At 44.0% G+C, this 62,476-nt stretch overlaps 1 protein-coding gene across 1 annotated transcript; it reads left to right on the top strand.

Annotated features, from left to right (window-relative positions):
- Positions 1-7,986: 7,986 nt before the first annotated feature.
- LOC142485024 (cytochrome P450 2K1-like) lies at positions 7,987-50,216 on the top strand. The gene is made up of 9 exons (XM_075584254.1): positions 7,987-8,212; positions 10,307-10,469; positions 15,876-16,025; positions 18,655-18,815; positions 26,422-26,595; positions 44,451-44,592; positions 46,309-46,493; positions 47,795-47,936; positions 49,680-50,216. Exons 1-9 carry the CDS (start codon positions 8,027-8,029, stop codon positions 49,859-49,861), a joined length of 1,485 nt encoding a protein of 494 aa, XP_075440369.1. The 5' UTR covers positions 7,987-8,026; the 3' UTR covers positions 49,862-50,216.
- Positions 50,217-62,476: the final 12,260 nt, after the last annotated feature.

The raw sequence follows: 62,476 nt of genomic DNA, 5'->3' as shown, positions 1-62,476 counted from the left end.
AAACTATGGCATAGGCAATCGGGAGCTCCTGGCCATCAAAATGGCCTTAGAAGAATGGAGGCACCGACATTATGGCACGGAAAGCCCAGTCACCATACTGACAGACCACAGGAATCTCCTGTACATTGAGGGTGCTCGCCGGTTGGGGTCACAACAAGCACGATGGTCACTTTTTTTTTCTCGGTTTAACTTTATTATTTCAAATCTACCAGGCTCGAAGAACATGAAGGCAGATGCCCTCTCCTGTCAATTCCTGGTGGAAGACAAAGCTGAAGACCGTGAGGAGACTATATTCCCTCCAGATTCAATAATATCTGCAAACACCTTCGATTCCTTGGAGAACATTGTTCAAGGTCAGTCCAATATTCCTGAATGTCTCGTAGTCCCAGAAGGCTGCCTTTTCACCGCACCTGCTTATCGTAGGAACGTGCTGGAATGAGGTCACTACTCCAAGAGCTCTGGACACCCAGGTACAAGGAGAACCATCAACCTGTTGGAATTGAAATTTTGGTGGCTGGGAATGCGGAGGGAGATGAAGGAGTTTTTCACTGCGTGCTCTAAATGTGCTCAAAGAAAGACTCCCCGCAACAGACCCACTGGATTACTCCAACCTCTTCTGATTCCAGATCATCCATGGACCCAACTATCCATGGATTTTATTGCTGAACTTCCTACGTCCAAAGGTATGAATACCATCCTGTTGGTAGTTGACCGTTTCTCAAAGCAAACTCACTTTATTCCCCTCAAGGGCCTACCTAACACTCCCAAACTTCCAAAAGTTTTCATCAAGGAAATGTTTCGTCTACATGGGGTTCCTCAGGTTATTGTGTCTGATCTGGGGTCCCAATTTATTTTGAAATTCTGGTGGACCTTTTGCAAGCAATTGGGGATCTCTCCATTTTTCTTCAGGTGTCATCCCCAGACCAACAGTCAAACTGAACACACTAACCCATCGTTAGAACAATTTGTTCGATGTTTTGTTTCTGATACCCGGACAACTGGACAGATCTTCTATCTTGGGCCGAGTTTTCGCACAACAATGTCCGAAGTGAGTCAACAAGGGATTCTCCATTTTTTTTTTATCAATTATGGCTTTAACCCTTCAGTCCTCCCCACTACAGGACCCAGATCCGGGGTGCCATGGTGGACAACAGGATCATGCAGCTACAGAGTTCATGGGAGAAGATTCAGGAACCTCAGGTGAGCTGTGCCCACACAGAAGGAACAGGCGGATCGGCATTGATGAAGAACCCCAGCATACAACCCTGGGGTGAAGGTATGGCTTTCCACCAGGAACATTTGTCTCAAGGCACCCACTGTGAAACTGGCACCAAGATTCATTGGGCAATTCACTATCACTGAGAGGATCAATCCAGTGGTCTATCGCTTATGCTTGCCGGCTTCCATGCATATCCCATTGGTTTTCCACACCTCTCTTCTGAAGCCATTTGTACAAGATCCTGAGACCCCTGCTCCAGCTCCACCTCCTGATCCCTTCCTTGTTGAGAGCCAGCAGGAATACGAAATGCAGTCGGTACTGGATTCAAGGATAACCAAGGGTACTTTCCAGTATCTGGTCCAATGGAGAGGTATTGGGCCCAAAAAGCAATCCTGGATCTCATGGGACCAATTACATGCTCCCAGGCTCGTCCGCCTCTTCCACCTTAAGTACACTCTCAAGCCATCCCTGATATGCCCGGAGGTTGCTCCTGAAGGGGGGTGGAAATGTGAGGATCGGCATTAGGTCCCGCCCCACAGCAGGCCCCGTGACAACTCGGGTGATGCACCGCAGACCAGGGCAGCTACCCACAGGCCTCACACCGGCAGATAGAGGGATACCTCTAGGCTCGGGCTTAGGCCCCGCCCCCGTGCCACATCCTGTGACAACACGGTTGATGCGTCACGTCCCAGGAGACCACACACCGGTGCCACATCATCAAGAGTACGCAAGGGGTTAACCGTAACTCCACTCTAAAACCATGATCACCTGCACCTGCGGCTCACTCCGCCTCCGCCCTGCCATTGGGCACCTTCTACTGAGTGGGCATTTTTCCCTAATCTCCAGAAGCTGCTTCATACCTCTCCATTAGGCCTCAGCCCTTTATATGCTCAGCCAACACTTTGGCAAATTTGCTGAGCATAATCTTTCATCCTGAACATAGTGCTTACCTCAAAACCTCCGTTGCCTCGTCCTGTTGCCTTGCACATTCTGTTCTTGTTTGTTCCTCAGTGTTTTGACCTCGGCTTGTACCTGTACCCCCGAATTCTCTCTACCTCGACCTCGACTTGCATCTGGACATCTACCATCTCCTCTCCTCGGCTCCGGCTATCCTCTACGACCATCCGACCTGCCCAAACCCCAGACCACAGCGAGTATTACGATTACCCTCACTTCTCCAACCCTGACCTGGCTACATGACTATCACTCTGCACTCCGGAGGCACTCACGCAGCTCGAGGTCGGTTCATACTAACATCCCCACCTCAGCCTCACGGTCCTGTCCTATTTATGCTGAGAACCCGTTACAATACCCTATTTTTTACTTGTTGAGTTAATCTCTAATAAAGTGTTGATGTTCTTAATTACTACCATTTACCATTAAGTCATATTTCTGGGACCTGAGTGCTCTCAATACTAGGGATACTCTTTCTTCACAGTTCGTTATAACTGTGTCATTCCTAAAGCAGTGCAGGGGGCGCCCATTTTCTTCTAATACAGTAGAGTGAGGTTCCCCATATTCTGGTAATCTTTTATTTAATGTTTCCTGACATTAGTAACTCACAACCCTCAGTATATATGCTTTCAAGGCTACAATCAACAACATAGATATCCCTTGGGGGTATGCTGTTTGTAGACAGTTTGCCCTGTTAGCGATCAGCTGGTTTAGCTCACAATGCTAGAGCTGTTGTCCTGAATAACCAAGGTTGTGTGGGATCAACCTGATACTGTTGGGTCTGACACCATACCCCATTCCTAAGGTGCCTTAGACCTGTCAACCCAATAACACTTTGTGTGCTGAGGGAAGCACGTGAAATCACTTCCTACAATTTCTAGAGTTTTATTTATTTTAAAATAAAGTATTTCAAATCAGTATGTGTCTGGCACTCTGACAGATGGCACAGTGAATATTTTTGTCCATGTTCTGTTACTACTGTAGCCCCCTTTCCCTATGCCTAAGGAAACTATGCGAGCAACTATGTGTGCTGCTGTACCTGTTTGTTCACAGGAGGTCTAAGCCTCTGCCTCAGGGAGCCTGTGGTGCTCTCATTCTCCTTGCAGTGGAGCGCATTTGCCTATGAGGGATCCCAGCGTTGGCGGGATAACACCTCACAGGAACCGATATAGAGTAATAACTAATACACCTCACAATGTATATAACTAAGGTTTAATATAAACACATATTAACATAAATAACATACAATAACTGTACCCCAGTATAAACACAGTGACTGCAAGGGATTTACCGTAACTCCACTCTAAACCCAGGATCTCCCGAAGTACTGAGGGTGCTGTGGCACCAATACCCCTGGTGTCCATTGGCAGCCATTCTCACCGAAATGTGAGAATCACCACCCCTTGTAGGTACATGTTGGGTACCTGCCTGGGTACTCCAGTACCCAGGTGCTGCTTGGCGTACTGAGTTGGAGCGGGTCCCACGTAGCGGGGCCTCCAACACAAATCCCCTCTCTCCTAAAGGGTTCTGATCCTCCTCGCAGTGTGAGCTACAGCTGGAGTCACACAATGTCTCTGGATCCTGTGACCAGGTCCCAGGCCACTGCATGGCCTTCCGGTGATCGGTGCAGAAATAACAAAAAGGGGAAGAGTCCCTATCTGGGGCCTTCCCTACAACACTCCTCTACTATAGCTCAGGGCCTAACTGGAGCCTAGGGGCAAGGTCTAGGACTAGGCCAGGAAATACAGCTCCCTGGACACTACCTTCTTCTTTGCCTCCTCTGTCTGGACTGCCTCGCGGGCTTTCCGAACATGCAGTTCTCGCTCCCCATTGGCTGGTACAGTTCCATGTTCTGCAATCCCTCTCTCTAGGGATTCTGGGAATTGTTTTATTTATTTATTTTATTTATAAAATTTTACCAGGAAGTAATACATTGAGAGTTACCTCTCTTTTTCAAGTATGTCCTGGACAATATGACAAATAAAACATGGTTACAAATACAGTTACATAAATGAACAGGGTATACATTATATATTACATTATGAGGAACCTGACGAAGCATCATTGCGAAACGCGTAGTTCCCTGCCGGAGCCCATTGACTGAAGGACCCAGCCAGCCTGCTGACATCCGGTAGGACCTCCTCTTCCGGTCCCGCCGTCGGACGCGATCACGGGAGCCACACTGGTGAGAGGAACTGTACCGGACGATCGGGCTGATGCTGGGCTGTTTCAAAGCTGTATCGTGAGTGTTATTCTGTGATTTTGCTGTTTATTGCACTTAATAAATCTTATTTGCCCACTCACCATGTTCGGCCCATTTCTTCCAATTTGGGCACCCGGGAGAGAAGCAACTCACATACTGCCTCCACTGGGAGGGTGAGAAAGCTATCCATTGCTTCTAGCAGCACTCCGTGAAGGAAAGACTGCACACTAGATTCTGCAAACCAGCACTATCATCCCCTTTAACCCCTTTTACCCCTGACCAACAGCAGGCCATATAAGCATTTAGAAGCCTGCTAGTCACCCACACATATCAATTTTATTTCTTCTTTTTTATTCCCTTTTTTATTCCACTCACCCCCATTAGGTTAATAAACCACACAATTCTATTTAAGAACTTTATTTAAGAATATTTTTATAATTTTTATAATAATTTTAGAGAAAACTTTTTTACTCTATATTGTACTGTTTGGCTACCTAAAACACTAATTCCGTGTTCCACATCTTCTCATTTCATTTTTTGAGCAAAATCCCGTGTGCTGACCAACCCTCCATCTCCACTGCAACTACAAGAAGATTCCGGGCTTTATCTTCTCTACTGGTCCAGCTGCAGAAAACAACAAGGGCAAGTATACACTACCCTTTCCTTGGTTACACATTACCACACAGGCAGCATCACAAGCCTAAACAAATAGGGAGCGCCCCAGCCTCTTTTCTTTTTATACATTATATACAATACATTGCATGCACAGTTAGAGAAGATGTATATTATAGGTGTATGTAACAGTTACAGACCAGATTAAAATGTGAGACAGCCTTAGTTTTGAAAGAAGTTAAACTGGTGGTGGATATGAGAATATCCGGTAGGTTGTTCCAGTTTTGGGGTGCACGGTAAGAGAAGGAGGAGCGGCCAGATACTTTGTTGAGCCTTGGGACCATGAACAGTCTTTTGGAGTCTGATCTCAGATGATAAGTGCTGCATGTGGTAGGGGTGAGGAGCGTGTTCAGATAGCTGGGTAGCTTGCCCAGAAAGTATTTGAAGGCAAGACAGGAAAGGTGAACTTTGCGCCTAGACTCGAGTGATGACCAATCTAATTCTTTGAGCATTTCGCAGTGATGTGTGTTGTAGTTGCATTGGAGAACGAAATGACAAATTGAATTGTAGAGGGTGTCAAGTTTGCTAAGGTGGGTTTGGGGTGCCAAGCCATATACTATGGCTCCATAGTCGATAATTGGCATTAGCATCTGCTGTGCGATACGCTTTCTGACCAGCAGGCTTAGGAAGGATTTATTCCTGTAAATTACACCTAGTTTGGCATAGGTTTTGGATGTCAGGGTATCAATATGTATTCCCAATGTTAAGTGGGAGTCAAACCACATGCCCAGGTATTTAAAACTAGTAACAGGAGTTAGGGTGGTGTTAGCAACGGTTCTGATCTGGAGCTCAGTCACTGGAAACTTTAAAAATGTAGTCTTGGTCCCAAATACCATTGTTATAGTCTTGTCAGTGTTTAAAAACAGTTTGTTTTGGGAAATCCAGTTTTCGAGTCTCAAAAAGTCAGACTGAAGTATGTGATCAAGGTCAGAGAGGCTATGGCTGTGCGCATATAGGATTGTGTCATCTGCATACATGTGTATTGAATTGTAGTCCCGTGTCTGCATCTGCAAAGCCATCCTAGGATGCCTGCCGCACTCCTCACACTGCTTATGTGCGCCTCGCCGCATTGCACATGCACAATTACCAAAATGGCCACCCCCAAACTCCCGATCGCGCGCAGCTTGAAACTACTTGAAAGCTCCCCTGCACCGGAAGTAGTGTAGTTGGACTCGGCCATCTTTGTTCATATCCATCATGTAGCACCAAAATGAGGGCATATACTTGTAGTATCTCCCTCTCCCTTTAAATCTCCTTTATAAGCAGACCACTTGCACTTCCTGATTGACAGTTCAATGCTCTTTGTGGAGCACAACTAAGGATATGGCCCCGCATTGAGGGACGCTCTTGTCCCCGTGGCGCCAACCATAGCAGGTGCTGCAGCAGCCAGCGGGGACCAAGCCTAAGATATCTGGGTGATAAGCTAATAGCTAAATTAGCTACATTTGTGAGCATCGAGCAGCCATTACATGGCCATTACATTACCCATCAGCTGGTTTATCTCACATTGCTAGAGCTATGGCCTAGAAAAGCAGTGGTTGTAGATTATAGATCTGTTGGATTTGACACCATTTCAGTCTTTAGGTTGATGCCTTAGGCTTATCAACTCTATATAGTTGGTATGGAAATCCTTTTAGGAAGTGTGGGATGGGACTCATTTAAATATACTTTGCATATCTATTAGCATATCTCCCAGTCAGGTACCTCAGATGTGCTACTCTTTCAACATAGGCATGCTATCCTAATTTATCCGGAGGGACGTTTGAGGGAAGATATATAAAACTGGTGACAGTGATTAGATTTTAAAGTTTCTGTCTCACTGTTCTTAAAAATATGTCCAGATTATATTTAACAATAGATTTAAATTAATCCGTCCACAGACTGATTTTAGTGAGGGGGGATGGATTTTGTTTCCGGGAAATGTATTTGGACTGTTCTGCCCATCCCTAGTCATGAAAGCCCTCCGCCCCCAGTGTGTATATATTTCTCAGATCTATGGTATCTAAGACTTTTTGGAACCAGAGCTTTCTGAGCTATATGATAGAAAATGCAACCACTTATTGCACAGGAACCAAAGTTGCAAGACCAAACTGGAGGCATAACAAAGAAGCCATCATGGTTCAAGCGAAAATTTGGATTCAACACCAATGGGTATCATTGGAGGTGGACTATCCGATACCTGAAAGACAATGTCACCCTTTAATGACAACGACAGATATAATGGGAATGAGAGACATATAGTATGTGTTTTTTACGGATTTATGCATACTCACATGGCACCCAATAACAAGTACAAGAGTTGATGGAACACACTTGCAAGTAGAAGTGTCAGTGAAAACTAATTAAATGTTTGTCGGTCTTCTGATACTGTAGTTTGGGAAGTTATCTGTAAACATGGAATGTGGGAGATAACATAAATATTGAATGCTACTGTGAATATCAGAAAGGATTTACTTGGTATCACAATGGTATAATGGTTTCCTAGAATAAGAATAAGGCACTACCAATTTTCTGAGAATACAAAGGGGGCATCAGTTTGGTTTTTCAATGTAATAAAACCAGAGGATTTGGGTAGATGGGAATGTAAACATAACCAAACACGAGCTACATACAGTATTCTAGTCAAGGATGCTCACACTTACTATAATGTTACTTTGGTAGAATCACCATTTATGGAAGTAGCTCGAAAACAAATTAGATTGGACCCATCAATACCAGAAGCAAGGGAGGTGAAATACAAATTAGTTACTTGAAAATTAACACTTCAAAAAATGCTAATTGTTCAAGGTATACCACTTTTCAAGTTCATTCAATAGCTATTTTGATTTGACTGAATATGTTACTGTATGTGGGTGGCACTATGTGTGAAACAGAGGAGGGGAGAAGGGTTTATAAACCAGGAAACTCCAAGTGTTTGAGTTTTAAACTGACATGTACAGCCAACCTGTTTGTCTTCTGAAAGCCTGCTGATTATAGAAATGGATGTGACATATTCTGTAGTAACATATATTGTACTTGCACTCACTGTTTTATATATCCTAAAGGTTTTGAGCAGCTGGACTGAAAGCAAAGACAAGAATTTCCCTCCTGGTCCCAGATGCCTACCCCTGATTGGAAATTTACATATTATAGATTTGAAGAAACCCCATCAGACTTTAATGAAGGTAAATTCATGTTTCTGCCATTCTATTTAGCAACTGTGGGAAAGGAGTAATAAGCAAAAATAAATATCTAAAGTCTGCTGTTATTTTTAGTTAGGACTTTGTGACTGTGACCTTGTTGAAGGTCTTTTTGGAGCAGCTCCTCATGAAATAAGGGTGGTTTTATTTCATTTACAAGTGAATAGTTTTTGCACCTATTAAATCACATTTATTCACTGATATTTTTCTAAGTAAGTTGTGCTTCATATTTTTTTTATATTAGCCACATGCGAAAAATGTGCAGGAATAACTCACGAGCAGTTTCAATAACGCCTACTACATCTCTAGCAAACTTTTTTCACATACAGCTGCAACTGTCGGTTGGAGGCGGCTTGCCTTGAGAATTCTGCACTTAAACCCAAATTACGCTGCGAGATTTCTGCAGCCAGACTAATGGCCCATCGGATTAACTCAGTGGGGGTTCCTGCATTTTAATGGGACTCACACTATGAGAATCCTACCGGGCTGCAAATCCAAGTCAAATGCAGGGACCCCAGCTGTGTTAATCAGATGTGCCATTTCAGCCTGCTGTGGATCATCTCACGAGTTACTGCAAGATGTCACAGATTTTCCAAGGCAAGCAGTCTAAAACCGGCTGCTGCATCTATATTTACCACAGATTTCTCAATAACAAGGTAATTGTGATTGAGTAAGACAATGGGTAATATTTACTATCATGCACGCATTTTTTATTTGAGCTACAGGTTGTAGTAGACATTATTTCTCCCGCTAAGGTGATGCACAGAGGCGGAACCAGGGTTTTTTGTGACAGGACAAGTTCCTCCAAATGTGCCCCACCATACACAAACACACAGCACACTGACAGATACTGGTGCACGGTGACACAAAACACAGACAGACACTGACACACAGGCACTGCACAGAACACATTACACTGATACAAAGCATACTGCATAGCACACCAACACACATCATAAATACTCACAGACACACAGAACAGGACAGTGACAGATAGACACACCGCATACTTGCACGCACTGATACACAGCATATATACACACACTGACACACAGCACACTGTACATACTGTAGCAAATCTGCACACAGCATCCTGAAGAAAGGTGGATCACATTCTGTGGCGTGTGCTAGAAAATGGTGATGAGTCTGCTCTCTGAGGAGGCAGAAAAAGGGTGTGTGCACTGTGTCAAGAGGGAGGGGGTAAATGTGTTTTGTGTTGAGAATATTAGTGAGTATGAAGTTTGATAAGAGGAGATAAATGTGTTGTGTGTTGAGAATAAGGGTGGGTGTGAAAGAAGGGTGTGTGTGATGGGTTTGTGCATTTGAGGATGTTGAGTGTGGTGTGTGAGCAAGAAGGGTTGTGTGCGTTCTAACAAGGACACCCCAAGATTTAAAAAATCCTTAAGGGGTACCCATGCCTAAAAAAAACACTGTTCTACAACGTCTATAGCAGCTGATCTTAAAATGTAATAAGTATGTCTTAAAATAGCATCATTGGCTATGCGTAAATTGATGTTCCAAATGCCGGGCTCTTTTAGTATAGTCTGATTAAAGCCCAGTCCCTATTAGAGCAGAATTAAAATGGGGTCTTACATTGAAAACAGCCGTTAATCCAACACTAATTTCGATGTGAAAACAAGACAGTTGCTTTTTAACATGTACATAAATTAGGAATAGACAGGCTGTGCTCTCTCTAATGAGCTGTTTTTTTACTGCCCCCACAAAATGCACATATTTTTGGTAAACTCTAAATTGGGGATTTTTATTACAAGTGACAAACCTGCCTTTTGTACCCACGCATTCAGTTTGCGCTACTATACTATCATTAGCTAACCATAACCTGGTATCCTTGTGTAATAAAGGTACTGTTACTAATTACAATCTAGTCCCTAATTGGTTGTTTTGAAATGATTCTATAGATTTCTATAAACGAAAGAAGCAAGATTAAGAGATTTTATACATCTGCTACAGCTACAAATTAACACAGACCAAAATATTTGGTAAATTGTTTAAAAATAGTCGTATTTTCTTCTTGAATATTTTTATATTTATTATTATCTGTAATATTTTCTATTTAAGCTATCAAAAATATATGGCTCTGTGTTCAGCATTCAAATGGGTATGAAGAAAATGGTAGTCTTGGCTGGATATGAGACTGTAAAAGATGCTCTTGTGAATTATTCTGAAGAATTTGGAGGAAGGGCAAGAATTCCAATTTTTCAGAACATGGATAAAGGAAAGGGTAAGTTTGTTTCTTTGCCTTAATACATTACATCTAAAGGTTTTAAGGCGTAGAGTCTGTGAGAATGATGTACAGTATTATGGCACATTTGGAGCAAAACTGAAGCAAATTGTATCATTTATAACTTGTTTCTGCACGACAATCGGGTTTATGAATGCTAAAGTACTGTATGTGGGACAAATTTATCCAACCATATGTATCACATAAATAAGATTGCTTTCCGTTGATACATCTTGTGCATTTGTTGCCCAGGAATTGTTTTAATTTGGCCTTGATACATAGACCCCAATGTGCTACAGAGAAGTTTTACATTGTATTTGACTAAATAAAAATGGAGTGACATACTGTACTTTTCTGGCTAACAATTTGTTTAACATGTAGAATACCCTTTCTTACATTTGATACAACCTGCAAATGTAGCAGTGCATTAAAAAATGTAGAGTCACACTGTCTTTACTTTGATACAGTGTATATTATCTCCCAATGTGTCTATCAGAAAGCAACATACAGATTCATGACAACAAATTAATATCCTTATACAGTATTTTGCTTTGGTAACATTAGAACTTGGAGTCACAACATGGGACTATAAGGGGCATAATCCGCATGCCCAGCACATTCACTGCAAACTTTGTCTCTAACCATTTACTACTGAAATAACAGACACTAGGCACTGCGTTTATTGGAAAGACTGTTCAGGACACAGTTTTGCTCAAAATGTTAAATACCAACATTTAATTGGTATTGTTTTACCCTTCAAACATAGTAAAAATCTTATGAAACTATGGCGACAGAAGAGGAGAGAATGGTTCTGTTCTGTGTGAGCTATAAAACCCATATTACTCACTCCACATCCCCACTCACCTCTTTCTTGTGTGAGGATCTGCACTATCCAAAGTCCATGAAGATGGTCGATCTGGCCAAATATATACTGGGTCCAGGGAGACAATTTTCTTTGTCCTGCTCTGCAACTTAGGGAATACGTACCATATTCAATAAGCTGATATACTGCTGATCTCAGGGCAATCATTGGATAACTGGTCTTTTATTTATTTTGTATTGTTTTGTGGATGAGTAGTTATGTTTTTTTTCCACTGACTCCTTGTGGGGATCTGTTCCTGCCTTATTTTCTTTAAAGCCCATACTGTTGGGCCCTTGTCAGTATTATACCCTTTGTTGTATACTGTATATTGTATTCCCAGTCTTGCTGGCTAAAAAGTAGATCAGTGGCCACTGGATGGATCTGTAACCATAATATAGTGTTTTCCAAACCTCTCCTTGCGACCCATGGCCACACCTGTTTTTTGAAATAACCAATGCCCTTGCATCCAAGTGAATGCTCTTATTTTTTGCACATTTATAGAATGTTAGGTTGTTGCCTCAGAAACCTGGTGTGACTGTCGATTATGGGGAGAGGTTTGGAAAACACTGCATTAATAGGAGACTTCCCTACAGCAGCTAGGCCAATGAGCAACACATCCACTATTAATGTGGCCTTCCTGTAGGATCAACACATATGGGGCCTATTCTAGTAGCTTTGATAAGTGACTTATCGATGGTTTTGAGCACTTTGAGTAAGTTCGCATGTGTAGATATTAAAAAAGATCAGATAGCATGGCAAACTCGCTCGAAAACGGCTTCTTCATGATTGGTAGCACTCCCGCTCAGACAAATCGAGTGGTTGCTCAAAAAATACTAAAACTTGCATTTTTTGCCAGATTGAGCTATTCAAGCAGTTCCAAGATTCACATTCCTGCAACTAGAAGGCTCTGATCTGGGATCCACGATGAGACTCTGATGGAAGAAATGTATTCTTACTAGATCACATTGAAGCTGGGTGTCTCTGTATCTGACACGCATTAATATCAGCTCTGGAGACCCCCTGCTTCGATCCTATGCAATAAAAATATATTTACAGTCAGCTCCATTACCTTAGCATCTAACCGCTAAGGTAATGAAGGGGTGCCTGGTTTGTTAGGGGTCGATGGGTGAGTAATAAATGGACACGCTACTACCTACCACCTCTAACCCCAACAACCCCTTCACATACAGTACAGCGATGGGTAAAAAAACACAATTATCCAGATCTGGAAAATAGCGCATTTGCCCATTAAAAATAAAACATTAACCAGCCAGCATTTAGTAAATAAACCTCTGCCAGGATGAAGCCCTCATCCTCATCTTCATCTTCATCCTCCTATTCCTCCGTGGGCAGCAACATTAAAATGAAAAATCTAACTACTGGCCACTAACCCCTTAATTACCTTAGCGGTTAGTAACCGCTCTAGTAATTAAGGGTTTACATCCTTCATTACTTTAGCGGCTAGCCGAAAAGGTAATGAAGCTGTTTTTATTTTATTTTAATAACATTGTTTTGAAGCAAGGTGTCTCCAGAGCTAAGCCCCAAAATGTTTGCCTCAACACCCCCTTCTCCTGAGTTACAGGCCCTGGCATGGGGTGCCGGTATCTCCCTGCATTGTTTAAATCTCCTGTGTCACGTAACCAGGAAATTTAAACTTTGCAGTAAAATTAATGTGGTTTAGCTCTGGAGACCCCCTGTTTCAATATTGTTTTGTTAAAATAAAAACAGTGCAATCGCCTGTATGAGCTGTACAGGGAGATGCAGCTGTGTCTGTGCAGCTCTTCCAGACTGCAGGAAGATCACAGAGGCGGAACTTAGAAAAGGACAGAGGTAAAGACACTGCTAACTCGAGCAGTATTGGCATTTTCCTAGCGAATGGTATCTGGCTTACGATAACTCTTTCTGAATATCATGATAAAACAAATGTCAGACCGGCCGGTAGGTCATGCCAAAACATTCTATATGGCAGTGATTTTATCTAACTTACCTGAATAGGCCACTAAACTGATAAGTGGACTGTATACCGCCCTACAGCGAAACGGTATAGTTGTTTACACAGCAATAATTGGTTTAATATCTGAGAAAACCTTACTCACATCTGCAGATTAATACACAAATTAGTTAGTCACAGAATATTATATAATATGTGAGAAAACTTGCAGTACAGCGTGGCTGCTAAATGTGCGCCGACGCAAGTACTTGGCCCAGAAAGATTGAGGGGCGGTGCTTGTGTGCACAGCGCATGCAACACACTGGGACCGCAGCCTAAGGGTTAGTGGGTATTGAGTTCTGGAAGAGAGTTCAGAGTGTGCAGACACTGAAGATAGTTCTCCTGCTAGAGGAGTGTACTGAGGCCTAGTCCTTAAGGGATAGGGTACAGATGATATGTGATCCAGGGCATGTACCTCGCTGTTAAATAAGCCTCAGTCATACAACAACTGGTGTAGTCCTTGAAGCATGGCTAATGATAACAGAAGAAGTGTCCATGAGTTGCATCCTGAAGCCTCAGGATCCTCTTGAACTGGAGGCGCAGGCCACTAAAGAGACACCGTGAGCCTGTCCTGATGTCCTCCACACAACATCGCTGAGATCTCCTGTCTCCTGTTTACCAACCAGGTATGATACAGCAGCTACAGAACATAGAAGTAGCAGCACATTTCCCAGAGGGTGGGGGAAACAGGGCTGCACACGAGTAACAGGAATGTGTGCTATAAATACCCATACAGGTTACCACAAAGTGAAAAAGGGACCTCTGACGTGGGATTACAACCCAATTTGGGGTATGAAGTGATATTACTCAGTTGATACATTATTTCTGATCTTTAATCACTGTAATTCATGATTACCAATGCCCCTCCCTTGACAGCTGGACACACTATAATATCAACATTGTTTTTAAGTAGTTGCAACACTTTACACTCCAAAAGTGAAATGTTAGAACTCGCTGTTTGTTGGTGGTATCTTATTACAAGCTGTACTATCCTGTTGTACTAACCGAATAAAGTTTTATACAGACAGGTTAGTGACGGGAGGATCAAAGGTACTTTTAACCTTACATTTTGGGATGTCATTAGTCATAAGTTTATCATGAAAAATGTAATTGAATTTCATATGTCTATTGCATTTAAACATATCCACGTCACTAGAATAAGTCCGGTGTTGCTGTCAGTACATAAAATAGTCCCCTGTCTAGAAAATGGGTCTCAGTATTGGTCAATAACACGTCAGACAGATTATAGATCAGCGTGGTCCGCTTTGTGGGGGACGACACTGCCCCTTTTCACTTACCCCCTCGTCTGAAAAGTACCCTTTGTCGTTTGTGTGTAATGTTGTGGCTCTTAATTTGTAGGAGCCCTTCTGTAAAAAAGGTGAACCTTACAGCTGTGCTTTTTGAGCATGACATAGGCTGTGATTTACGCCACAGACTCGCTCTCGGATAGTGCACTCAACTAAAGCATACTTTACGCTACAGGCTCCCCTCTGCATATGTACTGCACATTTCTATGCTCCAAAGTCTACACTGTACGCTCTCCTCACACTATAGAGACTTTCAGTAACAATATTGATTGAGTGTAGGTATACCCTCTGGACACTAATCTGCACAGATCCTGACTGAGACCCCTACGACTGCATCCTGCTACACAGGATAGTCTCTTCCTGCTGATCAAATAGACATTCATCGACCCAGCCATCCCAATACTCTGCCAATCTTGTGACAATCATATCAGTTGGACTTATAAGACAAATTATAGACTTTTCATGCACTGACCTCAGTAATATTATTTTTATTATACTAAGGGGTCAACTGCCGGTTGTCAACCGCTTGCCGTGCGTGTTTTTGCCGGGTCCCTGCTGTGTGAATTCTACAGGTTTACACCTGTCTGTAAGAGATGCGCAGTCAGAGTCTAACAGGCGATCGTTGGGGCTTTAATTTTATTTTAATAATACAATATTGTAGTAGGGGGTCTCTGGAGCAGAACTGCATTGATTTCAGGTCCAGGGACCCCCGGCTTCCCGAGGTAGTAGCCGCTATGTTAATGAAACGGTTAACCCCTCCAACTGCCCAACCCGAGAAGCCTAACCACCACCCTGGGGCAACTGTCCCCTTCTTCCAATCCCTCTACCCCCAATACACATTACGATACAAACAACAATACATTGAATACCCTTCCCTTCCCCCTCCCAACACATATAGTAATGTGCAAAATCCCTATTTTCCATATCTGGATAATAGCTAATTTGTAACGAATCTCTGTTATCCCCCTTTATTTAACACACAGCTACTAAAAGCTAAGTTTTAATTCTGTCATCTAAGTTTTAATTCTGTCATCTATTCACACCACCATTACTAGTATTGAGTGCACCGTGTTTTCTTTCTCGTGCATACTATATTAATAACTTGCAAACTTTTAATGATTTTTTTCCCAAAGTTTTCAGTATGTAAAAAAATGTTGAATGCGCGAGATAAAGTTGTTTACATATATTATTTTTTTTTAACTGTTTCTTGTTTGGCTACATTTAACATTTTTAACACACTGTTTTAGGACTTGTTTTTTCTAACGGTGACAACTGGAAGGTGATGAGAAGATTTACTATTACAACTTTACGTCATTTTGGAATGGGCAAGAGCAGCATAGAAGACAAAGTATTTGAAGAATGTGATCACCTAACTCAACATATTGAGTCATTCAAAGGTACAGTAGGGATATAATGTGGATATGTACATTGTATAATGCAATGCATTTGTAAAATTGTAGTTAATTTGTAGTCAACCAGTGTTAATACATTATATTGCTGAGCTGGGACAGGGAACATACAGAATTAGAGGATTCACTCAAAGATATATGTTATGTTAGTGTATTTTCATGTGACTATCCAGAATCCTTTTCTGAAGCCTAACAACTTTATGATGTGAGAATGACGTGAATGAATCACGGAACCTGTGGGAGACATGGAATAACACTTTTCTACTTCTTCCAATAGTTATTCCAGAAACATGACTCCTGTCTTCTCTGTACTTACCTAGTCAAGGTTTTTTTTCTTTATGCACCATACATTTTCAGAAAATACTTAATAAGATTATTAATAAATTACATGTTTGTTTCAACCTTATGGAATCGTTAGTGTCTTGTTACACAGTGCTTCTGCTACAACCGGGATTTTGCTGGGTGGTACAATACTGTAGTGGTTGTTCTGTGTGAAATGTATGGCAGAAACCAGTATGTGTAACAGTGTTTCCTCCAGCCAATCACAGATAGGGGCCATTGCAGGGTGTATGGTGCATATACCTGCTGGCAACAGGAGGGCTGAGTTGTCTGCGATAACTTGGGAACAGGCTTCTGGGGTTCATAGCCCACATAATACTTAGCAGTGCAGCGCCTCCATCTGCCGTAGGCTCCGGGGAAATGGAGATGATCTCCCATTGTAGAACTGTACTTTTCCCCCCAGTTAGGTCACACACCAGGCAGGAGGTACATTACAAAACAAGAACGGTTTATTACTACACTTCTGCAGTGACAGTTACTCAGCAGTCTTCTGCCGGATACAGTCAGTACTCACTGAAGATGGTTAACAAACACACAGAACCCCAGCAAGCTCCTTTAAGGAACCCCTGAGGGCCCCCCCCCCCCCAATTTTTTTTTATATATGTGTATATGTGTATATGTGTATATGTATGTGTCAAAAAGGAGAGCATGACAAATGTATACAACAAGCGACAGAGAAGCCCAATGCTACATCCAATATGACAAAAATACACAGTAAAATACTTACATATTCTCTTGAAAAAATATCATTTGGTTGAACCCTTTGGCCAAAAGCATTGTAAGCCTGCGAGCCACAACAAGGCAAACCCAGTTCGCAGGTCCTAACACTACCAGATAAAATACTAATCTACCTCTATTAGGATTAAAATTCTCATTTACCTCTATTAGGAGGGAGAAAAACCCAACAGTGCTAGTGTACATAAGATCCTTTCAATACTAGATGCAATTTGTTGCTACTGTAGGATGCTTTGCAACATTAATTGGTAAAACTTGGGATTCTGTGGGCAGAAGGGGATATTTGAACAGTTTAAAGTATTTTTACATATGTACCACAAAGGCAAAAGGCTCCTTGTAATACTTGTGATTGGTTCATAGCGTTCGCCGCATGTGTTTAAAATAAAATGCTAGAAAGGCCCCCCTATAATATACAGTACTGTGAAGATGTGTTCCCTGTGTTAGGGAATAGTTCAGTTCCAACTATGGGTATAAAATCTTCTCAAGCGTAAAACAGCTTCACAGTTTGGGAAAGAACTCTTATCAGCAGAAAAGTCATTAACCGCTCAATGAATTTTTTTATAAAATGTGTTCTTTCTAGAAATACTAACAGACATCAAGATCCCTGTAATCTTACAAAATTATTAAATAATTCACCAGTACACGTTTCAGGAATTGTATCCATAATCATCTTTTTAGTGCCAAAAAAAATGTTTAGAAATGAAATTGAGTGAATACTATCTTTAGGTTCCAGAGAAGCAAAACATTCACATAATACGGAAACCCATGAATACATTTCCAAAAATTTCACAAACATAGAAATCACCCCAATCTATAAGACACTAACCATAGATCTATTTGCGTTTTTTACATCTATCAGCATACATGGGCAGGGGTACAGGTGCGCCGCCGAGTATTATAAAACTTGCCTTAAACTTGCCTGGGAAAATCTGGGGCTATCACCAACAAGACCCAGGAACATGCTGTGTACATGCTGGGTACATGCTGCAAACATTTCAGTAACATTTCTGCAGAGACTAATGGCCCATCGGATTAACACAGCAGGGTTCCCTGGCAGTCCCATTCAGTTTGAATGGGACTGCCAGGGACCCCCGCTGTTAATCCGATGGGCCATTAGTCTGTCTGCAGAAATGTCACTGAAATGTTGCAGCATGTACCCAGCATGTTCCTGGGTCTTGTTGGTAATTGCCCCAGGTTTGTTTTAGAATACTCGTCGGCACTACAGTATTTGGCTAAACCCTCATTATTGTCTCTCTTTGCTACTTTACATTTTCATATGTGATGATGTGTGATATTATATGGTTGTAATTATATTGTAAAAATAGAATACAGATATGGTTATTATTATTAAATAACATACAGTGAGAGTAGTCTATTTGTCATCACTGGGCACTGGGGATCATTGTGCACATATGATAAGACTACTTTTCATATTATATTTATTATATTATATTTTTAATAATTTATATCCTATACTTTTTTCTTTATTTTATAAAACTATTGGTTGTTTTCTTTAATGCTTATCATCAATCTTAATTGATAGGAAAGCCGTTTGATAATACTACAATAATTAATGCAGCCGTTGCCAATATAATTGTGGCAATTTTACTTGGACATCGTATGGACTATGAAGATCCAACATTTCTGAGGCTCCTAAGTTTGACAAATGAAAACGTTAGACTTCTGGGATCTCCCACGATTTCGGTAACATGACTTACAATTTTTCTGTCCAAACACTGTTTATTTTTCTAAAATCAAATTAAAAATCCAATTATCAAACCCAATTCTATCACTATCAATACAGAACCTGCCTCAAGGATTAATAATAAAGCAAGGTGTGGTCATTTCTCTGGTCATACTGAACAGCTGTGAATTTATTTAGAAAATGATATTGAGAAGGAAGGAAAAGTTTAGTCTCGCAGAATTTTCCTTGAGACAGCAGTGAAATATCTTACACCATCAAATGATTTCTTACTGGTAAATTGTGACCCATGTCTGTAGTCACTTCCGAATGCTTACGTTTTTGTAAATAATATTAAGTAATACCCTAAGATGTTGCATTATACTGAACTGCAATACCTCTTTGTTTACATTAACCTTTGATAGTTAAACAGGTGCGTATTATTATTAGCATTTGATAAGATGTTTAGGACTGTAAAGCCTGATGAGGTTTAAAAAAGGGTTATTGCAAAGCCCTTTATTAATTGTTTGCAGAATGTAATGATATTGGCTAGTATAAGTGACCAAAAGAAGCCACACACATGTTGTGCATTATTTAATCATCAGGACATCATTTTTTTAAGCATATAGGGTGTATTGGGGTCTTGCGTGGTTTTGTTGTTATATACTGTATATTGCCAGAAGATATCTGTATGTGCAATGCAACATTGGGGTATAAAAAAAAATAGGGGATTATTCTGTAAACTCCGTTAGCGCTGTACTGAGCAATCTGCCTGGAAAGCCCCATTGACTTGAATGGGGCTTTCCGTGCAGAACGCACAGCAAAGAGCTAACGGAGTTTACAGAATAAGCCCCATAGATTTGTCAGCAAACTGTGACAATGTTCCAGGGCACTAACGAAAAAATCCAAATGGAAAAAGCAGGGAGCCCAGGTAGTGAAAAAATCATAGAGGCTTTATTTGCAACATTAACAAGTGGTAATCAGAACAGAATATGTCCTCCCACGTGTTTCACGCAAGTGTTACGCTTTCTCATGGAGTTATTACTCCTCTTTGATTTTTTCACCACCTGTACCTGTAATTTCAACACTATAAGTGTTGCAGATATGTTTTAGTAAGGCAAATGTTGTAGAAAGTATTTAAATAAGAATTAGTAGAAGGATGTACAGTAAGCACCTTCCGCTTTTTTAAAGTATAAAATAGTGTCAGTTAGTCCTTTTAAATGTACACAGAATATATGTAGCCCTTTTTGTGAACCGGCCTGACCCACCCAATCTCACATTGGCCCCTTGTGGTCTAACCGGTCCCTTTCCTTGCGGCACACCTCTTCTAAGGGACTACTGGTAACTGTATCACACCTGTGGCTCCAGGAGATCTGAGCCTCCGCTAGCTGGTAGCCTGGGGAAACCCTTACCGTTTACCTGGTGCAGCGCCTCCACTTACCCAGGATCCCCGTTATGAAAGATAGCCCTGGGTAAGAAATACAACACTCATAGATATAATACTAACACTTTACTAACACACAAACAAAGCAGTACACAACATCATAACCTTATGCTCTATCCGCATTACCTCGGCCCAATGTCTGGTGTTCCCACCCAGTGTGCTGTGATCCCCCACACCCAATATCCCGTACTCCTTCGGAGGTCGTGGGTGACTGCGCAATCACTAAACTAATAGGCCTGTTGGTGCACTTATAATACAGAAGTACCTTCCGAGCACTCCGATGCTCGGGACCGCAACACTCTTCTAAAAGGGTCAGACGTGCGATGCCTCCGTCTGATCCTATCCAGGTACTTTTCCAGGACCCCAACGAGGGTCCCACCGCTTCCCGGGAACAGCAACCGAATCACGGCAACACCAACCGCATCACGGGAACAGCAACCACCGCTATCCCTATCTATCCCTAAAGTGACAGGAACCCTAACCTAGGGCCTGTCCCTGATGAACCGCAACCTGGGATGGCTTGGGGAAAACTCCTAGGGCCTGTGGAACAATGACCTGCCCCCTCCCCTAGCTACCCAGTCCTATCTGAAACTGCTAACTAACACCTAACAGCCTGCAGCAGACATACAGCTCTCACCGTCAGCCTGCAGGCTTTCACACACGCTGCACACACTGCGCCCAGCACATGCAGCGACAACACACAGCTAACATAACACACACACCATCCACTGGAACCCGCAGCAAATCCACTGCTTGCACGCTGTGCCTATTTGCCAGTGCGCACAGCCCTATCCGCTGTGGCACTGCCAAACTGCACCTTCCGCACCTAAGGGTAACCTCCTTATCTAGGGCCGTCCCTCTTCAGTTACCCCCTGCCCTTACCGGGAATTGGGGCCTGCCTGGGGACCTAAGGAGAACCCTTACCTGATGCAGGAGCCACGCGCTCCCTACACCCTTCCTACTCCTTCCTTCTCTTCTTCCTGACTGACTCATGCAAAGCCCGGGAAATGTATCTCTTTTCCCAAGCTGAGCTTCCTCCAGCCCTATTGGCCACTATCAGGCACCTGGTGCCTGTCTCCCTATGCCTCCTGGGAATTGTAGTTCCCAGGGGGCTGCTACAGTACTGGGGCCGCGTGCGCGCTTCTCCCGCGCATGCGCGAATGCCTAATAGCCGCCGCAACCTCTCTCTTCCCTGTCCTGCCCTCGCGCGATCTCTCCCTAACTGCCGAGTCCCTCCTGCGCATGCGCGACCTGTCTGGGGCCTTCCCTGCGCTTGCCGGTCCCTGCGCATGCGCGAACCTACGCGCAATGGCGGCACCCTCTCCTCCAGTCGCCGGGCCGGTGGCAACGCGATCGCGGCCTTAGCGACGGCCCGATCGCGTCCCCGGCAACCGGCCTGCACCTCAGAGCACCGCTCTGCTCCCTGCACTGGCCCCCACCCTCGCGAAGTGCAAATTTTCCTCAGGGCTCATTCTCCCCCTCGCAGAATCCCAACGACCTCGCTTGGGAAGCAACCATACAGAGTGTTATACAGGGTAAAATACATGGCATAACTCATATCACATGTAGCATGCATTTTGTCATCAATACTCAATACACTCGTATGGATACCCGAGGCCAGCTGAGTCTCAGAGTGGAGTGCCCCTAACTGATTGGGTGAGGGTATCCCTCATGGACTCCTGTGAGTCTTTTGGAGCTCAAGACCAATCTCTTGCAAAACCCCACCGCCTCCCCCTCGCGGAAAAAATAGTAAGGGGTCCGGGGTATTGACCCTTGCCGGACCCCCGGTTTCGTCTCACGGGAGACAGGGAGGCTCAGTCTCTTGCCTCGGTCCACCACATGGCGAACATAACGCTCCATCGTGCACATGGGAGAGGCCACAACTACCAGAGCGGTCTAAACACAGTCTTTGTCCGCTCCAACCATCCCTTTAACGGTGACCTCTTCAGCGGACGGCACAACTTCTTCGGGTAGGCCCGGGTCTCGGGAAGGCCAGGCTTGGAGACTCCTCGTGCAGGAGTATGTGTCGCTCCGGTTCGCTACACCGGATCCCTGGATGAGGTCGAGTTCGTTCTATGATCTGCAGAGATCTTCTGGGGGAGACACCTCCACCAGGACGCGATGACGGGGTGAACCCATCGCCCGGGTGACCCTACCTTTGGAGTCCTAACAGCCTGCAGCAGACATACAGCTCCCCCAAGAAGAAGCACCGCTAGACGTGAAACGATCGTCGGGTGACAGGCGACGCTCATACCGATGACGTCAGCCGTTTGTTTTTACAGAGTGTGAGACGGAGGCTGAGGCATTTATGGTGTTCACAGAGCCTAAAGATCCGGATATGGGTGATATACTGCGCGCAATTGCGAGACAGCATACTCATTAGAGTAATATCCCTCCACGCTTTGAGGAGTCTTATAAGTGAGAGATATCTAGCTGCTTGCATTCAATTACACAGTGACGCTTAACTGTGAGCTTCTGATATACAGAGGCTAGTGTGTATTGTGTACTGTGACTAACCTTAGTCACCACAGCGCATATACTCTATATAATAGACCAACACTTTTGGGTCTAGAGGCAGAATTACTTATATATGGCACTATTGTGCCTGCGCTGTATACATCCTTTTTCAAACACTTTGCTATACCTCACCCTTTTGCCAATTCACTCCGTCTTCAACTCCCCTTAAGAGGTTTTAGATTAGCTGTATATATTTTGGTTTACCTTTTTTTTGTGTATCTAATAAGTATAAATTAAGTAATAAATAATTTTTTGTTTTGTATTTTAACCTCCTATACCCATATGGTTGAATATAGTTGATTTATCTGTGTATACACTGGCGACACACTTAATTGCAGTGCGGCCAGATCCGCAAGCCGGGAGATTTCCCGGCTTGCTAGTGGCCGCCCCTCGGCGTGCCGCGCGTCACTGACGCGCGGTCACGCGTCTTCGGGAGCCTGCGCTCCCTGCACGCGCGTCCAGGGCTCCCCGAGGGAGCCCTGGTGTCCCGCGATGTGGAGGACGGTGGCAGGGGGTTCCGGGGGACCCGGCGGACCCGGCAGCGGTAGGGAGAGCGCCCCGATCGGAGGGCGCTCTTCCGCTGCTTCGGCGCGCGCCCGTCACCCTCGGGCGCGCGCCAGGCTACTGCTGCGGCCAAGAACGGGCAAATGCTCGAATAAACTTGGCCGCAGCAGTATATACTATCACTCAGAGTTATTAATTTAGTTAAGTGCAATCTATGGGAACGCTTTCTCTTGGTCATCTCTGACCATCCTATTCACTAGTTCACAGTTCCATGCACCGCTTTTTACTTTGGTATAGATTATTAAGGTGAGCAGTGTTTTTCCATTGCCTACTTCTAGATAAAGGGGCACCCATCGGTCGGACCCCCCGGGCAAATTTAAGAATTTAGGGCCATCTTCCACGCTTAGGGTCTGGCCTGCATATATCAGGACAGTACTCCATTGCACGGTGTCATCATACCTTCGCCCTCTGACCCACGTACCCGCCAGTCCAGGGAGCTTCAGAACCTGTGCCTGGACATCTAACAAGGGCATGCCCGCCGGGACTGCCCCCACGGCAACCACGTGGTTAGGAGTCACGTTCACTTTCAAGGCCCATGCGTAGACCTCCTGCTTTGAGAGCACCCACATGGTGGAACAAAAATAGGACACAATTTAGAAAAACATACAGGGCACCCCAGGTCTGATATATCTCAGCAGCGCCTCCAAATGTAGCCCTTTTTGTGAACCGGCCTGACCCACCCAATCTCACATTGGCCCCTTGTGGTCTAACCAGTCCCTTTCCTTGCGGCACACCTCTTCTAAGGGACTACTGGTAACTGTATCACACCTGTGGCTCCAGGAAATCTGAGCCTCCGCTAGCTGGGAGCCTGGGGAAACCCTTACCGTTTACCTGGTGCAGCGCCTCCACTTACCCAGGATCCCCGTTATGAAAGATAGCCCTGGGTAAGAAATACAACACTCATAGATATAATACTAACACTTTACTAACACACAAACAAAGCAGTACACAACATCATAACCTTATGCTCTATCCGCATTACCTCGGCCCAATGTCTGGTGTTCCCACCCAGTGTCCTGTGATCCCCCACACCCAATATCCCGTACTCCTACGGAGGTCGTGGGTGACTGCGCAGTCACTAAACTAATAGGCCTGTTGGTGCACTTATAATACAGAAGTACCTTCCGAGCACTCCGATGCTCGGGACCGCAACACTCTTCTAAAAGGGTCAGACGTGCGATGCCTCCGTCTGATCCTATCCAGGTACTTTTCCAGGACCCCAACGAGGGTCCCACCACTTCCCGGGAACAGCAACCGAATCACGGCAACACCAACCGCATCACGGGAACAGCAACCGCCGCTATCTCTATCTATCCCTAAAGTGACAGGAACCCTAACCTAGGGCCTGTCCCTGATGAACCGCAACCTGGGATGGCTTGGGGAAAACTCCTAGGGCCTGTGGAACAATGACCTGCCCCCTCCCCTAGCTACCCAGTCCTATCTGAAACTGCTAACTAACACCTAACAGCCTGCAGCGACATACAGCTCTCACCGTCAGCCTGCAGGCTTTCACACACGCTGCACACACTGCGCCCAGCACATGCAGCGACAACACACAGCTAACATAACACACACACCATCCACTGGAACCCGCAGCAAATCCACTGCTTGCACGCTGTGCCTATTTGCCAGTGCGCACAGCCCTATCCGCTGTGGCACTGCCAAACTGCACCTTCCGCACCTAAGGTTAACCTCCTTATTTAGGGCCGTCCCTCTTCAGTTACCCCCTGCCCTTACCGGGAATTGGGGCCTGCCTGGGGACCTAAGGAGAACCCTTACCTGATGCAGGAGCCACGCGCTCCCTACACCCTTCCTACTCCTTCCTTCTCCTCTTCCTGACTGACTCATGCAAAGCCCGGGAAATGTATCTCTTTTCCCGGGCTGAGCTTCCTCCAGCCCTATTGGCCACTATCAGGCACCTGGTGCCTGTCTCCCTATGCCTCCTGGGAATTGTAGTTCCCAGGGGGTTGCTACAGTACTGGGGCCGCGTGTGCGCTTCTCCCGCGCATGCGCGAATGCCTAATAGCCGCCGCAACCTCTCTCTTCCCTGTCCTGCCCTCGCGCGATCTCTCCCTAACTGCCGAGTCCCTCCTGCGCATGCGCGACCTGTCTAGGGCCTTCCCTGCGCTTGCCGGTCCCTGGCATGCGCGAACCTACGCGCAATGGCGGCGCCCTCTCCTCCAGCTGCCGGGCCGGTGGCAACGCGATTGCGGCCTTAGCGACGGCCCGATCGTGTCCCCGGCAACCGGCCTGCGCCTCAGAGCACCGCTCTGCTCCCTGCACTGGCCCCCACCCTCGCGAAGTGCCGGCGAGTCCGTCGCAGCCTCCGGCGGTACCCGCTACCGCACAGCACTCGCGGAGGGGGGCCAGAAAGTGCAAATTTTCCTCGGGGCTACATATATAAAATAATTTTGAACCTTGTGGCCACAAACATAATTAAGTATTTGAGTCCCAAGGTAATTGAATATGATAAACTCGTTTAGACCTTAACTTATTTATGCGCAGTGAATAAAGTCTCCCTGAGCCTTTAGAGGCTGTAGTTGCACAGTCAAGAGGGCAATTAGGGACTCCTCTTGTGCATGGGGTCCCAAGCATTTTTAGGCACCTTCATAGATTTACCCACTGAATTCCCTAACTAACTAAATATAAGGTGCAGGAATCCTTCCTGTAACTCACATGAATATCCATGTTTCCTGAAAGCAATCCTGGCTTGTCCATGAAGTTGTAGATCTGGTATCTCTACGTCTCAGTCCTCCTTTCTTTGATGCAGTTCCTCTTCTGGCTCTAACGAGCTTATTTTAATATTGAGGAAGAAGAGGTTAGCCTTAACCCTCTCTAACTATAGATTAATCCTAGCTTTAAACTTGTTCCTAATCTAAACACAGTCGTATAACTGTGTAATAGCAGTAACTCCCCTACTGGATAAGGCCAGGGCCTAACAAGGCCAAGTAACCCCAGAGTTCATTCTGAGCTCCTCCTCCTCAATTCTTCTTCATGTCACACCCAGACCTTCTAGTGCTTGAGGCAGAGACAAATAAAATATTTGCAACGTAAAGTGTTACACTACTCTTTATTGTTTTCACTGCTTTATTTTATTTTTCTAGCTGTATAATATCTTCCCAGTTCTTGGATTTCTTCCTGGTAATCACAGAACTATTCTAAAGAATGTGAAAGAACTAAATGCGTTCCTTAAAAATAAATTTGTCGGATATCTAAAGGATTTAGACGTAAATGATCAGAGGAGCTTCATTGATGCATTCCTTGTGCGGCAAAAGGAGGTAAGTGTCTTATATACAGTACTTTCATACAGTACATATCACCGCAACTTGAAATTATCTATCTTCTAAGTAAATGTAGTTTTACTTATAAATGTTTTCATCGTAAACTTGGCATTTAATTTGACACATGTAGCCGTATGGGAATGTGTGGCTCATCATGTTAAGCATTTATAATGTTTTTTATGTGCATTTTAATTTCCTATACCAGGGATTTCCAATAGGGGATTTGGGAACTTCTAGGGTTTACGAGGGGTCTTTAAAAAAAAAAAAAAAAAAAAAAAAAAAGGAATGGTGGTTCCCAGGCAGTATAGTGGGTTCCTGAGCCTGTCACTACTTGGCACTTAGTAGGGTCCAAAACTGTGCAACTGTGTGGGTGGTATAGCTGTCAACTCCAACAGGAGCTTGTAATGTCACTCCCCACAATGCTTTGCATTTACAGTGGTCAGACAGTGTGTGGCAGGACTTTGAAATCTAATGCAGTAAATGATACAGTAGCTATGCCACCCATGCTGTCTGCACAGACTGATGTGCAGTTTGTGACCTTATTAGGCATGTGTTTCCTCCTCAAGCTCAGCACACTATACAGTGGCAGCCCCCTTTATCCTAATGCGGCCGGATCCAAGACGTTCTGATAATCGCTGGCAGATGTGGGTTTTTTTTTTGGTCCGGAGTGAATTGCGTTATTTTAGCGCTCGTGATATTAGCATTTTATTATCGCGGTCTGCAATACTGCAATACTGTCTAAAAACTCAGGGGGGCATTCGCGAGCTGTTGTCTTGGAAGTCTAATACATTAGCAGTTCAACCTACGTCAGTACACAGTCTGCGTGTGCGCGCGCAGTAATTGTAAATTTGCATATTTATACATGCATTTGCAGTGCTGTACAGTATGTCTCATTTGAAAATTGTTGAAACGCATAGGCGTGTACAGTACTATAACAGTATCACATTTCGGCATATACAGCGCTCTCCCCTCGCTCGCCCCCGCACACACACAGGATAATTTACTGCACTGCAGGGTATTTCAACTTCTTATCTTCTTTACAGTGCAGTACACCTCTCCCACACCATTCCTTTGAATGTGTGTCTTTCTGGTTTCAATCACATTCCTGCTTGACAGCTGATGATTACTGCTGCGCATGTGCCTGTTCACCACAGCTTGCTTGAGTGAGTGACCAAAAAAAAAAAAAATTCTCATTTTTTATTTTCTCCACAAGCCTGCAAAAACCATCTTGATATTACGATATTCAATCTGTGCTGTAGGTTTTGACTGTGACCCTGTGCGTTTTGACTGCACATGGTTGATTTGTGTGCTTTTTATGTACTGTATTTGGGGGTGTATGGATCAAATTATTATGATAACCTGCCTTTTGAAATTATGTCATTTCTTTTAACTGCTGCCCAGCTACAGCAATCCTGCATGCAGCTGTACCCACCTCCCCCACGCACACACACAAGGCTCGCTCAAGGATTTGAAACTCTTATCGACAGACACCTCTACAGAGTCATTCATTTTCTGAAGCTTGTCATTGTGTTTTTAATCCGTCCCTAGCCGAACGGCACCTGCGTGTAATCATCTTTGAGATGGGAGCTAGCTGATTACTGCGCATGACTCACCCAACCCCCCCCCCAACCCTTTGAGGCTTTGTTTACGGTAATGCTTTGGAAAATCCCTTCTCAAATTTGATATGTAAATCTGATTTGCACAGCACTGTGGGAATTGAGAGTTAAAAAAAACATTAACTAATTCATGTTGTTTTGTCATTCTTTTTTTTTCTTTGGTGTACTGTAGGTGTGGGGGGGGGTTGTCAATGATTATGATTATCATGACTGTAAATAAATATTATTTTTATTTTATCAGGAACAAAAAAAAAATATATAAAAATAATCATGAATAATACATAATGCAGTCTTTATTAATTTCTTCTGTCAGATGGAAATTGAGGGCCGGTGGATAATCATGAATAATGCACATTGATAATAATATAAATTATTAATATATAATATATAATTATATATATATATATATATATATATATATATATATATATATATATATATATATATATAGTAATATAATTTTTTCCATCTTTATCTTCTTCCTCATTCTGGGTACAGTACAGTAGTTCATTGAGAGAGGAGAGGTTTTGTGTACAGTACGTCATGACTGCAGTTTAGATAATGTACACTTAACTGTACAAACAGTTCAAAGACTGTACACGATACCCCCCCTCTCCCCCAGTCCATCCTTTTTTTCTGAAAAGACAAGAAAACAAAAAATTAGTGCAGTTATGTGCACACTGTATTATGGCATTGTGTGCTGTGTAGTACTGTCAAACTACTTGTGGCAGGACGGCCTGTAGCCGAGGTCAGGGAACAGTCCACACGTGTAGTTTCAGGATAATGAAAAACGTTCAATGGCTTTATTTCTCCATTACAACATAACATGCAGGTACACTGTCCCTTTAAACAAATAAATCCTGCTCCATGTTGGGAGAAAAACTGACTAATCCAGCAGACCTATCTAGCAGTCTGGCTGGCTAAACCATAACCAAACCTTCAGAGTCTTTTAAGCAGTCATGAAACAAATCTTACTTTGGCTGCAGTAAGTAGTGTGCTGTATCCGTCTGTCTTGCAGCACATATATCCATGTGCTCTTGTCTGAGAGAGCCAGCTACTGCTGGTAACAAGATCCTTATCTACCTTGCTGGCTCTCAGGTGTCAGCTTACTTCCTGACTACCTAACTTCCACCTGAGTTAACCCTTATGAGTGCTGGATGAAGCACTCAGACATATGTCTCCCAGGCGTAACTGATAGGAGTTGACTTCACTCTGTCACACTACTCTATACTTGAACTACTGTATACTGTGACTACTGTTAAATACTTTGTAACCAGATGGCAGGTGCTGCTCTCTCTGGAAAGGAAAAAATTGAGCAGTTACTCTAGGTGCATACTGTATTATGGCATTGTGTACTGTATAGCTACTCCATATTGGACTACAGTATGCAGTTAGTACTCCATAAAGTCATTCATTTTCTGAAGCTTGCCATTGTGTTCTTAATCCGTTCATAGCCTAGCGTCACCACACTGCGCCTGCGTGTAATCATCTTTGAGATGGGAGCTAGCTTTTTACTGCGCATGACTCACCCAACCCCCCTCCAACCCTTTGAGGCTTTGTTTACGGTAACGCATTGGAAAAATCCCTTCTCGAATTTAATATGTAAATCTGATTTGCAGAGCATTGTGACAATTGAGAATTAAAAAAACAAGTAACTGATTCATGTTGTTTTGTCATTCATTGTTTTTCTTTGATGTACTGTAGGTGTGGGGGGGGGTTGTTGTCAATGATTATGATTATCAAGAATGTAAATAAATATTATTTTATTTTATCAGGAACAAAAAAACAAATATAAAAATAATCATTAATAATACATAATGCAGTCTTTATTAAGTTCTTCTGTCAGGTGGAAATTGAGGGCCGGTGGATAGTCATGAATAATGCACATTGATAATAATATTAATTAATAATATATAATATATAATAATATGTATATACTGTATAGAATATAATTTTTTCCGTCTTTATCTTCTTCCTCGTTCTGTGTACAGTACAGTAGTTCATTGAGAGAGGAGAGGTTTTACATACTGTACACTTAACTGTACAAACAGTTCACAGACATTACACGATACCCCCCCTCTCTCCCAGGCCATCCTTTTTTTCTGAAAAGACAAGAAAACAAAAAATTAGTGCAGTTATGTGCATACTGTATTATGGCATTGTGTGCTGTGTAGTACTGTCAAACTAGTACAGTATATACTGGAACTACTGTATACTCTGACTACTGTTAAATACTTTGTAACCAGATGGCTGGTGCTGCTCTCTCTGGAAATAAATAATTTGAGCAGTTATGTGCATACTGTACTATATAGTCAAATTAGTCTATACTGGAACTACTGTATACTCTGACTTGCATACTGTACTGTATAGTCAAATTAGTCTATACTGGAACTACTGTATACTCTGACTACTAGGAAAGAAAAAATCTGTGCCATACTTACCTGTATCATACTGTACTTAAAATACTACAGTACAGTACTTCAGTATACCATACTACCTTCCTGATGCTTGCCCATTACGCGCGATCACAATGGGCAACACAAGTCGCAATATGGTCAATATATTTATTTATATAAATATTTATTGCAGCGTTCCACGGTGAGTACATCGTTCCAAAAACTCTGTATGCCTTTCGCCACTCATCCTTTTTGGAGAGTTTCACGACTTTGGAACTTCGGCTGATGCCAGACCAATTCGATAGGATTGAAGTCTGGCGATCTGTCATTGGAGGGGGGAAAAAATGACAATTAGTTTAAGAGATACAGTACACAGTAAAAACAGTGGGAAAAAATGAGACACAGTTACCGCACTTACTCCGCTGGCATCTTCACCCAGTTGATACCACGCTCAAGGATACAGTATGCGCTGTTGACGCGGTGTGCTTCGGATCATTGTCCTGGTAGAAACGGTGACCATCCCGGAACTCACGTGTGATGTATTCCACAATCTCAGGCCCAATTTTGTCTTGGAAGAAAGCTTTATTCATGATTCCTATAACGAGAAGAGAAAAATGCTCAAAAAACTGCACACTAGTACAGTACAGTGCGTAAGGCAAAAGCGTGTGACATACATTTTACTGTACCTTCAAAGATGACGATGCATCCTGGTCCACGCCTAGAGATGGCACCCCACACATGCATCTTCACTGGGTGATTTGGACGCGGCTTCATAGATATGAGACCTTTTTTGTGGAATGCAATGCAAAGGTGGCAAATCTCTCCAGCGAAACAGTAGACTCGTCAGTGAAGATGCAATCCTGGAAAGTTTCTCCACTGTCGATCCATGCCTGGGCCTGGATCACTCTCTTGATTTTGTTAACGTCCCTTATCATTGGGTACGCTCTGTAAAGGTCACTTTCTCCATCCCTCTTCGATGACGCTGCCGCTTCTCCTCTCTCGGAAATCCACAGGTCACCTCCTCCACCCTTCTTCGGCGACGCTGCCGCTTCTCTCCATGGAACCCCCATCTCATCCTCCGTAGCACCCATCCACCCAGATGTCCACAGCACGCAATGCACGAGAACCAGCTCGTTAGACTGCATGCTGAATGGGATAAGTGTGGATATCCCCAGGAACTCTATTGTGCTGGCAAAGATAGATCTGCTTCTGGAGAACATGCTAACTATGGATCAACGGATGCAGAAGATAGAGACTGACATAGCACGGATACATCATTTTCTTGGTGTTCATGCCCCTGTATCCCTGACGCCGGAGCAGGAGGGTGGCATGGATGTGATGAATGGGACCTTCGACCACCTTCCATCAGCAAGTGCACCCCCTCCACCAGAAGATTTTGTGTACATGTATGCCGTTGAGGAGGATAACATGACAACCACGCCAGGAGACAACACGGCGACCAAGGCAGGAAGAAAGCTTCCTCCCAGACAACCTACCCTCGCCCGCCGCCACAAGCACACCCGCTCACAGAAGCACACCCGCTCCCAGAACCCAACCTACACACACTTGCATCGAGACAGTGCCCGACATCATCCTGCGCGACCTGCCCAATCCACTCAGGGAGAAGTATAGGGTGATGAGTGCTGGTTTACCACACAAATATGCAATGTTAATTTTTAAGCACCACGTGTCCTACTCGGTGTACTGCGAGTGGGCCTACAAAGTGAACTTTGAAGGAAATCGCGAAAAAAGGCGCTTCCTGACAATTTAAGAAAGACTATTCTGGAGGAATTGCGGCACTTTTTTTCAATTACAGATCCTTTAATGAAAAGCTTTCGAGACTCCATTAATGGCATCTTGCGCCATACAAGGCATTGGCCCTGGAAGGACAATCTGGTGGGGTACACATTTGCGTCAGTGTTCAACTGTTGTTAATTTTTTGTAAATGTTTTGTTCCAGTCCCCGAGGGCCGCAAACATGCCTGGTTTTACTTAAATAAAGGAGATGTTGCGTGTTTTAACTTGTATTAATAAAGAAATGTTTTTAATTACAGTACTGTACACACAGGACCTGCACAATTCCTGTCCCCGAGTGCCGAAAACAGGCCTGGTTTTCAAAGTTTATCCTGAAAACCGGGCCTGTTTGCGGCCCCCGAGGACTGGAGTTGTGCCGGCCTGACTGACTGTTCTGTACACCATCCCACTGTAAATGTTTTGACTTGCTGTACTTTAATAAAGGAGATGTTGCGTTTTTTAAATTTTCTGAATAAAGATTTTTTTTTTAATAATCCCATACTGTTGTGCTGTACATGTTTTGACTTGCTGTACTTAAATAAAGGAGATATTGCGTGTTTTAACTTGTATTAATAAAGAAATGTTTTTAATTACAGTACTGTACACACAGGACCTGCACAATTCCTGTCACCGAGTGCCGCAAACAGGCCCGGTTTTCAAAGGTTATCCTGAAAACTGGGCCTGTTTGCGGCCCCCAAGGACTGGAGTTGTGCAGGCCTGACTGACTGTTCTGTACACCATCCCACTGTAAATGTTTTGAATTTAATAAAGGAGATGTTGCGTTTTTTAAATTTTCTGAATAAAGAATTTTTTTCAATAACACCATGTGACTGTAAACCATACTGACTGACTGTAAATGTTTTGACTTCTGTACATACTGTAAATGTTTTCACTAGCAGTAAACCATACACCTGTTGATGTTTTGAATTGCTGTGCACTTAAAATGTTTTTACATTGTACAGTATTTGTAAATAAATGTTTTTGTACTTACTCCACCAATAAAAGAAAATGTTGATTTGCTTTAAATTGTTCCATTGTCTCCTTTTATACTGCAACAAAATACAGTGTTTCTAGAATGTACAGTACTGTCCAGGCATACTGTACTGTATACTGTAGGCATGCTCAGTACTGTATATCACAAGAGTATTAAAAAAATTACATGCTGTACGGGTATATAATACACATATGTACTGGAATACATGTAGAATAAATGCATACTTTTTATTTTCTCGGGTTTATTATACAGTACGTGTATATATATAAAAAAAAGTATTGTATGCGGTCTGAAAACATCAGCATACTGTTTCAGGTATTCTATCCTAATCAATAACAACGGCCACTAAACTGTAGACTCCGGTACGTGGTTTTTTAAATCCGATTCAGCAATGTGCAGGCATTGTTACACAAAGCGATATTATCCATTGAAATCCCACCATTCGCCGTTTTCCGCATGAGATGACAAAGTTTTCTTTTCTGAGGAAAAACAAAAATAAAAGTTTTACTGTAATGGTCAGTCCCCTAAAGAAGTTCCCAGTCAGTCCCACCAATAATTTTCTCAAGGAGGCGTCTCCTGTTCACATGCGCATGCGCCTACCGTCGATGTGATGACACGCATATGAGTTTCAAGAAGGTCCCAATGCACATGCGCCTAGCGTTCCACCAATTATCTACAGTACTGTAGAAGCTGTTCAGCCAATGATATTGCTTGCAAGAGAATCGCTTGACTTTTGAATCGCACTAATATTGATATTTTCAAAATAAAAAAAACAGAATAAAATACGGCAACATTACTCACCACAGAATTTCCCAATCAGCTGGCGCCGGACCACTGCCAGTCCAGTATTCTTGATCATACACGTTGACAGGTGACAGCAGGACTACTACACCTGTAGTCCGCTGATGAGGTTTGAAATCGCTAAGTTACATGCAAGCTTGCTCGAAACTGTACGCGAAATCCGGCTCAGGCTGCAGGTATCCATGCGTGGACAGACAGCAAGAGTTGTCACTGACGGTCGGACCGTTACTGGAAGCCGGTGCTGGTGCTGGCGCTGTAAGGATGTGCTCACCACAAACGAGACGGGACCGCGGTGCTGAGGTGGGAAAGGTTAGAACGCCACCCACAGCCACGTGGGCACGTCTTGAGAGTAGATTGGTCTGGGGTTCCAGATCGGGGTAGGAGAGGTACGGTTGGTAGTAAGGCCGTTTGCCAAGTTCGGGGTTGGAGAGAGAGGGACGTTGTCGTTTACCATAAGCCAGGATCGGGATGCCAGAGGTTCGGAGAGTCGTGTAGCCGTATGCCGAGTTCAGGTTGCCAGAGGTACAGGAAGACGTAGCGGAAGCCGGTTTGGTTCACGAGGAAGTCTGCAAAGAGAACTAGGGAGGCAGAGAATGGTGAGAACAACTGGTTCTATGCTCAGCCAACGAGTCAGTGATCCTGCCAGGTATATATAGGAGAGAGGGTCCAATAGCAGTGCAGCAAGGTGGGGGTGTGTGGAAGGGCCAGGCTACCGCAGGGATAGGTCCAGAATGAGTCCCATGGGAGGAGCCATAAAGCCCAGTAGTCTGAGTGCATTTGATTGCAGCAATGTTTTGATGTGCTGTACCTTTAAGGGGTTGGAGCGACGCCGTGTGGCCATGCCTCTGTATAGCGGGGTTTGCGTGCGCGTGACCAGGTGAAGCCGCCAGCCCGAGATTAGAAGTGCAGTCCTGGCGTGCGCGCGCACGCCCACGTGAAGCAGTGACCGGCGCTCCGGTGAGGGGATGAGTGTGTGCTGCGGGGATCTCCGTCGGAGCTGTAGGTGAGTGAGGAGCACACCGAGGGCGGCGTGACTCCCAAACCCTCACAGTACCCCCCCCTTCAGGGGCGACCTCTGGGCATCCATGACATGGCTTGGAGGGATGCTTGCGATGGAAAGCCTGGACGAGGTGAGGCGCGTGGAGATCCCGGTGGGGAATCCAGGAACGTTCCTCAGGTCCAAAGCCCTTCCAGTGAACCAAATATTGTAACCCTCCTCTGGAGATCCTAGAATCCAGGATAAACTGAACCTCGTACTCCTGTTGACCTTGGACCAGAAGAGGAAGTGGAGATGCCGTGGACTTAGAAAAGCGAGAACTCCGGAATACAGGTTTAAGTAAGGAAACATGAAAGACTGAAGGAATCTTCAACGAAGGTGGAAGACGCAAACGATAAGCCACAGGATTAATCCTCTTGACCACAGGAAAGGGACCGAGAAACTTAGGTGCTAACTTCATGGTAGGAACCTTTAAACGGATGTTCCTGGAGGAAAGCCAAACACTGTCTCCTGGGACGAATTCCGGAACCGGGCGTCGAAGACGATCTGCCTGAAGTTTCTGTCTCCCAGTAGCCACCCTTAAGTTCTCCTGAGTCCTTGTCCATAAGTCCTTTAAGCGGGAGATGCGTTTATCAACTGCTGGTACTCCTGAGGGTATAGGAGAGAAGGGTAGGCGGGAAGGGTGAAAGCCACAATTTATGAAGAAGGGAAATTCTTGAGTGGAGTCATTGCGAAGGGAGTTAAGAGCAAACTCAGCCCAAGGAAGTAGATCCACCCAATCATCCTGAGTCTCGGCTATGAAACACCGAAGGTATTGTTCCAGGTTTTGGTTGGCCCTCTCAGTCTGCCCATTGGTCTGTGGGTGGTAACCCGAGGAAAAATGAAGTGAAATACCCATCCTCCGAGAAAAGGCTCTCCAAAATCTTGACACAAACTGGGACCCACGATCAGAGACGATGGTTGCAGGTACTCCGTGAAGACAAAAAATCTCCTGGATAAAAATGTCCGCAAGCCTGGAGGAATTTGGAAGACCCCTCAAGGGCACCAGGTGAGTCTGTTTGGAAAAACGATCAATTACCACAAGGATGGTATTCTTTCCTTTGGAGTCTGGGAGCTCCACAATGAAATCCATAGAAATATGGTTCCAAGGACGGTCTGGAATGGGTAAGGGAAGAAGAAGGCCTGCAGGTCTAACCCGGGGTACTTTATTGCGAGCACAGGTGCCACATGCTTTGACGAACTCCTCCACATCCTTAGCCCTCTCAGGCCAGCAGAAGGTACGTTGAACAAGGTCGTTGGTTTTCCGTATCCCTGGATGTCCTGCAGACTTAGAGGAATGGCACCACTCGAGAACCATTTTGCGGTGTTGAGGTGCCGTGTAGAGTCTTCCCTCCGGAACCTTGAGCCCCATAGGAATCTGTGATTGCTCGGATTGAATCTTGCCCATAATATCAAACGAGTTGGCGGAGAGGATACATCTAGAGGGAATAATTGTCTCTAGCTGCTCTTCAGACTTGTCTTCAGCAAGGAATTGTCGAGATAGAGCATCCACCTTTAGATTCTTGGAGCCAGGGATGAAGGAGATGAGAAAATTAAATCGAGAAAATAATAATGCCCAGCGGGCTTGTCGAGAGTTCAAACGACGTGCCCCTTCTAAGTAGAGAAGGTTCTTATGGTCTGTAAGAATGGTTATGGGTGTCTCAGTACCTTCTAAGAAGTGTCTCCACTCTTCTAGTGCCAACTTGATCGCCAAAAGCTCCCGGTTCCCGACATCATAATTCCGTTCTGCGGCCGAAAATTTCTTCGAAAAGAATGCACATGGATGCAGTTTGGCTAAAGGAGATGTCCTCTGTGACAAGACGGCCCCAGCCCCGATGTCCGAGGCATCTACCTCCAAGGTAAATGGAAGTTTAGGATCCGGGTGGTTGAGGATGGGAGCAGACACAAAATCCTTTTTTAGCAGATCAAATGCCCGTATGGCGGTTTCAGACCATGATGAAGGATCTACACCTTTCTTAGTGAGAGCCGTTATGGGAGATACTGTAGAGGAAAAATTGCGGATGAAACGTCGGTAATAGTTTGCAAAACCCAGAAAGCGTTGCACGGCTTTGAGAGTGGTAGGACGAGGCCAGTCCAAAATAGCCTTAAGTTTCTCTGTATCCATGTTGAAACCGGAGTCAGAGATAACGTATCCCAAAAACGCCACCGATTTGAGGTGGAACTGACATTTCTCCAATATCGCAAAGAGATGGTTCTCCCGAAGGCGTAACAGCACTTGTTGAACATGGTTGATGTGTTCTTGAACGGATTTAGAAAAGATGAGGATGTCATCTAAGTAAACAATAAGAAATGTGTTACGAATGTCCCGAAAGATCTTGTTGACAAAATCCTGAAAAACTGCTGGTGCGTTGCACAAACCGAATGGCATAACCAGGTACTCGTAGTGGCCGTTATGGGTGTTGAAAGCAGTCTTCCACTCGTCCCCCTCTCGTATCCTTACTAAATTGTAAGCACCTCTCAGGTCCAGTTTAGAAAAGATAGTTTCTCCCTGGAGGCGGTCGAAGAGTTCCGGAATCAAAGGCAGAGGGTATCGATTTTTGCGTGTGATATTATTCAAACCCCGGTAGTCGATGCATGGACGGAGAGAACCGTCCTTCTTCTTGACGAAGAAGAATCCTGCTCCGACCGGGGAGGAAGATTTTCTGATGAAACCCCTTTCTAAGTTGTCGGCAATATAAATGTTCATGGCTTTTGTCTCTGGAAGAGAGAGAGGATAGGATCTTCCCCTGGGAAGAGGTGCTCCAGGAAGTAGGTCAATGGGACAATCAAAAGACCGGTGCGGCGGTAGTACCTCGGAACGTGCTTTATCGAATACGTCACGGAATTCCCAGTACACAGACGGTAAGGAGTTGATCTTCTCTGATATAGTAGATACTCCACCGATCCTCTGGAAAACCCTGGTACATGTCTTGGCACAAGAAGGAGCCCACTGCACAGGTTCCCGATCCGTCCAGTCGATGCGAGGATTATGAAGTTGGAGCCAAGGAAGACCCAAAATCAACTCAGCAGAGGGAGTGTGGATTACATCGAGAGTAATGATCTCCGTATGGACGTCGACGAACTGCAGTAGAAGAGGTACCGTCTGTAGTGTGATGAATGCCGGATTTAGAGGTCGACCGTCAATGGCCTCCAGACCTACAGGCGTCCTCCTGTTGATAAATGGAATATTGTTCTGTCTAGCAAAAGTCTCATCAATGAAATTACCTGCAGAACCGGAATCAATGAACGCCCGTGCCCGGGTGTGAAACCCCTCTCCAGACAGTATTATAGGCAAGACTATCCTGGTAGGAAGGATGTTTTGGACGATGGGAGAAAGGGTCAGTATTCCCAACGAAACTCTCCGGGATCTCATTGGGAGCTGGCGTTTCCCGGTCTGTGGGGACACTGGGGTAAGGCGTGATTGGAATTGCCACAATACATACAAAGTCCGGCCGTGCGCCGACGTTGCTTCTCAGCAGAAGACAGCCTGTTGCCCCCCAACTGCATTGGTTCAGAAATGTCCCCGGAAGAAGGTGACGGAGCCACGAAGGTGGGAGCAAGACCTCTTGGAACCCGTTGACGGTAATGAGAACGTTCGTATCTCCGCTCCAGTAGGCGCTGATCCACACGGATAGCCAGAGCGATTAACTCCTCCAGGTTAGTAGGACGATCTCGTGCGGCGAGCTCATCCTTTAGAGTTTCAGACAGACCTTGCCAGAACGCAGATGATAGAGCCTCGTTGTTCCAACCCGTCTCAGCAGCAAGAGTGCGGAACTCCACAGCATACACGGCAACCGAACGATCTCCTTGAGTTATGTGGTGTAGAGCAGAAGCTGCCGTTAACTTCCGTGCTGGAGTATCGAAAACCCTTCGGAATTCCTCGACGAAAAGATCGATGTCCTGTGTGAGAGCCCCCTGTTGTTCCCAGATGGGAGAGGCCCATGCCAGTGCCTGGTCGGTGAGAAGGGAGTAGATGTAGCCAACCCTGGAGACAGAAGACACAAAGCGAGAGGGGGAGAGACGAAATTGAACGAGACATTGGTTAATGAAACCCCGGCATCCTTGGGGATCCCCCGCGTAGTGTTTGGGAGGAGGAATACGTGGTTCTGGAGTGAACGGAGGTATCGGGAAAGGATTCGCCGGTGCCACGGGTGGAGATTGGCGCGTGTGGCCTCAAACTTGAAGAGTAAGGGCGTGGACGCTTTGCTGTATAGCATCCATTCGTTTATCAGATTGGTCCAGATAAGCCTCTAATCTGGTAAAAAGAGCAGTATGGGCATTTAAAGTCCGCTCCACCTCAGCGGGGTCCATTTTTGGTGGGCTGAGCATAATGTAAGGATGTGCTCACCACAAACGAGACGGGACCGCGGTGCTGAGGTGGGAAAGGTTAGAACGCCACCCACAGCCACGTGGGCACGTCTTGAGAGTAGATTGGTCTGGGGTTCCGGATCGGGGTAGGAGAGGTACGGTTGGTAGTAAGGCCGTTTGCCAAGTTCGGGGTTGGAGAGAGAGGGACGTTGTCGTTTACCATAAGCCAGGATCGGGATGCCAGAGGTTCGGAGAGTCGTGTAGCCGTATGCCGAGTTCAGGTTGCCAGAGGTACAGGAAGACGTAGCGGAAGCCGGTTTGGTTCACGAGGAAGTCTGCAAAGAGAACTAGGGAGGCAGAGAATGGTGAGAACAACTGGTTCTATGCTCAGCCAACGAGTCAGTGATCCTGCCAGTATATATAGGAGAGAGGGTCCAATAGCAGTGCAGCAAGGTGGGGGTGTGTGGAAGGGCCAGGCTACCGCAGGGATAGGTCCAGAATGAGTCCCATGGGAGGAGCCATAAAGCCCAGTAGTCTGAGTGCATTTGATTGCAGCAATGTTTTGATGTGCTGTACCTTTAAGGGGTTGGAGCGACGCCGTGTGGCCATGCCTCCGTATAACGGGGTTTGCGTGCGCGTCACCGGGTGAAGCCGCCAGCCCGAGATTAGAAGTGCAGTCCTGGCGTGCGCGCGCGCGCCCACGTGAAGCAGTGACCGGCGCTCCGGTGAGGGGATGAGTGTGTGCTGCGGGGATCTCCGTCGGAGCTGTAGATGAGTGAGGAGCACGCCGAGGGCGGCGTGACTCCCAAACCCTCACAGGCGCATTGCGTGCCAGCGACTGACATTTCTTACTTGGTTTTAACACGACCTTTCGCCTTTTACCGTCTGCATGATAATAGATACGGGAAAAACCCGGTGATACACACCAATACCCTCCAATAAATTCGGGATCAATATGAAAAAAACATGGATCGCTACATAACTTTTTCCTTATTGCACGCTTCCACACATGAGGAGCTGACGAAAATTTGTAAAAGTCATAGTTTTCGATAAAATACTGATAAATTTGAACAACTGTTGCCATCTTATCATCTGTTGCATTAATCGCGACCCATATTAAATAAGCGTACGTTCTGTCGGGTTTTTGAAACACGGGCTGCACTTGTACACTCATGGCAGCGGGACTGACCCTGAACAATAACAGAAACTGGTGTTTGTCTTTCTTAATATGAAATTCTAAATTGATACATTATTGTAACCTCTTCCTTCAGTCCCAAGGCCAATTTACAATAGACCACTGTGGTATCTTTTTTAAACGAAACACCTGCAAGTCGACACATTACTGAAGCGCATGCGCATTACAATTCATGAATATCTGCCATCTGGCGGACACGCAAAGAATTGCAACCAATTAAATCCGAAACATTCTCAATAAACACATCCACCGCGCATCAACCGCGGCTGTGAATGCAACATGAATGCGGTATGAATGCGGTGAAGTGTGTGGCATTCGGAAAAAAATCCCGATAAAATGCGGTGATGTTGGAGAATTAAAGGGGCCGCGACAGCAGTTCCTGGAATTTGTCAAACAGTTTTGTTAGCAACAGTCTGATAAGTAGGGAACAAGTTTTCTTAATTAGAAATTTGACGAACAAATATTTTGTTGCTCCAAATACACAATGTAAAAAAGTTTGGGAACCACTGTCCTACAGTATATCTGTCAGTATAGTACATAATCCTAATTAATTTATAGTTACTTTCTCTCTAAAGTCCAGAAGAAATTTAATTCAGCAGCCATGGTTTCTCAATTGTTTCTGTATTTCTGTCCTGTGTACTTCTCTGGTTTCTCTTTGACTTGGACAAGGTCCAATTTTGGATCTTCACATGTACTCCCCCTACATACAGTACAGATGAAGTAAGACTTACTGTCCTCAGATCTACAGAAATAAAAGCAAAATCCTGCAGCTCGTGGGACAGAAAAACCATGTATCCCTCATCCCACTTCAGAACTATTCTAGCCTTCACATGGGCCTTAACATACTCAGCTATGCCTATAGTGTAGTGGGTAAAGGAAAGGAAAAAATGTACCTAAATTCATACATGTGTGAAAACAATATTATGTGCAATATAATGTGTACAATGCTGCAGAAAATATAATTATAAGTGCACTCACTGAAGTGGGAGCCTCACCTCTCACTGTGCTACTACCTGTAGATTCACCTGGGCAGGATGTGGGAGTCAATGACATCACACAATCCTATGGTGTAGCAGCTAGAGAATTGCTACAGTGTATTAAGGGTCATGGGTTTGATTCCTGCATGGTATGGTAAAATACTTAGTGTAGGGGGGAGGCGTGTGTGTCTGTAAGCAAGAAAGCATTGGGTGTTATATTAATAAAAAAGAAACAACCTTGGCGATTTTTTTAAATTGGGATCACGCTCAGACTGCTGATCCGTGTTACATCAGATCGCGCTATAACGGTGTTGAGCTGTACATTTAAAAGTCTTAATCTTTTTATTTTAAATCCTACAAGTATTTTCTCATAGTACAGAACTGATTTATTTAAAAAAAAAACACATATAGGATATGCAATGTCCATACTTATAATTACATGTATGTATGTTTTCATTTAAACTTCTATGGACTATCTCAAACTGATCTATTCTTATCGTAAAATCATCCCCAAACTCCATGCATTCTATGCTTAAAGCAGCAATTCCAGTGATAAATAGAGGTAGGGACACAGTGATTTCTTAAATTGTGCAACCCTGGGCATTTCTCTGGCACTTAGTTGAAATTGGGCCATTCTAACAGGCATCCCACAGTCAAACTCGGTTTCACAATCATACAGCTGCAGCGGCCATTATTCAAACAAATCACACGTTGTGTACATCGGAATACCGATGTTATGACGTGGGATGTCTTCAAACCTTACCGCCTTAAGACGCAAGTTCGGCGAGTGCAGAAAATGGCATTTTAAAGTTCTGTTTTTTAAACACCTGAAATTGACACAGTAGCATAGTTCTGTACACATTGCAATTCATTCATTTCATTGCCCCCAAAGAAACATAATCCATGAAATTCAACAAAGCATTCTTGATAAGCGTGGGTGCCTGGGGTGATTGGCCGCATTCATGCTGCGTGGAGTACAGCATAGCACACGAAATCGGCGCCGTGATTTGTTTGAATAATGGCCGCTGCAGCTGTACCATCTTTCAACGTTTTCTAAAACATCCCAATTCATATCATAAATATCTCTTTCCTTTAATTTTGGCGCATTAAAAGCTGACACAACAGCATTTCCGTTTCCTAACTGTTTTTTAATGGATTTATTTATTTTATATACATTAGCCCCTTGGGCATCTTTCAGCTTTTCCACAAGCCATTAATTTTCTCTGCAAACGTCCTTATTCTCCAACTGTGTTTGCTGGTTCCTTACACCCATAGCAGCAGCAGTGTTTGCATTAATTTTAAGAGATTCAATTGTGATTTTTAAACCATTCACTTTGTCTTCTAAATTCTGTGTTTCCACATTTATGATTTCATAACGTAACGCTACCCAGCGGGCAGCAAATCTTTGAATTCTTTCTCGTGGACTTGGAATTGTGTTTTTTCATTATTGGCGTGGTCACTTAACCCAGAGCCTGAAACCATGGATCTGAGGTTTCTTCCATACATTTAACATAACCTCAGGGTTTGTTACCTTGGCAATTTTTTTCATCAGACCCTCCATTATGACATGTTTTAATTATTACTCAACGTGCTACACACACTTTACACAAATGAAATCCCCGGCGCATGGTATGGACAGATAACAGAATGGATTACCACTAAAGTTGACAAGAGTCCAATAGATATCCACAGTTGATAAAAGTCTGGATATTTTCCATATAAAAGTTCTGCTCCGGTGCTGTACTCCTCACCGATGTTATCCTATTGTATAATACACAAGAGGAGAGGAAAACACACCATAGTGCAGTATGCAAAGTCCAAAATCTTGTACCCTGTAGAACCCAATATAAAATGCCTACTTACAAAGTGGGCATGCAATGCATGCGGTGGATAGGATCTCTGCTTGTGCCAATGTCTTCTCCTGTTGTTCCACGAACCCCACGTGTTCCAGTCTCTCTGGCTCTGTTTCTCTCCCAGCACTCCCCCACTAGCAGCACTCAATTTGTTTCCCCAAAAGATAAATATAAGGGTAAAAAACAAATGGTGCAGAACTGCAAAGCTTTAATTAAAACACACACACAGAGAATCACACTTACAATGTGTCTCTGCTGACAATAAAACACAATTGCCGTCCGCAGCTTGTACGAACCGGAGCTCCAGCTGATGCTAGTGATAGCCGCGATCACGTGACCTGGCACGCGTACGGATAGCGTCACTGCAAAAGCGACCTCCACACTCCTTTGGACGGCAACAAAATCAAGCTCCTCCCAACAGGTTTCGTGACAATGCCAGTCACTTCCTCAGGGGATCCCCTGGTGGTGGTGTTATCTCTGTAACAGGTTCTTTGAGAAATTTGTTGTTGGGGTCCCCTAGGCAGCATCCATCAACAGGTCTTTTAGTGGTTATAATCATTTTTCACTTGTTAACTATATTATTTGTCATTTTTTATTTGTGCACTTTGTAGGTTTAGCGCTATTTCGTTTAGGATATTTTAGTTAGGTTCTTTTGGTGATACACACACTTAACCGAATAACAGATTGATTTATCACACAATACTATTCACTTCTAAATGTGTTTGCCAGTCACACTAAACCCTCCTGCCACGGCTCGACATTTTCTAAGAAATCCCCCTTCTGTATTTCACTTTCTTTTTTGGGTGCAGAGGCTTCCCTGACATGACAATAAACTGGCAATAAATACTCTAACAACTCCTTAATTTTTTTTTCTAATTTTCAGGATGAAAGAAACCCTCAATCATATTTCAATATTGAAAACCTGCCCGTTATTTTAAGAAATATGTTTGCTGCAGGAATGGAGTCAACAGCTACCAGCCTCCGCTGGGGCCTCCTTCTGATGATGAAATACCCCCATATTCAAGGTACAGTAATTGCTATTGATCTGCAATCAAATGAACTATACGTTCCAGAATCTTGTATACCATCTACTTTGCTATGATGCTGAAATGATGGTTACTTACTTTAGGTAGAGGCATCAACATAATATGTGAGTTCTTGTTAAGATTTTTTGAAAAATGCAATAATCTTTTATGTGTACCAGCAGAATGACACAGGTACGACTCTTAACCTTTAGTTTTTCTGGGTGTCATATTTATGGAATGAAAACTGCTTAATACATTCTCTTCAAATCTACAAGCAGCAAACGCTGACCTTAAATGGGGGTAGCATTTTTACCCACACACAAAAAGGGACTAACTTCAACCCCAGCAGAACATACTGTAGGAAGCAAAACAGAAAATCACATGGAAACTCTCCAGGGGGCCATGCATTAAAATATACTGTATGGGTTAAATGATTCCCTTCTTAAGTACTGTATACTATTAGTACTGTATACTAAATACTATTTCGAAAAAAAAAACTATTTTTGTAAGCTTACACAGGTTATTCTCAGATCCTGTGAGCTAGTGCATTGAGAATATAATACTATTTGATGGTATTGAATTATCTTAGTTTTATTGCAACGATATTTACTTTAGGAAGATATAATCTAGTAAATTCAGCTAAGTCTCAGATGTGTTGAATTTTTTACCATGGTTTAAGTTTTCATGTACATACAGTACTTCTGTAAATTTGTATTTATAAAGCCACTGAACGGCTCTTAAAAAGATAAGACTTAAAGCAGCAAATCTGTTAAAACATTGGAAAAGGTGAATAAAAAGTACACACTGGGAGAAAGGAGCCCCCAGCTAAACATGATTACGGTCCAGCACAGAGAGAATTTCCCATAAGGATTAAAGCAGCAGAGGTCCCTGCTTCTGAATGGGACTCCCGCAGCATTAATCCTACCAGGCTGCCACCAGTCTAAGAGCTGCACAGAGAAATCAGAGAGAAGCAGCCCCTCTCTCTGTGTCTCCCGGTGCAGTTCTCACAGCACATCTCCCTGTTTGTTTATTTTTAGTACATAAGATTGAAGCAGGGGGTTTCAGGAGCTGAGCCAGGAGCTGAGCCAGGAGTGGCTCAGTGAGTAAAGACACTGACTGGTACTGAGTTTGAAGCAGGCGAACCTGATTCAATTCCTGGTGTTGGCTCCTTGAGACCTTGGGCAAGTCACATTATCTCTCTGTGCCTCAGGCACCAAAAACATAGATTGTAAGCTCCATGAGACAGGGACCTGTGCCTGCAAAATGTCTCTGTAACGTGCTAAGTAAAACTAGCAGCTCTATACAAGAACATGTCATTATTATTATTATTATTCATTTAAGATCCGGGACCCTCTGCTTCCTGAGATAAAGGCCTCAGCATGGGGTGCTGGAGCTGTTAATGTGTCCCGGTCACATGGGCCGTAATGCTGAAGATGTAACCTTGCAAGAGACACCAGCACCTGCTACGGATATCTAACTCGGGAAGCAGGGGATCCCCGAACCTGAAATGAATGCAGTTTAAGCCCCAGAGACCTTGTGCTTCAATCCTATTTTGTAATAATACTAATAGTGAGTTCTGCTGTAAAAGCTGCACCGGGAGACACAGAGAGAGGAATGCTTCTCTGTGATCTCTCCGTGCAGCTCCAAGACTAATGGCGGCTTGGTACAGATGTAGCATCTTGTATCTACTGTATCAGCTTTTTTTTTTATGTTCAGAAAAGGTACAAGAAGAGATCACGAGAGTAATAGGATCAGCACAACCTAACTATAATCACCATACAGAAATGCCTTTCACAAATGCAGTTATACATGAAACCCAGAGATTTGCTGACATCTTGCCAATGAGCTTGCCACATGAAACTACTAAAGATGTCAACTTTAAAGGATATCTTATTCCAAAAGTAAGTCTATTATTTGCATTCCAAGATAAAGCTAACATTTATTGTTTAGAGAATACTGTTTGCACCTGACAATAATTGTGTTAGTATAGCTCAACCCTGCTGTTGGCTTTAACTGAAAACAGCATCTACTCCTTGTTCTCAGGCACTTACAAGTTACATACTGTACTCTGTTGTAGGCTTACGAAATCAACATCTGTGAATGTCTTTATTTAGACCTGATGTACGTACTTATACAACAACTGATATTTGTAGTCTTAGTGTCAGGGTTTTATTGTGTTGTATACAGATGCAGCCACCCGTATTAGAACATTTACCTGGGAAATTCTGGGGCAGCCAATCTCACAGTAAATGCCTCAACCTTGCCTCAACATTTCTGTGAGATTCTTAATGGCCCATCGGATTACCACAGCAGGGGGGGGGCAGGGTTCTTGGGTCCCTGCAGTCCAATTCAAGCTCAATAGGACTGCAGGGACCCCTGCTGTGTTAATCCGATGGGCCATTAAGAATCTCACAGAAATGTTGAGGCAATGTTGGGGCAAAGTTGAACCATTTACTGTGAGACAGCCCCAGAATTTCCAAGGCAAGAGTTTTAATACTGGTGGCTGCATCTGTAGTCTATTTTTATTTATATAGTTACAAACGTGCACTCAGTGCAGTGTTTTATAAGACATAATACAGGGGGAAAGAATACAAATAAGGAGATGTGCATCACATTTAAAAGCCAGGAGTCTCTTTCCCGAAAGAGCTTATAAATGGTACGATGGCAGGCAGAAGCACTGCAGGGAAGTGCAACATTTGGAAGGCATGGTCAAAAGGGTAAGTACATACTGTATGCAGCGAGTCATGTAGTCACATTAGAGAACTATGGAAATGTTTCATTGTTGAATTTTGAGTTTAAAATGTGTGTTTTCAGGGTCTTTATCTTTAAATTGTAGTTGAAATTGTTTGATTAATATACTTTCTCAGAGGCATGTGCTCAGCGAGCCTTCTGGTATTTGGGACAAAGCATTATTTACAGGATATAGCATTTTATTAAATAACAACGTTCCAAGTAAGAGAAACTCATCACTGTCTGGGATTTTTATTAGCAATGTGATTTTCTGTTGATTCAAAAAAATATTTTACTAAATTATTAAATATTATGTTAATATGTTTAATAGCATTTTAAAACACATGAATATTCTTTTCAGTGTAAACTATCCTCTATGCAGACTAAGTGAAGGAGAGATTTAAACCATTTACAGTATGTAAACTTATCCACATTAAATTGATGTTCATGTATTTTTGGTTTTCATTTGCAGGGGACATATATTATCCCATTGCTCACATCTGTCCTGCACGACAAGACACAATTTGAAGAGCCAGATCAATTCAATCCAAATCATTTCCTTGATTCAGAGGGCAATTTTATAAAGAAAGCAGCTTTTATGCCATTTTCTGCAGGTACCTTAGCTTAGCGTGTGAAATACAATAGTCCTTTATTTTGAAAGAAAATGTACAGTATACATGGACTGTACTGTATATTGTGACAAGCTTCTAAAGTAGACTTTTTGGTGGGAACATTTTGATTATTCTGACACGAAAATTAAAATTGTATTACATTTGCTACATTACATTTTCTGTGGCATCTGCTTTAATGCACATTTTTGTGTCAGTATATGATATGAAGAATAGAGGTCTTTTCACATACTTACACCAATATTCAAAATGCTGTGAAGTCATTATCACCTTGTTAGGGAAGTGTTACTGTAGTTCCAAGTCACTTACATGGACTTGCAATTCAACACTGAGACAATAAGACTTCACAGCACACTGTATTGAAAAGGGGCCTTACGTTTTCCTAACAATGTATTGCTTTAAGAATTTCCAATTCTTTCCAATTTTCTTCCAATTTCCTAATTCTCCCAGCAGGGCACACGTCTCCAAAAAAAACGAAGAAATGCATTTCCTTTACAGAACATCACCCTGCTGTATACTATAGGATGAGTTAAATTATCCTGCGTTGAATGCGTGCATTAAATGAGTACTGCACTAGAGATGGGAACATTTTGGGGGGCGGATTTGCATCTGCAGCGAATCGTCCGGTTCCTTTGGTCTTCATATCAATCTGGAAAAGGCTGATTCACATTTTGCGGATTTTTTTATTGTTATAACAGATTCCGCGACCAGCTGGCGGATTTGTAGAATCCAATGCATGGATTGTATTCTACAAACTTCCTGAGGCTTTAGAGACAGTAAGTCTCACTACATCTGTAGTTCACTTATATTTGTTTAATTTATGGTCACATATACTGTATCACATAATTATAGAGGAATTAGCACTCAATTAACGTTATTTTAACCAGTGTATTAATATTGTAATTTCACAAGATAAACACAAACAATATTTATTTTGTCTTATTTCAATTATACATAGTCTAGTGGTAGTAGTATTTTTTTTCATGATTAATAATATTCTCAAGCTGCAGATAGCGTATTTTAAAAACGGTCTTTTCGTTGTTTTTACTAGTTACTATCTCTCTCTGAATGTTAATGATTTATTATTAGAAGTTAAATTGTATTCATGTTTTGGAGGTATTCTTTAGAGTATATACCTTGAAACACCATGGTACCTATTTCTTAAACACATCTGAAGAGCGTCACCGTTTGAAACAGGTGAATTTGTGTTTCCTAGTCCAATCATCTAACAGAAACAGACGAGTCCATCCCTGCAGTAACGCTTTTCTTTGTTTTTTTAGGGTTAGTAAGGACTAGGGGCAAGCAGCTAAATCATTAATGTTTTCTGAGTCTCTGTTTTTTTCTGAGGAATGTTTAACCTCTTTGAAGTAATTAATATGGCCTAATTACCTTGATATTTTCAAGAGCTGTAGGCATGCAATGCTAATTGCAGAAAAGCATTCTTGAAAAATGTGGCCAAATTAAAGTATGCTTTCTTCATATAGTATTCTGCTACCTAAATTACTGTATACCACTTTTCGTTCTCATCCCTTTGCTTAGTTCTACTAGTACATTTTCTGAACTTCCACCAATGAGACAAACAAAATAGCTCGGGAAGGTTTAGGGATCCATCAACTCAAATTAAACATATCAAGCTCAACTTCTTATTTACCACATTGACTGCCTAATACGTTTAAGATGCATTGCTTTATTGGATTGATAAGTGCTGCTGTGTGTTTTGTTTTGCAGGTGCTAGAGTTTGTGCTGGGGAGACTCTTGCAAGAATGGAGATTTTCATCTTTTTCACAAATCTACTGCAGAAATTCACATTCCGCCCACCGTCTGGTGTCACTGATGTGAATCTAAACTCAGGAATTGGATTTACAACTACACCATTACCACATACGATCTGCGCCATACCCCGTTTTTAAGAGACAACAATGGGGTAGATCCTCAGAAGTCTGTTAAATTCTTAAAAGTGTGTTACCTGAAGTAAACGTATCGTTAAGTGCTAACAGCGATCTTCAAAGCTCAATAACTAGATGTAAAGTGCTGTTTTCAGCCATAAGGAGCTTGTCAATTATTAGATAGGATGTGTGTGTGTTAATAATATGCAAAAGAGGTGTTCCCTCTAACAAGGCATATCCTCAGAGCTCTGTTACAGTGAACACAGGGATTTAATGTAAGGATCATAGCAAAAGGTGGTGTTACTCACATCCAGTCCCTTAAATACAGTAGCGACATTGTTTATTGAAGCAAAAGCCGCCGGCTCCATGCGGCTGGGAAGCGGGTAGCCGCGGCGCGTGGTGGCGCACTGTGACGTCACAGTAACATGCGCGCCCGTCTTCCCCGTCTTCCCCGTCTTCCCCGTCTTCCCCAGGCTTCCCCGACACCCCTGGAGATCAAATGAAGGTAAGCGGGGGTGCAGGGAAGCAGAGGGGCATCGCAGGAGCCGGGTACGGGGTCGGGAAGGGAGGTAAATTGCGCGCGAAGTGGAGGGGGGGTGCGTGGGGGAAAGGCGGCGGCGCGCGGTTGTTACTGGCGGCAGCTGGGGTAGATCTCGGCGTGCCGTCGTGATTTAGTGCAATAAACAATGTCGGTGCTGTAGGTCTTTTACAGGTTCTGGATAAGTAAGACCACAGTTACGTATGTTTCAACAATTGTATTGTTATTTATCAGCTTTTTTCCCACTTCTTTCTTCTCTTTTTTTTTTTTACTTTAATTAAATAACTAAACAGTTTCTTGATAGAAGTAACGCCATCTTTGGGTGAGACCTGCTCACCACCATATTATTTGAAGCTAATGCAGGGAAGTGCTAACTTGACATGGCCTTAAGTGTATGCTAATGTGATAAATAACGACCATTGTTTCTGTATGTACAGTATTTAGCTTTGAGGATAGCCTTTAAACCCATTGAAACTAACGGACGTTACCTATTTAGATAACGTCAAGTTAGTGGAGCAAATGGAATGGAATTCTGAGGATTTATCCTTATGAAAGCAGAACACATAAACAAAAACTATATAATTATTTAAGAATGTCCAGCTATTTCTTTATTTCTGAGTGCATTACCATAAAATAGAAGAACAAAATAATATGTATCTACTATTTATAACGTTCTGAGCATGGTATCTTTTGCTGTGATTTAAAAATAATGAACTATATTTAATTATTTCTTGTTATAATACGGTACTACAAAATACTCAGGGCTAATTATCAAGCCCAATCCTACCCTAAAATTGACAGTAGGATGTATTTTGAATATGTATCAATGTAATGAGCATTTTTGATTAATTTTACCTTCATAGTATTAGCAGGGAGTGGTTATAGAGATCAATAAGAAGAGTTTCTATTACATTTTACATCTGAGTTGTCAAATGTCTACTTTTATTCCATGGAAAAAGAATCCACCAGGTCTATTGTGGTTTAAATTAATATTGCTAACAGGTAGGTTAAAATTAAAGAATGTTTGATGTGCATATATACATATTCAAAAAGCCATGGGCATAGACCCCAATGAGCTTAAATTGATTGTACCGTAGCATATAAATGTAACGGTTATTCCCCCCCCCCCCCAATCGCAGATTATACTGTGGAGGTGTAGAAACATATAACGTTACTCGAGTGTGGTGCATTACCTGTTGGTTCACAGGAGGGCTGAGCTTCCGCCACGGGGAACCTGGGACATAACCATATACTATGGACAACCACTTATAATAGGTGCAGCGCCTCCACCTGCGATGGCTCCCACCAGAGGGGGAGTGGTTCCTCGCAGGACAATCACAATAATCACGTACAACCGGTTGGATAATAACTGTAACTTTACTAATGTGCATAGAGACATGTGACCCCAACATATAACAACAAGTGTCCCTTGCTAAGGACAACAGGACTACGGCGTCTCGCAGGACGCTACCGCTAACTTGCACCACGGCGGGTGCCCACACTTTATGCGTCACGGCGGACGCCACTACCTCTAGGCGTCACGGCGGACACTACCACCCTTAGGCGCCACGGCAGACGCTACCACCCTTAGGCGCCACGGCGGACGCTACCACCTCCCCAGAGTGATCCCACCCCACGTCCAGTACACCCCACCCAATGTCTCACACACCCAAAACCTGTCCCAATATGTGTGTGTGACTGCGCAGTCACTATGTCTGTTGATAGGCCTTGTTGGTGCACATGAGGGTGTAGGTTACCTGCCGAGCACTCCAGTACTCGGACCTGCAACAGACTTCTCAAAGGGTCTAGACGAACTCCTGCACGATTTCCAGATCCAACACAGGATGATCCCTCAGGGGCGATCCCACCCTGATAACAGTCCAGCTTGCTCCGCAAGACACGCAATATTCTCTATTCTTAATATCCAGTAGCTAATGGGACTGATCCCTAACTTAGGGCCTGTCCCTACAATACTTCACTAAGATGACTCAGGGCTATCTGGGGCCTAGGGGAATTGCTGGCCTAGTGCAGCGAGTCACTGACTCCTGCACCCTACCTCCTTCCCCTAGCTGCTCCGGTCACCAACTGCCCTCTGCAAAACCCCCGCGAATTGTATCCATTCCCTGCAAGCAGGGAGCTCCTGCAGCCCTATTGGCTCCCTGGCGTCACATGGGGTGCTGCTGGGGCTCCTGGGAATTGTAGTCCTCTTACAGAGCCTTCCCTGGTAGGCTAGGGCTTTGCGGGCTTTCTCCTCCCCCTCTCGTGCATGCGCGATCTCCCTGGAGTCCTACCGACGCTCCTACGCCCTGCGCATGCGCAGCGCATCCTGCTATGGCGGCGCCCTGCTCCGCGTACCGCCCTGGCCCCAGCAACGCGATCGCGGCCTCGGCAACCGGCCCGATCGCGTCCCCGGCAACCGGCCCGCTCGCATCCCCGGCAACCGGCCCGCTCGCGTCCCTAGCAACCGGCCGCAACTCTAAATAACACGCGGCTCGCGCACCAGAAGGAGGGGGTCAGTACAGCAAGGGGAACCTGGCTACATCAATAATAGCTGAGCAATACATTATAAATACAGCTCAACCCCCTTATAACGCTGTGCTTGGGGTCCAAAGAATCACATCGCGCTATAAGCGGATCGTGTTAGAAATAATGTACAATTGTATGCATTGTACAATAAAGTATTTAGGATACCAATAATCGTGTTGTAAAGTATTCATAAATACGAAAATTGGGAGCCACGCTTGTATCGGATATAAGCGGATTCACGTGGTAACGGATTGCGTTATAACGGGGTTGAGCTGTGGCTTCAAATATTTTATTTAATTCGTATTCTTTCATTAAAGGTAACTAACAATCCTACCATGGAGTTATGCTTTGATTAATGTTTGAGTGTTAGTGAAACCTGGACGCCTATTACTGTATGTATTTTACTGTTTGATAAGTAATTTGTTAAATAATGTTGTGGCCATATCTTCAATAAAGAGACACAACTCTTACATTGAGAAGTTTGGGGGTGGAAGTGTTTTGCTCACTAATGTTTTAAGTAGAGTTTCTCCTCTACCATCCAAGTCAGGTGTCTTCTGAAACATCTAGGGGGTGAAAAAAATAAGGAGCACAGCCCAAATCGACAAAGAAGCCAGACAAGACAAAAATTATACCAATGAAATGTATTTAGGCTAGTACCATGAATAAAAGACAGCGAATCCTCGGACACGTTTCGCTTCAAACACATGCGCTTTGTCAACTTACAGAACAACATACAATACAACATAGAAAACAAGGTACAACATAGAAAACAGCTGATAAATAGTGCACTCCACCAGAAATACCACTTCTGGTGTAAAGCAACAATAGCTGATGCTACCAGAAAGGAAACTCAGGTGAGAGGCTTCAAAAAAATCAGTAATAGTAAGGGTAGAGAAATAACCTATGAATTATAAAAAATATAACGTATACTGACATAACTCACATACCGTAAGGAGAAATAGAGTAGCAATAAATTAAAACTACACCGAGATACCAGCACCCCCTAAAAGATAAGTATCTCTGCAAGCATGAGGTCCCTGAGCTGTAATAATGGGATTCAGTTCCGTGACAACCTACTTCAAACTTGTAACAATAATATATATATATATTATATAGCTATATATAGCAAATGGAAATACTACTGTATGCTCATTTGCAGGTCTTAGACAGGTCTGAAACCCTGCCTTTCACCATTATCACCCAGCACACAGCACTCCCACTGCAGCAAGGGATTCTGGGAAATGACATGTAAATGAGCACACAGTGTCACCTTTTGCTTCAAAACCATAAACATGGTTCCCTACAGGCTTAAGCTTGCTGCATGGTCACAGCTTTGAGCACAGCCAGGGTTAAGATGCCTAGCCAGCAAACCCACCCCCAGACAGACTGTTTCAACCTTAATGGGTCTCCACAGTGTGGGATTGGTTATACTGGCTATGCAAAAATGAAGCAAGGGATAGGTTTTACCATTAATTAGTTAAGTTATGGTGGGTAAAAATATATATATATATATATATATTGACAAAAGAAAAAATATAAAGTAGCGCCACTCATGAAACTAGTAAGTCATAATAATAAAATTCTACCATGGCAATACACAAATAATTACAAACAATCTTACTATATATTACTGAAAGCATTGTATGTATGTCTCCCTGTGTGTACTGTGTTCCCTGTCCCTAGCGGCAATCGCATTGGCCCTTGGCCCATCACTCCGCTTCAGGCCAATGAGATGGCTCCCTTGGCCCGCCCGCCCCCGCACACCTTTCATTGGCCTGAGGCGGAGTGATGGGCCAAAGGTCACACACACACACACACACACAACCCGTCCCCCCCATCCACCCCATCACGTGCGCCGCCCTGCACTGGCTCCTGGACGGAGGGGAAGCGCGGCCCTCCTGCCCTTGCCGCCAACTTCAGGCTCCTCCCCCCTCCCTCTCAACCGGCTCCCGGAAAGACGGAGGGGAAGCGAGGCGCGGCCCTCCTACCCCAGCCGCCAACGCTCCCTTACTTCCCCGCCGCTAACTCCCCAGCGCTAACTCCCCGGCGCTACCTCCCCGCCACTAACTCACCGGCGCTACCTCCCCGCCGCTAACTCCCTGGCGCTCCCTTACCTCCCCGACGCTCCCTTACCTCCCCGGCGCTACCTCCCCGGCCGCTGGGGGGGCAAGCAGCCTCCTCGGATATGCGCCAGTCCCACTCTCCACCACCTCTCACTCCCGGTGTGTGTGTGTGTGGACATTTTACTCCTGCCAATAATTTGTGCCTCACTTTCACCCCTACCCCTGCCCTTCCCCCTCCCTGCCCTTCACCCTACCCCTGCCCTTCACTCCCCTACCCCTGCCCTTCACCCCCCTACCCCTGACCTTCACCCCCCCTACCCCTGACCTTCACCCCACCCCTACCCCTGACCTTCACCCCACCCCTACCCCTGACCGTCACCCCACCCCTACCCCTGCCCTTCACCCCACCCCTACCCCTGACCTTCACCCTTACCCCTGACCTTCACCCACCCCTACCCCTGCCCTTCACCCCCTCTACCCCTGCCCTTCACCCCCCTACCCCTGCCCTTTATCCTCCCCTACCCCTGCCCTTCACCCCCCCTACCTCTGCCCTTCACCCCCCCCACACCTGCCCTTCACCCCCGCTACCCCTGCCCTTCAACCCCCTGCCCTTCACCCCCCACCCCTACCCCTGCTCTTCTCCCCCCACCCCTACCCCTGCCCTTCACCCCCCCCTTCCCCTGCCCTTCACCCCCCCTACCCCTGCCCTTCACCCCCCCCCTACCCCTGCCCTTCACCCCCCCTACCCCTGCCCTTAACCCCCCCTACCCCTGCCCTTAACCCCCCCCACCCCTGCCCTTCACCCCCACCCCTGCCCTTCACCCCTGCCCTTCACCCACCGCCCCCTGCCCTTCACCCCCGCCCCTACCCCTGCCCTTCACCCCTGCCCTTCACCCACCGCCCCCTGCCCTTCACCCCCGCCCCTACCCCTGCCCTTCACGCCCCCTACCCCTGCCCTTCACCCCCCCTACCCCTGCCCTTCACCCCCCCTACCCCTGCCCTTCACCCCCCTTACCCCTGCCCTTCACCCCTCCCTACCCCTGCCCTTCACCCCCTCTAACCCTGCCCTTCACCCCCCCTACCCCTGCCCTTCACCCCCCCTACCCTTCACCCCCCCATGCCTAACACACTGACACACACACACTGACTGACGCACACACACACACACACACACACACACACACACACACACACACACACACACACACACACACACACACACACACACACACACACACACACACACACACACACACACACTCACTCACTGACACACACACACACACACTCACTGACACACACACACACACTCACTGACACACACACTGACTGACACACACACTGACTGACACACACACTGACTGACACACACACTGACTGACACACACACTGACTGACACACACATTGACTGACGCGCGCGCGCACACACACCCACACACACACACACAGTGACTGATGCACGCACACACACACATTGACTGACTGCCGCACGCACACACTGACTGCCGCGCATACAAACACTGACTGCCGCACGCACACACTGTCTGAGGCGCACACGCACACACTGACTGAGGCACACACACACGCACACACTGACTGTGTGTGTGTGCGTCAGTCAGTCTGTGTGTGTGTGTTTGTTTCTGCGTCAGACTCACTGACGCGCGTGCGCGCAAACACACAGTGACTGACTGACGCACACACAATGACTGACGCACACACACTGCATGAAGCTGTAAAGGGGGACAAACAGAGCTGTAAAGGAGGGAGGGGGGGGGACTGGATTGATGTGAATGGGGGACAAACAGAGTGAGGGGGGAGGAGAGAGAGAGGAGCAGGAACATTACATCCCGGGCAACGCCGGGTCTCTCAGCTAGTCCTATATAAATGTGAAAAAAATAAATTCAAATATTGTATTATAATAATATCAAGCAAACTAGAATATACACTCTAAATGCATGAATTAAAAATATTTATGCATACACAAAATAAAATTAAATAATAAAAAAGTCCAAGGGAAAATGTCCACACCCTAGAATAAGTCCTGATAGGTAGAACAGAACAATGTACAGGGTCCAGGGGTCCACGGCTGCTCTCAAATGGAATAACCATTTCCAATGTGGAATCTAGAAGAACAAAAAGAAGATAGAGAGCGCACGCCCCATAGTGTATTATTGTACATTTTATTGGAGGGAGGGATGGAGGAGGGATTAAAAACACTCACAAAGTAGAAGTAAATAACAAGCAAATTGTGATAAAAATCACCACCGGGGCACGCACCGTCCCGTGTCACGTCTGCAGTCCAACAGGAAATTTTCGAATGATTCACCAGATAGCGTTCATCCTCTGAACAATCAATGAAAGTCCTCCACGCAATGTGGTATTAGAGTAGGGCCTCAATGAAACACCATAGACGCTCCGGCCATAAAGCGTACATGTAACGTGATGACGTAATGTCGTAATGTACGTCCCTGACGCCTTTCTCCACAATAATGCAACTTTATCAAAGGGAAAAAACCCTGGGTTTGTGACGTCATCGCGTGCGGGTGCGTGCACGTGGAGTCCTGAGCGTTCCAAGTGTTCCAGGCAGCCGAATTTCAGTGGTGGTAACTGATCAATGAAGGAGCAAAGAACGCAGAGGCACTGAGAGCTATAGCGATCTGGCGCCAGCTTGTGACAGGAGTTGGTGGCTGCTGAGAACTGATGAGGTGCATTTTGTCTATCCTGGACTCCCCCACCCCTGTTGATGACTACACACAGAGATTTCTCTCCCACGTATGGTTGCTTTTTTTAACCCTGTAAGTGCAATTCCTTTGGGCTTCAGTCTTTTAATAAATGTACTCTATTGTTTAAACAGTTACATGCTATGGAGCTTGCACTTCTGTTTGTTTTTTGTTCAGTGTGTCTCTCTGTGTGTGTGTGTATTTGACTGTGTGAGACTGTGTGTGTGTCAGTGTGTCAGTGTGTGTGTGCAGTGTGCTGTGAGTGTGTGCAGTGTGCTGTGAGTGTATGCAGTGTGCTGTGAGTGTGTGCTATGAGTGTATGCAGTGTGCTGTGAGTGTATGCAGTGTGCTGTGAGTGTGTGCTATGAGTGTATGCAGTGTGCTGCGTGTGCGTGTGCGTGTGCGTGTATGTGTGTGTGTGTGCATTGTGCTGTGAGTGTGTGCAGTGTGCTGTGAGTGTGTGCAGTGTGCTGTGAGTGTATGCAGTGTGCTGTGAGTATGCAGTGTGCTGTGACTATGTGCAGTGTGCTGTGAGTGTGTGCAGTGTGCTGTGAGTGTGTGCAGTGTTCTGTGAGTGTGTGCAGTGTGCTGTGAATGTATGCAGTGTGCTGTGAGTGTTTAAAATGTAGTAGGTGCTCCAATAGACAACCCATAGGTTCAAAATAAACTTGATTGTAGAATCCTGCACATGTATACTCCCCAGTGGTTGGACATGATTTAAATCCCAGGCATTTATAACACTCACAGCTCCAAGATAAACCGACTAGTGGACTAGGGTCCCCACAGGCACTGTAGTAAGGGACCTCACAATATAGTGACCCAGCATAATATATCGGTATGGAGACAAAATTGAATGAAATAACTCACTCTTGATGAGATGTGTGATCCAGATTGTCCAGACTTTTATCCACAGCAGGGGGTGTGCTTCCGATTTTTCAGCATGCTAGCAAAGGAAACAGATAGGAAAAAGCAGGCACCAGCAAAGCAGAAAAAAAAAAAAAACATCCAAAGAGCGTGTGCCCATTAAAAAATGATTTAATGGATTGCAGCAAGGGTTACAACAACATTATGGAGTACAGGGCCCCCCCACCAACACGCTATATATATACAGTGGTCGAAAAATCACCAAAAAATCTACTCGCCGAACAAAAAAATCTACTCACCACCTAGTACCACACGTGTGCTGCTTGGGCCAATAGGAGCTCGCCACGATGTTAAATCCACTCGCCCGGGGCGCGCAAATGTATAGGTTTGTCGAACACTGTATATATATATATATATATATATATATATATAAATCAAAAAATAAATAGATGATACCGTTATAACAAAAAGCAGCAGCCAGCACTCCAAGCAACAAATGTAAAGTCAAGGTGCATGCTCCATAGAAATCAATATAGAAAACCTGTCTTCCCATTAGAGAAGGCACAAAAGCAGCAACACTCAGATATAGCAAAAAGACATGTATTAGCAGTGACAAAACAGCTCACTATAAACCCAACGTTTCGGTCCTGGCAGGACCTTACTCAGGGGGGTGCTACCAGACAATGACACCAAGAGAACATATATACCCCATAGTTCACCATGTGAGGACAATTAGAGGCAGCTAATTGTACAATCCTGGAGCTCCACGAGTGCAATCAGTGTATGAGGTAGCACGGCGGCCATCTTGAAAATCAGGAGACAGAGCAATGCATGCTATCGCACATGTGCAGATGAGTACAGGCTCCCCTGGTGGACAAAAAAATCCTAGCGTCCAATGTTGCTAGGAAACGCATGTGTGGCATCATGAAGTCATGTGAAGTCAGCTCAAAGTGAAGTTGCGCATGTGCAAGGCTCTGTGACTGCACCAGAACATCACGCCGATCTGGTACCCCATTCAGTGTCAATTGCATCAGCATGGCAGCTCCCTAGAGAAAATGACAGTGAAGGAACAAGTGAATCAACACATAAGGGGAATAAAAACAATTTCCAGAGCTGAGGGTGACTGTTTAGATGGCAAGGGGAGGGAGGGCAAGGGGAGGGAGGGCAAGGATAGGGAGGGATAACAAGGGCAAGGAGGAGGTAGAGCAAAAACATGCATATAAATTAGGCAATTGTAAATGGCATACTGGCTAAATATTAATATTCAGTACTGCACCATTGGGGAACAATAATGCAAAGTCCTGTCAATGGAAACCTAATTATGAGCATCTATGCATTACTGAAGAGAAAAGGACACAGAACAAAAATTCAAAAGATGCAATCACAAATAACATCCTAATTTGAAATCTTCATTTAGTCCTCGCGGAGCCTTTGTGTTCAGTTCAAAAATCATGCGAGTTTCAAGTTGTAACAGCAATTTGCCCCTGTCTCCTCCACGGGGGCCAGCATGTGCTTGCATGATGGGCATACATCGTAGCGTTGCCAAGCTATGCTTGTGATCTTTAAAATGTCTCGCTACCGGTTGCAGTTTAAGATCCTCATTATTCGTACTGTCAAGTAATGCCTTCCTGATGGAGGAGCGGTGCAAGCTCATACGCTCCTTCAACATACGTGCGGTTTTACCAATTTTATACAGGTCACATGGACACCGGATGATGTATACAACGAATTTACTCTCACAGTTCATGTAATCCTTTATTTTAATGGCTTTTCCACTGTGTGGATGGACAAAGCTTTTCCCCAATATCATGTGTTGACAGTTTGTATATATATATATATATATATATATCCCTCTTATGTTCACTGTATATAATATTGTGTTTCTGTATTTCAGCCATACCCAATGAAGGACCCTGACATACCCAATGAAGGAATGCCTGTAATATTTCAACTACTTGTTGGTCCAATAAAAGGTATCATACTGTACCACCTACTTCCTCATCCTCATTTGTTACTACATGGAAGAAAGGACCAACACGGTTACCCACCATTCTTTGATGGAATATTGGTAAAATAATATCACTTCCTTTAAAAATATGTTTCCATTAGATTCTGAAGGGCACAGATCAACATGGACAGATCCTAACAGAGTAGTTACAAATGAATAGAAAAATATTTTAAAACTGAAGTCCAAAAGACATCAATTATTATTTTAATTAGAATTGGAAGCTTTCCAAGTTTGACTTTCAGAAAAAAAGAACCTTTGATACCTAGTAGCTCGTGTTGTTCTCATGTTGAGCCTGCCAGAAATCCTAGGCAGATCAGAGCTTTTTTTTTAAATAAACACAAGCTTAATCTGATGTAAGTATTTCAAAACTCCCACTGCTTTAGTTACAACATCATCTGTTACTGAATGATTTATAAATCTTTTCACTTCAATAAAATGTCTATGAGACAGGGAGGTATATGCTAACTTAAACAAAAACAAAAGCAATGTAACATCTTTTTAGATGAAATATGTAATAATCATCTTAAGTAAAAATTATCCATTGCAATGATGAAGTACTGTACAGTCGTTAGTTATCTTCATTACTTTCATGTGATGACTATTAGAAAACATTGTGTATTTTATAAAATAATGTAACTGATGACAAAAAAAAACAAATAGGTAGCGCTAAATATATAAATACTAAAATTAAATAATAAACATTATAAACAAATATATATATATATATATATATATATATATATATATATACTTACCTTATGTTCATCACTTCTCTCAGCTATGTAACTTCGGTGGTGTTCATGAATACACCCTGCTGAGTAGGCAAGTGTATGGAGTGTTAGTATAGTGGTGTAGATATATACACTGTTTCAGTCATGTCTGTATTCTTATAGCTCACCGTGTATGCCCATCTTGTGTGATTTAGCATTAATTATCATTGGATGTTTATGAATATATCAAGCTAGCCACGTAATTAAGTACTTATGCACAAGTCTATGTGTGTATCCACAAACTAAATATTGTGATTTTAAACATATTACTATACTGTAGATGGTGCACTTTTCTCTGTTTTGGCACATATACATTTGCTTAAACATTTTTACCATCAGCGGTTGGAGCTATACAGATTAAGCTAATATACCAACTCCAGGACATCTGTTCCTGTTCAGCAATCTACATATAAGTGGTGTTTATCTATACAGTACATTTAGCTGAATTTTCAGCATTTATTTAGCAGCCAGGTGGTGCTCCTATTCCACCCTTTAGTAGCTCATTTTCATTACTGGTATTTAGTCTAGGACCCATACTAGCTAATGTGTAATGTGAACCAGCAAGAGAGAATTAATTGAATAGATCTTTCAACTATCCTCACTTTAATAGTGACGATTCATTTATGTGCTGTCTGTAATGTGTTTTTTGTCCAACCTTATTTTACTTGATAAACCATTGAAGGTTATGTTTATAATATTCTATTTTACATCCATTTTGGCAAGTGCTGTATCACAAGCGGTTCTTTGTATTTGCTTTGGCAAGCATTTGTTTCGTGTTTATCTTACTGTATACCACTGTCACCACGAGCTCAGCACAGACTGTCGCAAGAGCTCCTCCAATTCTCTCCCCTTATCCTCCTTTTTTTTCTCAATTGAACCTTACTACCCCTGTCTTCCACCTGCCTTGACCTCAGACCTGGACCTGGCTACCCCTGTATCCCAGGTGGTCAGGAATTTGCCATCTGCTTTTTCCTGGACGACTGTGTGACAAACCATTGAGCTGCATCTGTATATTCTTCTTGGCTGACGAGACCTTGGCATGGGCCTCCCCTATATTGGAGTAAGTCTCTCCACTGATGATTGACACCCTGTTGTTCCTATAAAAAGTTTCTATTCCTCCAGCTGTTGCACCCCCAAGAGCGATGCATT

Source organism: Ascaphus truei, unplaced genomic scaffold, assembly GCF_040206685.1.
Source record: "Ascaphus truei isolate aAscTru1 unplaced genomic scaffold, aAscTru1.hap1 HAP1_SCAFFOLD_513, whole genome shotgun sequence".
Lineage (NCBI taxonomy): Eukaryota > Metazoa > Chordata > Amphibia > Anura > Ascaphidae > Ascaphus > Ascaphus truei.
This window is presented reverse-complemented; position numbering and strand designations above follow the sequence as displayed.

What these genes read in the sequence shown, in the direction of transcription:
- LOC142485024 (XM_075584254.1), top strand. Translation starts at nt 8,027, where the DNA reads ATGGATGTGACATATTCTGTAGTAACATATATTGTACTTGCACTCACT. An exon ending in CCCATCAGACTTTAATGAAG is followed by an intron (nt 8,213 to 10,306) that starts GTAAATTCATGT and finishes TTTCTATTTAAG; the next exon opens with CTATCAAAAATATATGGCTC. An exon ending in GAAATACCCCCATATTCAAG is followed by an intron (nt 44,593 to 46,308) that starts GTACAGTAATTG and finishes TTTTATGTTCAG; the next exon opens with AAAAGGTACAAGAAGAGATC.